Here is a 58,768-nt window from a genome sequence, read left to right as displayed (position 1 = left end):
CATTATATACTTATATATTCTAATATTTTTAAATAATATTTGTTTAGAATAAAAATATTCATGATAATTTTTTAATAAAATTATTTAATTATATGGTGAGATATTACATGATTCGATTACGCATGGAGAAGTTTGAATCACTCTGATTCAAATTATATGGTGAGCATAAGTCATTGGTGCAGAAAAGTCTAAGGCCTTTGCATTAGTAGGGTCTTTATCTGGGGATGGTATCGCGACGGTGACAGGTAAGCAGGGTGATTCTCGCCCACCAAGTATCAGTTTTACTAAGGAGACAAAGAGCTGTCTAGCTGAACCTTATAAGGAAGCTATCGTGATCAAGGTGCTGGATAAGAATTATGGCTACACGGCTCTCATGTATAAGCTTCGGATAGTATGGCACATCAAAGGAGGGTTTGATTTGTTGGATGTGGGGTTTGGGTATTTTTTGGTTAAATTTGATGTTGCTGCGGATCGTGAGAAAGTCATTCTTGGTGGCCCGTGGTTGATAGACGGTCACTATGTTGTAGTAAAGCCATGGGATGTGGATTTTAGGCCATGCAAAAATTCTTTGGATCAACGCTGGTATGGATTCGAATCTCGGGACTTCCAATTTGGTGCTACCAGGAACAAGCAATGCTGCGAATTGCTTCTGCAATAGGGGTTCCGGTGAAAGTAGATTTGGCCACTAAGCTTGCAGAAAGAGGAAAATATGCCCGAGCTTGTGTTCAAATTAATCTTGAGTTGTCTGTAATCAAACATATTATAGTGGAGGGTGTGACTCATGAAGTGGAGTACGAGAGTTTAGAGTTGATTTGTGCTACTTGTGCACGGTATGGGCATGATAAATCGTTGTGCATGGAGAAAGAGTCCTTGGAAGGAAACAGAAATTCCTTTGGTGATGGAAAAAATAATGAAGCTCCGACACTAGTGCCACTCAACAATCATGAGCTTCATAAAGAGGCTGGATCAGAAGCTCGTGATTTGGGTGAGAATTCTCGTAATTTGGGTGAGAAATTACGAGTTGTTAAAGGGAAGGATGTGGTTACGAAATCATTGGCTCCTCACTGCCTGATGGTCATGTTAATGAGGCATGCATGGATGATGGAGAGGGCTGGCAACAAGTGCTGCATAAGGAAAAATTCACAATGGGCCAGTCATCAGGTTTGAAGGACCAAGATGAAAAGCAGCACAAGTATGGTTCGAGAAGGGTTCCAAGGCCCAATTTGCATGGTGATGGAGGTAAATCAATTGGCATTAAGATGGGGAAGCGAGAAAAAACATGAAATTGTGCCATCTCCATCGTGCAGAACTCCTGCACATCGTGGAATTTCTCTACGGAAGCGTCATCGGCCTTCCTCCCTGCAGAACTCGCCAGTTGATAAAATGGTGGTACAACGGAGAAAACCTTAGTAGATGAAAGTATGGCAGGTGCAGTGTTAGGGGGTCCAAAGGTGGCAATTATTGAGGATCAGAGTGTGCCAGTATCGCAGGACAAACCACCTATTGAGGTTGGTAATTCTGTTTAGAGTTTATATTCTTATTTATTCTGTCCCTATTATTTATGGATAGTTTAAATATGATTGTTTGGAATATTAGGGGTGCTTCTAATAAGTTAGCCCGGGTGCATTGTAAGGAACTTGTTAGAAAATTTAAACCTGTTTTCTTTATTGTGGTTGAAACTCACTCCCCTTTTCAGCATTTAAAATTGTTTTGGAAAAGGTTGGGGTATCACTCTGTTGGTATAGTAGAAGCAGAGGGGCATAAGGGAGGTATTTGGTTTCTATCCTCTATGAAGGGTGTTTGTTGTAAGTTCATTGATGCTTTTAATCAGGGTGTTACTGTTGAGGTTCAATTTGATAATTTAATTTGGAGGTGTAGTGGTATTTATGGTAGTCCTCAATTTAATAAAAGGGTTCTCCTTTGGAATTATCTTATTGCACAATCCATGGGTTTTCAAGGACCTTGGATTGTTCTTGGTGATTTTAATGAAGTCAAATTTTCTCATGAATCTAAGGGCTGTCAATTTTCTCATCAAAGAGCAGACATGTTTGCTACTTCATTAGGGGATAGTGGTTTGTTTGATCTGAAGACTATTGGGAGGCAATTTTCTTGGTACAGAAGGGTAAAAAATTATGTTGACGTGGCAAAAAAGCTTGATCGAGTCTGTATAAATAGTAGTTGGTTATCTATCTTTTCAGAGGCTTATGCAGAAGTTTTAAATAGGTTTCAATCTGATCATTGCCCTATTCTGGTGCATTGTAAAGGTCGTCCTCAGCCTAAAGGGAATCGACCTTTCCGATTTGTTGCTGCTTGGGCTACTCGTCCTGGGTATATGGATATTGTGAATCAGTCATGGTGGTCTGGTAATAGAGGGATTCATGGCAAGCTTTCGGAAGTACAGAATAATTCACTAGAGTTTAACTCGAAGGTATTTGGTAACATTTTTGTTAAGAAATGTGAATTAGAGCTGCAGATTAATTATTTACAAAAGCGGTTGAAAATGGTGGATAGTATTTATTTGTGTCAAAAAGAACAACAGTTACTTGATGATTATAATAATACTCTAGTGCAAGAAGAGCTCCTCTGGTTCCAAAAGTCCAGAGAGCAGTGGGTAAGGTTCGGGGATAGGAATACAAGATTCTTTCATATTCAAACTCTTGCGCGAAGGAAGCATAATAAGATTCATGGCCTTTTTCTCAAGGATGGAGTGTGGAAAACTAATCCAGAAGTTCTGAGTCAAGAAGCAGAGTCTTTCTATAAAAGTTTATTCTGTCATTTGGATGATGTTGATTTGGGTTGCCTTGGTGATGTGCCTCTTCCTTCTCTGAATGTGGAAGCTTGCAATAATCTTACGGCACCAGTTACTATGGAGAAAGTCAGAACAGCTGTTTTTCACATAAACTCTTTTAAAGCTCCGGGTCCTGATGGGTTTCAAGCTTTCTTCTTCAAAGAATATTGGGAGATCATTGGTCTTGATGTTTGGAAGATGGTTAAGCAGGCATTCTCCGGTGTTACTCTTGATCCGAGAATGTTGGAGACTTTACTGGTTCTTATTCCAAAGGTTGAATCACCGGTATCTATGAAAGATTTCAGACCGATTAGTCTCTGCAATGTAGTTTACAAGATCATCACGAAGGTCCTTGTTAATAGGCTTTGTCCTCATCTTGCGGAGATTGTTGGCCCGCTTCAAGGAGGATTTATTCCGGGACAAGGAACTCCTGACAACATCATTATTGCTCAAGAAGTTCTCCACTTTATGAAGAAGACTAAATCAAAGAAAGGCACACTGGTCTTTAAGATTGATCTGGAAAAAGCTTATGACAGAGTTGATTGGAGGTTTTTAGCTCATACCCTAAAGAGCTTTGGTTTTCCTATTCCTACAATTTATTTGATTATGAATTGTGTCATTGCTTCTTCCTTATCTATTATTTGGAATGGAAATTGTCTGAATGACTTTACTCCTAGTCGAGGTCTTAGATAAGGAGACCCTATGTCACCCTATCTTTTTGTGCTATGTATGGAGCGATTGGCATGCTTTATTAGTCATCAGGTTGATTTAGGCTTGTGGAAGCCGGTTGCTATTTCTAGAGGGGGACCAAGAATATCCCACTTAATGTTTGCAGATGACTTGCTTCTGTTCTGTAAAGCTACAAAGAGACAAGTGCAAAATGTGATGTTGGTTTTAGAGACTTTTTGCAAAGCATCTGGGATGAAGATTAATGTGGAAAAGTCTAAAGCGCTTTGCTCCAAGAATGTCTCTGCAACAAGGAAAGAGATTTTCACTGGGGTATCCTCTATCAGATTTGTCCAAGATTTGGGCAGGTATCTTGGAGTTACCCTTAGCCATTCTAGGGTGACTCGTTCAGCTTTCAATGGTGTCCTGGATAAGATTTGGAGTAGGCTAGCAAGCTGGAAAGGGAATTTACTCAATCGAGCTGGTAGACTCTGCTTGGTTAATTCTGTTGCAGCCGCTATTCCCACGTACCAGATGCAGGTCTCTATTTTTTCAAAGGAATCATTAGTAAATTGGAGTCTATGATGAGGAATTTTCTTTGGAAAGGACAAGTTGATGGAAGATGATTGAATCTCGTTAGTTGGAAGGTACTGGTTACTCCAAAAAAATATGGAGGTTTGGGGGTTAGAGATCCTTATTGTGTAAATATTGCTCTTCTTGGGAAGCTAGTTTGGACTTTTTTCCAGCAGCCAAACAAGCTATGGGTCCAATTGTTGGATGCCAAATACCGATCATCTCTATATGACTGTTTTAGTTATCCTAAGAACAATGACTCTCCCATTTGGAGGTGTCTTTGCAAGGTTTGGGAAGTGTTGAAGGATGGATTTGCTTGGTGTATTGGAGATTTGAACCAGAATTTTTGGTTTTCTAGCTGGAGGAGAGAAGGACGGTTATCTAATGAGATGGACTATGTTCACATTTCTGATTCGAATCTCCGGATACAGGATATTTGGTCGGTTGGTAGGTGCCATTTGGATACTCCTTATTCTCCTTTATCTCAAAATCTAAAAGGTAATATTCTCTCTTACAATCCAGATGAACAAGCAGGTCCGGAAGTGGGTTGGTATTGGTGTGGGTCTCCTGCCAAAGTCTATGACTCACGCAATGGTTACTTTTGGTTGTGTAAGCAGCTATTTGGTTGGGAGGAGCGGGAGAATTGGCTTTGGCTTTGGCGTCAGCTTGTTCTGGAAAAGCATAAGTTTTTGGCTTGGTTGTGTCTTAAGGAGGCTCTTTCTACTGCAAGTTTTCGCTTTAGAAGAGGGATGTCGTCATCAGATAGGTGTCCAAGATGTCTTTCTAGCCAGGAATCGGTTTTACATTGTATTCAGGATTGTCCAAAAGCTCAGCTTGTCTGACATAGGTTGGATATTTCTTGTCATCCTTTGGATTTGAAGAACTGGTTCTTGTATCATAGCAGAGAGCATACGTTCAAGTTCTTTTCGGGACTTTGGTGGATATGGTGAGCAAGGAATAATGACATCTTTAATCCTCATGAAACTTGGCCTCCGAAAAAAGTGATTTGTCTGGCATTATCTTCAGAAAAGGAGCTTAGGAATATTTTTGAATTACAACGTATGTCTCTTCCCTCTACTCTAAATGGTTTTTGGAATCCCCCATCCATTGGTACTTTAAGATTAATTGTGATGCTAGTTATTTTGGTTCGGGTGATAGTGTTGGTTTTGCTTGTGTTATTAGAGATTGTAATGGGAGTTGGCAAAAGGGGTGTTTGGGAATGATTGAGAGTAATAGTATTATTCAAGGAGAATTATTTGCCATTTGGAGAGGATATCTCTTAGCTTGAGATGTGGGTCAACGAGATGTTATTTGTGAGACAGATTGTGTGGAAGCATTTAATCTTGTTACTCAAGATGGTTTTGGGCTTATTGATCTATTGGTGCTCAAAATAAGAGATATCATGCATTGGAATTGGCGTGTTGACTTTCGTTTGATTATGAGAGATGCAAACACGGTGGCAGATACTATGGCAAAGATGACGATGAAGTTACAACTTTCACATGTGGAGCTTCTTTTACCTTGGGAGGAATTTAAGAGTAGTCTTAAATGGGACTGTCCCTCTATTTAAGCAGTTCCTTGTTTTATTTGTTTTGTTTTTCTTTGTTTAGTTTATTTCAGTCATCAAAAAAAAATTATATGGTGAGCAATTCGAATTCTATACAATACTCTTCTGTCCATTCTTGATAGCTCATGAATATTTTTTAATAAATTTATTTAAATTATACCACAAAAAATATTTTATTCTATGCAAAATAATTTAAAAAATGGCTTAAAAAGTGTTAGAAGTACTATAAAAATTTGTAATGTCCTAATGGCTTAAGACATTAAAGAAATATTCTACATAGTCACTAATAATTTAGAAATTAAAGAAAAAATATTTTTATCATATATTTACCTAAATCACTAGAATATTACAAACTTTTATAGTACTCATAACATCTTTTAAGCCATTTTTTAAAATTATTTTGTATAGAATAAAATATATTTTTTAATTATTTTATATGGAATAAAATATTTTCTTTTATTTCTAAATTATTATTGACTATGTAGAATATTTTATTTAAAATTTGAGTACATGCATGTATTTACCTAAGTTATTAGAACATTACAAATTTTTATAGTACTCCTAACATTTTTAAGCCATTTTTTAAAAATTGTTTTGCATAGGATAAAAAAATTTTTGTAGTATAATTTAAATAAATTTATTAAAAAATTTATTAAAAAATATTCATGAGTTATTAAAAATGGACAGAAAAGTATTGTATGGAATTCGAATTTTTTTCGTGACGTATGGAATTCGAATTGATAGCTCATTAATATTTTAAAGAAGTCTCGTAATTAAATATTTTGTTAGCTTTTTTTAAGGTATGAAATAAAATATATATTTTTTAATTTTTAAATTATTAATTTTTTAATAAATTTTTTAATAAATTTTTTTTAATAAATTATTAATTTTTTAATAGCATAATTCGAATTATACCATGAATTACTGTGTGTGTAATTCGAAATAAGCTGGTTCGAATTAGTGTGTGCGTGTGTTTGTGTATAATTCGAACCAAGTTGGTTCGAATTAGTGTGTGCGTGTGTTTGTGTATAATTCGAACCCAGTTGGTTCGAATTATGTAGAAATAGAGTTCGAATTTAGCTAGTTCGAACTACATATACACGTGCATTGGTGGATTCATGAAACAGTTTTCGTTTTGGCTGATTCGTGTAAAATATTACTACCCTTGGCTTATTATTGTGATTTGCCCAAAAAATGGTGTTTGCTTCAAAACTTTATGGGACTTATTATAATAATAAATAGAACAACAAAAATAATCAATAAAAAATATGAGAATTTTTTATTCAACAAAAAAAATGAGCTTAAGAATTACTATTATATTCAATTTTAGTAAAACTAGGAACATTCTTACTTGTTTATTATTATTAAAACAAAAATTATAATATTAAAACATTGTAATATTAAAACAAAAATTATTATTATTATTATTATTATTATTATTTATAAAATTATAATATTAAATAGACTAAAATAATTTGATTATTATTATATGCAAAAATAAAATTGTTCTTATTAGCATCAGCAACAACAATAATATCAACTTAACAACTCAATATATTTATTAATAACACCAACCAATTATTTTAATTTAAAAAATACAAAAAAAATTTCTGTTACGTTAACAATAACAATAAAATATTTAAAATTAAACATATAGACTTTTAATTATATTTAACATAAGAAATTGAATAATCAACAATAAAAATATAATATTTTTTACTACTCACACTAACTGAATAATATAAAAAATATATATAAAGAATGAAATATACCTAATGAGAATAATTTAGCCGTGTCAAAAGCTTATTTGAAAAAAATTTAGAAAAACGATGAGAGAACGTTTGAAATTATTATTATTATTATTATTATTATTATTCATAGTGTTTTTATAATAATTCTTATCATTAATTTTTTTGCCCCACACATTCACAAAGAAAGAAAAAAATTAGCTTCTATAACTTAAATCTGACCCACATTTCATATCACTTTGCCACAGCATTTGCCGGACAATGACGAACCAACATTTCACGTGTTTCTTTTTTTCTTCCTCCAACATATTTTAGTAGGTGAGGAAAAAAAATCACTTTCCTCACCGTAGCATTGGCCTAATTATGGGCTTATACTGTATTGTAGACCATCTTCTTCCATATCCATTACTACAAAATTAGTCCAATTCTAGTAGAGTTCCAAATTTTCAGCTTTTTCATTTTAACCATTTTCTTTATATTACCTAAGGACATAAAACCACCTTGTTTTGGTTCTTCAGTTTTTTTTAGAATTAAAAAATAAATTTAATTTTAATACATTATCAATGTAAAATTATTTTATATATGTATCTAATCACATAACGTTATGTTAGTAAAAATAACTACTTTTATATTAATCGCGTGAATGATCATCTAAGATAACGCTTATAATTACACTACTGTGTAAAATATTTTATACTGTTAGTACATCAAAATTAAACTCTTAAAAATAGTTTAATTTTGATAAAGAGTAAATAATTTTATATTGACATATAATTAGATTCATGAATTTAATTTTGATATACAAGTAGCATAAAATAATTTTATACATACATCTAATTATATAACATCATATCACAAAAAAGAACTACATTTTACGTCTCCATAAATGAAATATAACTAGAGAACTTAGTAAAAAATTTATATTATGAATGTATTAAAATTAAACTCTTAGATTCATATGTTTATATAATTTTTTAGCAGCTTCACTTCGAATTGACAAACACATAATAAACCACAAAGAAACAAATAAGAATAGCAACGAAAAATACAAATTAGAGCTAAAACCCTAGATTTGATCATATTCATGCGGGAATAGCGTTAATTGAGAAATTAATGAAGCACACAACACAAAAATTCGATTAAAGAAAATTCGATTAATAGCGTGAATCTCAGAGAAATAGAGATAAATATGCTACACTGCTACTTGATAGATGATATAAAAAATGTATTTGAAAACTCAACGTTAAATTTTAATGAAGTCAACAAAAATTTAATATTTTAATATTTTTGTCAATCAAACCATTTTTTATGGATACAATATTAATTTTGTTTTTTCATAAATAATTTTATCAGCATTCTAAACCTTTTAACTAAAACGCTTCGATGATGTACTTCAGAGACCTAATGCTACTCTAGTGATGACCTTCCAAACCCAAAACTGAAGCAACATCCTTAGGCATGGGAGAAAAATTCAAATTTCCCATATTTAGCCAAATTCCATCTCATATTCATGGTAACTCTCCCAACTGGGCTTGGACATGAAACTAACTAGTTAACATCCATCAGGATCAATAAGCTCCTAGTTATGTGTAGCAGCAACAATTTAGAGACACAGCAAGAGTTTGTACTGGTGCAGGGTTTCAAGTCCTCTTGATCTTCGAGAAGGTTCCGGTTTCAGAGAAGTAAGTGCTTTGAGTTCCACTACCAAGGTGGTGTGCGTGAGCCTGTGGATTTGTCAGCTCAATCCCCTGCAAATAATATTGAACATGAATTTAAAGAAAGATTATTGAACTATATTCGAGTTATTTGGATTAAGAAGCTGTTTAAGATCAAATAATCCATCATCCATAAGCTAAATAGTGGCCAGATATATGTAAATATATTATATTAGAAAAAGGTATTTCTTTCAAGCAGGAGGCCTAAACAAGAGTGCAGTACTTTCAGACTCAATTTTACAGAGATTAGGTGTGTTATTTATTTGCATGTGTCTAAGAATCCTTCACTTCAACCAACATCAAATACATGCATGATAATAGAATATGCTAATAATGAAGGCAAAGCAAAATCACATAATGGCCTCATTACTCAATCTTTCAGGATATTTCTTAAAAAAAAAGCTAGGCAACCATAAATGAAACTCAAAAGGACAACAGTCCTGACACTTTTGCTAAAGTTCATTGACCAAACTACCACAAAATCTATTCAAAACCAATATATTAGGTATTAAGAATAACCTAAAGAGTAACAACTGTAGCAATACCAAGAGAATACTTGTTGACAGGCAAACTGAATTACTACTACTAACTACTAAGTAGGCCCTATTCTGCTGGATATAACTTTCCGTATCCATTTCATGCAATTTACAATGTTGCAGCTAGTTATGAAAAAAAAGGGGATAAAATCAACAGGAACAGTGATAAGTGATGCTAAGTATTCTAAAGGAAAATAAGAAGCTGATTGGTTTGTGAAATATTTTCTATTTTTATTTGCTATTTTCATTTTCTGAAAATCGTTTTCATTTTCAGATTCTTAGATTTTTGAAAATGAAATTGGTTGGCTAAAATGAATTTTATTTCCAAATAGAAAAATAATGAAATATGTTTGATTGATCTTTTTTATCATTAAAATTAAAAATTATATTTATTACTAAAGAATAAAAGATTTTCAGTTAATGTATTATATTTTTATTAAGTGTACAATTTAGTTAATCAATTTATTTTTTTTAAGTTAACAATTAATTTTATAAAATGTCTATTTTTTCTAATTGATGAATGATGACTAAATTGTCAATTAGAATTTTTTTTAAAGACAATGTGCAGTAGTTAAGTCCCTCAAATAAAAACAAAATAAAGGTTGAAAATATGCCTGATGTAAAAAAAAAAAAAAAAAGAAGAGGGATTTGACATTTGATGAGAGAATAGAGAACGTAGTACAGAGGGATTAAAACAAAAAGAAAAAAGGAACACCTATGCAGTAACGAAGGTTCAAACAGTGCACATGATCATTGAAAGAATGAAATCACCTCCTTTTGAGTTGAAAACATTTTCAACTCTTACAAGGGAAAATTCCAGAAACAAGAAAATGCCATTTTCAGTTGTGTTGCATTTTTTAAAATATGTAACCAATCATATTTTCATTTTTATTGAAAATAGAAATGAAAATGATCAAACCAATTGGCCCCTAAATGTTTTGTTTCCATATCTTAAGGAGATTAGAAATACTCGTCTCATGCAATAAGTTTACCTCGATATTTTTCTAAAATCACTAACCTGAACTGGTGTAAAGGCCAAACTTGAGGTCAAACCAGATGTAGCACCACTGCTGCCATAATTCTTTTCCTTGAATCTAATAAATAAAAAAACAGTCCATCAGAAACATAGTTGATCAGTTAGATAAATAGAATGATGATGCAGTGTCTAGTGACAAAAAACAATCAAATAACTAAAACATAACTACATGCATAAAATTGAAGGATCTAACAGGGCTAACCTCTTAGCAACTTTTGCAGCAAGTTTGCTAGGCCCAACTGACACACGAAGCTTGCCACTGCCAGCCTGACCAAGCATTCCGTAACCCTCACCTAGACCATCCCCTATAATGCAAAAGCAACAAATCATTTTCAAAAGGTCAAAATACTTGGAGAACAAAATAAACAGACAAAACTAAATTTCCAGAGACTTTTATACTACATTCTGTACTATATATGTATATATAGGTAACGCTTCTAATAATTGTAGATTAAAAAGTGTTGTCATTAAAAATAACAATGTGGCAGATTGTGCACCACAAAATCACCACTCTGCATTCTAGTCACCCAAAAGGCCTCTTCACCATAGTATTATGATAGATATGGTGGCTATAAAAAATTTAACTACTCTTAAAAAATGTAGCTAAAATTAAATTACACTTTTTAATTTGATCACGACGTTTACTTTTTTCTTTATTTTCAAATTAAAAAGTGTTGCCAAATGGTAAAAAAATACGACCTTAATAATAGCCATCATAGAATTAAGTGTTGCCAAAATTTCATAGCCACCACAACCACCATAATAACAGCCATCATAGAATTCGCTACATATATACGTGTAAATGGTAATTATGCTTAATTGGTTAGGTTGTGTTAGTAATTAACTAATTATGGCTCTAGTCACATTTCCTGGGCTATTTGGCTAGAGCAGTATTCATTTCAAACTTCTACTATACTTGGAATTAAACCTGGATTAATTCTCTTTTTATTCTCTCTGTCCAATCACTATAGAAACTTATGCAGCATAATAGACAGATAGATTTTCATCAAATAACAAATATACTGCATTGCAAAAAAATCACATCGGGATTACTGTGCTGTCTGTGTATGTGAAATTTTGTAAAAATTACCTAAAGAGCTCTCTTCAGGAACACCAAACTGCATCCTGTTGGCCAACTTTCTCATGTCTGTTACTGCATACCTGTCATAAGAATTGCAGGGTCATGAATCCAATATAAAAGGGGAAAAAATTAAAAACACAGCAACCTGAAAATTCAGTATAGGCAACTTTAAAACTATGATAACCTTTCTTTCATCTTCCTAAGGCGGCGACCACCTCTCTTCTTTTTAGGCTCGGAATCAGGAACAGGGAGCGGTTTGGGTTGCTTGGCAGGAGGGGGCTCCTGCCACTTCTCAATTTTTTTGTGGATCTCGTCCTTGAAGAGCCTCCCAGTTTTCCCAGATGGATCCCCACGTATTGAATCTACTCGTGCTGCAAGTGTAGACTTTGCAGCCAGGAGTCGGCACGCTCGCATCCTAAGAGGAGGAGGAGTAGTCTGAAATATTTCTGTTTGCTCAATGTATCCTATGCGAAACTGGGATGTTGCAGTGGAAAACCCAGCAAGATTCTTTTTCTTGGCACCTAGAAGCTGAACGTTGCAGGCAGGCATCTTTGCTAGAGCTACTAGACCACCAGCTGTCCCCATGAGTTTAGCTGCAACAGCACTCCCAACTATAGTAGAAAGATTAGGTGCAATGTACCCCATTCTACTCTCGACAAAGTCAAGAACTTTTTTCTTTGCTGAATCAAGAGCAAGAGCTCGATCACATGCTTCAATTGTCTTACTGAGGACATCTTCTGGTAGAGGCTTGCCAGTTGTAGTTGACGCTGTAACTGAGACAACCATGATAATTGCGGAAGGCAAAAGCCCTTCTAGATCAACAAGAGTAAGATCCATTTCATTTCCTATCTTCTTAACAACACGAGCATAGTCAATTGGGTGATGAACCAGTGACTCAAGCTCTGGAAATTTCAAGCGATACTTATCACGAATAAAATTGTGGATAATCACAATTTCATTCTCAATGTCTACCGACAGGGCATTGCATTCAACAATCAATTGGTATTCAGGATCATCTTCTAGATCTACTCCTTGAATTGACACTTCTGTACCCTTTTGAAGGGCTTCTTCCACTTTCTGCCACGATAGAATAATGTTAACCCGAGTTACAAGCCTTATATACTTAATCAGGGGGAAAACTGAGATGATGGTGTAAAGTAATAGGCACTGAAGGATAGGAGGCGAAAACGGAGAGAATAAAACAACAATATTGCATATACAACAATTTTTTTGGGGGGGATGATGAAGTCAATAGCTTCAGCTGCAATTCGCAAAAAGCTTAGAAGAATCAACAATTCAATGCCAACTATATAAAGGTAGTAATGTATATCCCAATTCGGCGCAATTCGGCAACTGCAGAATAATAGAAACTATAGAATACAAACTAACCTGCATAATATCAATGTATCTCTGGGTTTTCTGCAACTTGGAAACACTATCCAAGTCATCATAGTTGAGATTCTCTAGGTCAGCCAGGTCCCCATCAATATCTTCTTCCATATCTGCTGCATCGACCTCATTATCCTCCTGAAAGACAGAAGATACACCACCTAGTTCATCAATCCTTAAATTTTAAAAATAAAAAAATAAAATAAAATTATTTCAGATAGATAAGAAATAGAATGTTGTACTCACCGGAATTTCAGCCTCGTTATCAGAGAGTTCATCGAGGTCAGCAAGAAAAGAATCGGCAAGGGTAGCCTGCAACCAATCGAGAAAGAAAAAACCTAAATTTGCCATCTTAGTACTGTGTTCAAAGTAAAAAAAAAACTAAATTGCTTTAGAAAAAGGAACAGAAAGAAGGGAACAAACCATTGTGGTTGGAAGCAGCAACGGATGAACACAGTCTTGTTTCTCTAGCTTCCTTCAATGGAGAATTTGGATTGCTAGAAATGATCTGGTTTTTAATAATAAGCCAGCCTCTCCTCTTGAAGCTGTCGCAGTTTCCTCAGCTCTCTCATTCAAGAATTTTCTTGATGATTGCTACTTACGATTAAAATAATGTTAGTTTTCAATAATATATATTTATAAAATAAAATACAATTTATTATTTTTAAAAGAGATAAATACTAAATCGGTACGGAAAGATTTTAGTGCTGATAAAATGGTACCTGACTTTTGTTATTGATAAAATAACTCCCGACAAATTTTAAAATTTGACAAAATCATCCAACTATAAAAGAATGACGTCACATTGAACAGAAAACGCTGATTGGTAGTCGGAAGAGAGCTCTGATGATCGCAGAGAGCTCTGGCGACATTTCCGGTCTTCTTCTTCGTCATGGCAGAAGGGGATGCAGCGGTAAGGTGCTGTCATGGTAGAAGGGGATGTAGCGACGAGGTGCTGCCATGGCACAAGGGACGCGGAAGAGACGCAACGACGTGTTGAAGAAGAAGAAGCGGTGACACGAAAATGCAACAAGTTACTCCTGTGGCGGAAGGGAACGCAGCAGCATGCCATGACAGTCTTCTTCTTCAGCTGCCATGGCGGAAGGGGATGCAGCGACCTGTTGAAGAAGAAGAAACAGCGATCACGAAGATGAAGACAGTCGTTGAAAACGTCGCTAGAGTTCTCTTCCATCATCGGAGTTCTTTTCTGACAGCCAGTATTTTTCATTTCGTCATTCTTTCCACAGTTGGATGATCTTGTCAAATTCTAAAATTTTTCAGGAACTATTTTGTCAATACCAAAATCTTTGGTGTACTAATTTAGTATTAACTCTTTTTAAAAAATAAAAGTTCTAAAAACAAAATTTGTATGATAAGACCTCTTTGCACCACTCAAATAAGTTATAATGCCGTCAATCTCTTTTTAAATTAAAGTAAGTATTTTTAATTGGGTAAACTACTAAACATACACTAATTTTTTTTATATTATAATAAATTATGTGATGTACTGTAATATTTTAGTGTACCTGAATTTTACATTGCTATGGGATATTTTTAATTTTTCAGAAGGTACAAAACGTCACCTACGTTTTGTGTGTAAAAATAATTTTTAAATTCATTAAATACAAAACGGCAGTGCCGTTTATTAAAAAAATAATTAAAATACTTTTTCTTCACAAAACGGCAGAGCCGTTTTCATAGGATAATTTTTTTTTAATTCAAAGAAGGAAAACCCTAATAACGTTTTGAGGGTTTTTTATTTTTTATTTGAACAAATTAAAACCTAACAGTATATATTAATAATAATTCAATTTTATTATTAAAAACTAAATTAACTACAAGTATAAATTAACCAAAAAAATTATAAACTAATAATAATGGAAACTTCTAATATTTTATGTAAACATAAAAAAATTTTAAAAATAAATTCTAGTCATTAAATAATAATTAAGGCTAATAATTTTTAGTAAAATAAAATAAATTCTAGTCATTAAATAATAATTAAGACGAATAATTTTTAGTAAAATAATTTTTATTTTACTAAAAATTATTAGTCTTAATTATTATTTAATGACTAAAATTTATTTTTAGAATTTTTGTATGTTTACATAAAATATTAGAAGTTTTAATTATTATTAGTTTATATTTTTTTAGTTAATTTATACTTGTAGTTTATTTAGTTTTTAATAATAAAATTGAATTATTAATTAATTATTAATATATATATATATATATATACTGTTAGGTTTTAGTTTTTTAAATAAAAAAATAAAAAACCCTCAAAACTTTATTAACTTTTTCCTTTTCTAAATTTTAAAAAAAAATTATCACATGAAAACGGTCCTGCCGTTTTGTGAAGAAAAAAGTTTTTAATTATTTTTTTAATGAAAACGGCATTGCCGTTTTGTATTTAACAAATTTAAAATATATTTTTACATAGAAAACGTAGGCAACGTTTTGTACTTTTTTAAAAAGTAAAAAATATCCCATAACAATGTAAAATTCACATGCATTAAAATATTAAAGCACATCTCACAATTTATTACAATATAAAAAAAATGAGCCACCAAACATACACTTGAATAATTTTATCGTCGACAAAAATTCACCTAAACTTTGTTATTGACAAAAATATCTTCAAATAATTTAAAAATTCGACAAAAATGTCCAAAAATAATATTATTTTTTAAGTGACAAATAACTTTTGTATTTGACAAGTTGTTTATGTATTTGATCCAAAATTTTATAGGAATATTTAAATAACTATTTAAAAAATACACACAAAAAAGCAGATAAAAAATTGATCTCAATATTTTTTTTATTGAATAATTGACCATTTGTACCCATGATAGTTCAGAACGCTGACAAATGTACCCATCGTAGAAGGAAACTGACTTTGTAACCATGAGAGATGGGCTCCGTGTGACAAAAATAGCCTGGCTTGGGTTGGCACCTGCTTCGGGTTTGTATAGTCCTACATGGCAATCCGAACCTCCCAAAGCCCAATCCACGTGGATCTGAACGTTGTATACGTAGGTAATGGTTGAAATGAAAACCCTAGCAAGCTCTCTTCCCCAATTCAACCATAACCCCAAATCTGAAATTTTGTTGCAATTCGAACCATAACCCAGAGTGATCTCAGAACCCCAGCGATGTCATCATGCATATTTAACTCAGATGGAAATTTTGGAACTCGCAGCAGTTCTTCAAGTTCGAAGAAGATGAAGGAGAAGAAGCTCGACGGCAAATGTTTCTGTGGGAGAGATGTTGTGTTGATGGAGTCTGGAACGATTACGAACCCTAACAGATGGTTCATCAGATGTCCTCTATGGGCGGTAAGGGACAGCTGCTGTTGTTGTTGAGGTTAGACAATGATTTCTGAGTTTTAGTTGACAAATTTGGGATTTTTTTTTTCTCTTAGACAAGAGATTGCAGATACTTTGTTTGGATGGATGAACTCGAACAAGGATGGGAGGGCGTGGCAAGATGTTTAGCCAAGAGGAAGTTCGAGCATTGTTATGCAACGCCTGATGATGGATTGACTCTGAATTCAGGGGGGAAAATCTGCAAACATCCTCAATTATGGCTAAGAAGATAGACAAATTTAGGGTTGAAATTAGGGGTGAAATTAGGGGAATTAGAGTGATGATTATTACTGTTGCACTGGGGGTAGCATTTTGTCTGTTTTGTGAGTTGTATTTGGTTATGAAATCATAAGACTTGTAAAAAGAGAGGTCTTTGTTCTGTCATAGTTAAAATTTTTGAATGATATGGATTGTTCCTAATCTATACTGGTTTGCTTTTCATGTGATACATTGATGTAGATACACAATGTTTGAACTTGTTGCTGCAATCTAAAATGATTCTGATAACATTAAGGATCAAACAGTAAGCTGGAAATTAGCAACCTGATAATTTTGCTGTTCAATATATGAGTAAGGAACAAATTAGAAGACGAAAATGTTGTAACAATAACAATAGTGATATCAAAAAGAGGCAAAAGATGGCAAGTATATAATTGCCTTAACAAGTAAATTGTTCATTATATATATATGGATGCTGGAGGTTTCAAACATTCTGATATTAGAAAAAAAAAGTCAAGTACTGGCCACTGAATTTACACCCTCAAAAAAAGCCTTACTAAGTCAGAACTAAGCAATAGGATGAAAATCCATCAGAAAACATAAGAGTTATGTATCTCACAAGTGTAACCTAAAAACAACAAAAAGCCAGATTCCAAATTTTGCAGTATTAGTCTATGATATTGGGGTCGAGTTACTGCTCCCGCTTGATAAACCATTTTTTCCTCCGCTTGATCCCCGTATCCTGCCTCGACCTCTACCTTGACCTCTCGCTCTATCAGATGTGCCTCCTGTAGCTGTTGGAGTCACAACTCCAGGTGTGGGCATGAACAGCATGAACCGGGTGCTTGTTCCTGCACTAGCACCTTGCAGTGGATGTGGTGTAGTTTGAGAGTTGTGTGTGGAGGGAGTTGTTGCTGGCTGGTTGGTAGCTGGTGTACTTGGCTGCTGTCTTTGTCCGGTCGGAGGCGGGCGTTTAACACTTCTCCTTGTAACCTGTTTTCTGGTTGTTGCATTGGTTGGCTGTGGCTGTGGTTGTGCAGTTGGTGGGGGAGGCATTGGGTGAGGCTGCTGCAAACCATAGAACAAGTCAGTTATTATCACACAAGGTTTGCTAGGCAGCTTATTTAAATGATTAAAACAATGCACTTACTTGTTGAGTGTTGGTTCTTGCAGATTCGTTTCCTTCTTCAGTGGCCTCCTGTTCAGCCTGTGCAGATTCTAAGGTCTCTTCATAGTACATTTCAGCCAGTAAATCCTCATCCTCATCATCTGCTGGTGCTTGTGGGGCAGAACTCCCTTCACCTGCAGCTTCCTTCTGCTTTTTACAACTTCTCTTATTGTGACCAGCCTAATGATAAACGTATTAGTCATAATTTGAACTAGTAATCACATTTATCAATAACTATAGAACAGGACAGAATCTCAACTATAATTGGTTAACCATACCTGGAGGCAATACTTGCAGATAATAATCCCAATCCTCCTCGATGTTCTATGAGGGTCACTCTTCTCCTTAGGGCCATCATTTCTCTTGTCTCTCTTAAGTGTAGGTCGACCAATTGGTTTTCTATACCGTGGTGGCAGAATGGGGAGGGTATCAACATCATGCTTCCAGTACTCCTGGCTTGGAACTGGACGCATAGTAATCTAATAGGTTGCGTTGTATGCACCCATGGTGAGCCAGTTGTGGGCATATTCTTCTGGCCTCCTGTTCTGGTAAGCCAGTACAGCACAGGCATGTCTATATGGTAAACCTGTGATTTGCCATAGTCGACAGCTGCATGTACCTTTGCCAAGATCCACATTTACCTTCGTTGGCAAACAATGCACCTCATACACATTCCCTGCGTCATCTCCATTAGGCAGAGGCATCCATTTGTTGCTCTCTCGCTTTTCCCTGCGTCATCTATTGGTGTCAGAGGGTGGGACTGTCTGAGGGATTGATTGTGAGAGTGGATTCCCATATGGATGAGGGGTGTATTGGGTTAGTTGTTCTGGTTCAAGAGGTGTAGAGACATTGGGTTCAGAAGCAGGGACTGATTCTGAACAAGCAGTGTGTGTTGGTTGCTGATCTTGTTCAATAGGTGGCTGGAAAGGTTGGGACTGACTTGATGGTGGTTTATCTGGTATGCCAGGCGTTGGGGGAGGCTGAGAAACCTGTCCTGCCTCAACAGATCCTGAGAGTTGTGGGTCTGCTGTCTCCTCTTCCATAGTGATATTGTCCTCTTTTTGGGCATCCAAACCAGCCTGTGTATGTGCTTCATAGGCCCCTTCCCTGTTCTGGGCCTCACTCCTTTTTCGGTCATCCATCCCAACTTGCAGATTACTTACAATATTAGCATCATCCTCATCTTCCACTACTATCAACCTCCTTTTGGGACTCTTTTTCGGAGTTGGAACCCTTTTAGCACACCGCTTTACTCTCCTCTTTGATGGAGTCATGTTGTTCTTCTCTACTAACACGGGCTCATCCACCGGATGCTCTGTATATACATTTACTCTGTTACTGTTCTTCACAGCTGCCTCATACATCCTAACTATATCCATGTCAACCTTGAGGTCCCTCAACCCATCATCAAGCCCTTTCCCAGGTTCCAGCCAAAAAAATTTAGAAACAAATGTATATCTTATGTCCTTCACCAAATCATATACGAAAAAACCATTCAAGGTATCAACATTAACCCTCTCTATCTCTGTAACTTCACCATCAACATAAGTAAGCTTCCCAGACGGCCCTCTCTCAAACCGTCCTCTATGATTAATACACAGTGTTATATGGATGGTGGCCATTCCTGAAACTGAAATAAACCAACACATTCTAAGATAACAGTGCATGTTACTACACCTAACACAAACCATAAATCAACTACTTCAGCACCTAACAGAAACCCTAAATCAATTAATCAACTAATTTAGCAACTCTCAGCCACGATTTCATATGGTAATGTAATCTGTCCAACTAGTCTCAGTGACATTTGAAATAAATTAACACTGGCAATGACATACCTCAGCTCTCTGCCGAGCAAAGGGGGTGACCTCTACACCGTCGGCGACGAAATCCCAGGGTTCGAGCTCCGCTGCCTATTCCTTGCAAGTTTCTCTACCACGTTCTCGTTTTGATGGCTCTGTACTGCTCCAAATGCCTTTTCCAACTTCCGAATGACAACGTTGAAAGCCGTAGCTTCAGGGTGATGGTTTCGGAGTGTTCCCGACGTCTTCTCCGGCTAGGAAACAAAAGGACGTTCTCTGCTAGGGCATAGTCAACGTCCCGCGAATTTCTCTTCAATGTTAAATTGTTTAATGTTAAATTCCACGTGGATTGGGCTTTGGGAGGTTTGGATTGCCATGTAGGACTATACAAATCCGAAGCAGGTGCCAACCCAAGCCAGGCTATTTTTGTCACACGGAGCCCATCTCTCATGGTTACAAAGTCAGTTTCCTTCTACGATGAGTACATTTGTCAGCGTTCTAAACTATCATGGGTACAAATGGTCAATTATTCTTTTTTTATTTTTTAAAAGTATTATTGGTTGTTGACAAAAAAATACAAAAAAATATATATTTAACGAAAAATCACCAAATTTTAAGGATAAAAATATCTGATTTTTGTAATAATGCTTGCAAAAAACTACAATAAAATTCAATCTCTAAAGTGTTTTTTGAGAATACATATTTAGTGTTGTGTATTTTTGTCGTGTTTTTAAATTATTTGAGGGTATTTTTATCGATAAGAAAATTCGAGTGCATTTTTGTCAGCAACAAAATTATTCGAGTGCATTTTTTATAGTTTACCCTAAGAAAATGAAAAATTGACAAAGGTTTGAGATAATTTTGTACTATATTAGCATTTACTTTTTTAACGATTTAAATTTCTGCCAAAGGTCTGAACATATCTTGTATTAATTTTTTTAGTTCTTCTCGAAAGATATTTTTGGACAAAACCACAAAAAATACTCATAAAAGATGGAATCGTTGACAAGAGTACCCATGTAATCTAGCCTTAACGGAGTGTCTTACGTGGACAATTTTCTTCCACATATTGCTAAGCTAATGTGTATTGAGTTTGAATTGGGAGCTCGGGTGCTTAATTTGATAACCAAATATAGCAATTATTCATAATTAGATTAAATAAAGATGAAATAATATGTTAACAATTCATTCCATTTGAACATTATTTATATTAACAGTCTAACTACACATTTAAATCTTTTTTGCAACTAAATTCAACTAAGTTGGTCAAAACTCATCAAAAACCTCGTTTAGCACACTAGTGTGTACACACGCGCGTTCCAATAACGCAAAACATATCCTTCTTCATCTTCATCTTCTCTTTCTCCTTCTCCGTTTCCTCCTTCTCCTTCTCCTCCTCCTTCTTTCAAATTCACGCACGTAAGTTCTTTTTCTTTCCTCCTCCTTCTTCTTCTTCGCGCACGCATGTTCTTTCTCTTTCGTTATCGTCATCACCAACAATACCAACATTTTACTAATATCTTTATTGGTTCTGATTTTCTCTAGTGCCATCATTATAATTTCGATTCATTTTTTAGTTTACTTCGGTTCATTTGTGAATTAATTTCAGTTTATTTGTATGTTAATTGAGGTTCACCTGATACTGCTGATAAGTATTGACAAAATTTTTTATTCCTTAAGTAATTTCGGTTCTTTTTTAGTTTATTTGAGGTTCATTTGGATCTAGAAATGAATTCGATGTGTTTGTGTTAATTGAGGTTCACTTGATGCTGTTGATAAGTATTGACCAATTTTTTTAGTAAAGAAGAATGAAACTATTCACTATCACTTTATTCAATTGCATTAGATTCCACTCTATTCCATTCAATTAGTTCAGATTTGAACAAACAGTAAAAAAACTCAATCATCAACAAAAACATATCAAATTCATTTTTGGATCCAAATGAACCTCAATTAAACTAAGAAATGAACCGAAATTACTTAAGAAATAAAAAATTTGGTCAATACTTATCAGCTGCATCAAGTGAACCTCAATTAGCACACAAATGAACCGAAATTAGTTTAGATTTGAATAATCAGTCAAAAAGACTCAATCATTAATAAAAACACATCGAATTCATTTATGGATCCAAATGAACCTCAATTAAACTAAGAAATAAACCGAAATTAATTAAGGAATAAAAAATTTGGTCAATACTCATCAATAGCATCAAGTGAACATCAATTAACACACAAATGAACTGAAATAAATTAAGAAATGAATCGAAATTATTTAATGATGGCAGCAGAGAAAATCAAAACTAATAAAGATGATTGCAAAATGTTAGTGTTATTGGTGATGATGATAACGAAAAAGAAAAAGAAAAAGAAAAAGAAAAAGAAAAAAAGAAGGTGCAACATTGGAGAAGAAGAAGAAGAAGAACCTGCGTGCGCGAATTTAGAAGGAGAAGGAGGAGGAGGAGAAGGAAAAGAAGAGGAGGTTACAACTTGGTTAGACTTAGTTAAGTATTTTGCTTGGATGTAGAGCTTTATTATTACATTAATGTTCACTAGCATATAATGTCTCAATTTGCATCCAACCTATGCCTAAATCCTACACTCAAACTACTACTCCCCTATATATCACCATTATAAACACACAAAAGAAATGTAAATTACAGCAACAACTCTAATGACAGAGCTACAAGCCAGACTCCCATAACTTTGGTTTCATCTTCAATCTTCTTAATATTCATAACTATGTTTATATATTTTTTTTATGTTGTATCCTAGAACATTCTTCAAATTCTTATTAGAAGCACTACATTTATGTTCATTGAGTCTTCTGATCAAACCCCTTGTCAAATCTTACCACCCACCATCAATTTCATCAACCCATACAAGATAATTGCAGTCTCAATTCTATAGAAACAAAAAAAAAGAAGAATTAGAGTTGGAAAAGACCTGTAAACCCTGACTATGAAACTTGTAGCTTAAGTTCCATACGTTCTAGAACCGGCAGCGAATGAACCATCTTCTTGGGTTGATAACTGTCAAAAACTCTAACAACACAACATTTCCACCATAATAACATCTTCCATTCAAAATATTTGCCTTCTCTACGTAAGACACTCAATTAAGACTGGATCACGTTTGTTTATTTTTGTACACAAAATTGATTTTGTGTGGATATGTGGGTTATTTTCTTCATTCATAGATACTCTTGTGAGCGACTTCATTTTCATGAGTACTTTGTCTATTTTCTTACATACACGATTTAAATCTCTACCACAAAAAATTACTCCATCATACCACGAGTTTAATAGCATGATTTAATTGTCCATTGATATTTATTACATTTGTCTTCCACTACTTATCCGTAACAATAGCTATCTAATTTTTATTCTTCATCTTTTTTGTATACCAAAGATTAAGAGTATGTTTGGTTTAGCATTTGAATAACAGAAAACAGGTTCAATCTGCTTAAATGTCTTAGCTTTTGTTTGGCTATTTTTTTTCTCTAAACGCAAATGGAATTCTATGTTCTAACTCCCATTCACTAAAAGCTAACAAATGGTTGCATTCAATTGTTGTGATTGAAGAAGTAATTAAAAAATTGATTTCTTTTCTGCTTATGCATAATTTTTTTTATAAAATTTTTAGTACTTATTGTTTTCTTTGTTTTTTTTTTTTGTTTGGCTTTGTATAATTTTCAGTGCGAATTCTTGAATTAATATGTATTTTGTTTACTATTGTTATTTTTTTATAATATAAATCATTGACTTTATTAAGAAGACTAAATTAAATAAAAAATACTGAAAAATTATGACCAAAAGAGTATTAAATTTCAACACATAAATTTAAATTTTTTCAAAAAAAATTATAACCAAAAGAGTATTGAAAAAAGTGTGATTTTGAGTAATATAAATTCATGTTTTTCTAATAATTTTTATCTAAACATAATTTTGAATAATATAATCCAAACAACATTCATTTTACTACAATTTATTTTTATATAAAACTGTCAAAAATAAATCACGTTAACACCAATTCACTTTTGTTCGGTAGGTCGGGTATCGGATGGTTCAGGTTGATACTCTGGTTGGTAAAAAAGGGGGGGGGGAGTCGCCTAGTCTTGGGTTGCTGGATCGGAGGAGGTGTAACCGACTTCCCGAGCTTTTCGTCTGGAAAAGAGAGGTGTCACCTGCAAAGACACTCCGACGCTCTAGTCAGTCAAGTGTGCAGGCGAAAAGTGGGAGAATGATGTGTGATGTACCTTGGGGGAGGGGTAGGACCCTCCCCATATATACTGTGTCAGTAGTGAGTCCCACAAGAGCAGACCAACCTTCCTCGAAGCTTCCTCATACAGCTGCAGTGGAGAGCTGTCAATGGTGCGTGTCTGGGTCGGTGGTTGGGCTGCTTGCACCCGACCGTTCGGGTCGGGTGGCTTGCGGGTCGGGTCGGCCCACGTTCTGTCTGGGCCAGGCCGTAACAGTGTCCCAACGCGCCAGTGACGATCGGGAGGGTCGTTAGTGGCGTGTTATCTCTTCTTTCGTGCGTTGTCGCCAGGTCGGCCGCTCGTGGAGAGGACGTGCCTCTTAAGCGCGTGTTTGTTCGTTGCTGGGGATAACCGTTTGTCGCCTCGTTCCTCGCGCTGAGCATTAAATGATCATAATGGGTTATTTCAAAATCCCGTGCGTAAAGACTATTTTACCCCTTGGTCTTTCGCGCTTCTCGAGTCTGGCAGTTTTAACCAGTTTTGCTTTTGGTTTTCATCTCATTTCTTCACTCCTTCTATCTCCATCTTCTTCTCCCTTGAATTTCCCAGAGCTTCATTTCTGCATCTCAGTGCCGTCACTCTTTTCCCTTCTTTCGAATTTTTGCAATTATTCCAGGTAAGCATTCATTCCCTTGCTCCCTTCTTCATGTTCATCTTACCTTCATCATTAGTTCTTTTGTATGTATGCTGCTTGTCTGAATTGTATGCTAGGTGACCTTAGTGTTGAATAGGTGTGTTAGGGGGGGTTACCATTCCAGGGTATTAGCTTTTTAGGCTTTTGCTTGGATTCTGCTTTAGCCATGTTTAATTCTAGTTACTGAAGCGGCTTAACGTAGTTTCTGGGATTTTTCCGAGCTCCCGACCTCATAGACTAACCGAGTGGTACCCCCACTGTAGGTATACCTCGCATCGTCTCATGAGCTTCGTCCTCCACCGTGGGTTACGACCCGTACGCTTGGGTGACTTTCGATGTGAAAGAATCCCTGAACCAGATGGGCGAGGAGGAGCTTACCGAGTTCCGCCAGGCCGAGTACTTGTGCGGGGGAACCGACGAGGAGGCCAACTATGACGTTTTCGTCCCTGCCCCCAATGAGTGGCTATACAAGCTCAACTTCCACTCCCCCCGGGTTCCCGATTGGATTTGGTTTTATAAGTCCATGTTTACCCAAGTAGGGGTCCGTATTCCTTTTTCTGCCTTTCAAATGGCGCTCCTCAACCGGATCTCCGTGGCACCGTCGCAGCTGCATCCGAACAGTTGGGCCTCCATCCACTGTTTTGAGATGGTGTGTGAATACCTGGAGCTGCCGGTGTCCGTAGACATTTTTCTTTATTTTTACAACCTCACGAATCCTTCCAAGGAAGGGAAAGCGAGGAAAGGGTTCATGTCCTTCCGATCTGCCCAGGGTCGAAGGATTTTTGGCTTGTTTGAATACTCTTATCATGGGTACAAGGATAAATATTTTAAGGTGCGTCCAGTCAAAGGTCATCATCCCTTCTGGCTGTCGTTAGAAGGGGAATGCCTCATCCCGACGTACTGGAGCTTCGGGGAGGGATCTAATACTTTTATTAAGGTGACTTATAAGGGGATGTCCGTTGTGGACAGAAAGGTTGCCGACGTGTTGTTGGCTATTTTTGGGAGGAATCATGTGAATCCCCACCTTTTGATGGGTGACCGGGAGGTCGCCAGAAATTATATTTGTGAGTAATTTTGATGCTTCCTGTATTATTGTTGCTTTGATTGGTCATGCCGATTTCACGACTAACTTGTTTACTTATTTGTTGCAGTGGAGATGTCTGCTTCAATGACAGGGCTTGAGGGTTTGTTCAAGACTTTCTTGGCGGACAGCGATGAGGAGAAGGCTGACGAGAAGGCTGACGGAAAGCCGGAGAACCCTCCTGAGGACAAAAAGGATCAGGCGGTGCCGTCACCCCGTGACACCGAGATGTCGGACAAAAACTCTGACGGGACGCGCGTTTCTCCTATTCGTGAAGAGACAGCCGGCACCGGGCACTCGTCCTCCGCTCAGCAAGAGGATGATGATTTGAAGCTTATCCCCACCCCCAAAAGGCAGAGGGCATCCTCCAGCCCTGAAGGAGTTCTCACCGTGATGGAGTGGAACTTCGACGTCAGGACCTTCATAGACTCGCAGTTGCTTCCCGGCACTGAGGATCACTTCCTTGGCACCGAGCTTGCGGGGCAGGCAAGGTGGATGTACCGTACCCTTTTCCGCGGTGCTGCAATAGCTCGGAAGGCTGAATTCGAGTTGTCGGGGATGCAGTCGCTGCGCAGGAAGCTCGAATCTGCTGTCAAGACCAATAATGAATTCAAGACTCAAGTTGAGATGCTTCAGGAGCAACTGTCCAAGACGGAGGAGAAGCTTAAAGCTGCCGAGGAGAAGGCCGAGTCTGCTGAAGACTTCTGATGCCACCGTGTCCCGTCTAACCGAGCGGGAGATGACTTTGGAGAGCCTACTCAATGCCGCGCAAGGTCGGGTGGTCGCATTGGAGAAGGAACGTGATGTGGCCGTCTCGTCGGCTGAGGCTGCTCAAGCTGAGGTTGAAGGGCTTAACATAAAGAGACCGTGAAACAGGGAAAGAGCGCGATCCTGATGACCGAGGAGGCTCTTAAGGCCCAGGTGAAGATCGTGGCTCCTGATTTCGACACGTCGGCGATTGGGGTATTTAAAACAATCAAGGATGGCAAGATTGTCGACATGCCCAAAATGTGATCTCTTTGTACTTATTGTATGGATTTGTGATTATGTTGTAGAACTTTGTGGAACTTACTTTTGTTATACTCTAATAGTCGCTCGGTCGACTTGTGATTATCATTTTTCTTCGCTTATCTGGTAGCATTTTCATTTTTTTTGTTACTGTTTTGCCGGTGTAGGCTTGTCACTCGTGTTCGTTTACCGTTATGTTGGTAACTCGGCAAAGCCAGGTCGTGGCTTTGTTATTGCTATAGCCGTTTGTTATGGCTTTAACATAGTTGGCTCCCGGGGTGATCAGTCCCGGGGCACCGTGTCGTTGTCCCGTTTACCATGCATTATAAGGAACATGTTGTCGTGGGATGCATAAATGGGCAAAAGTAGATGGGAAAGTAATTTTGACGAATAAACATTAATTTTGACAAGTAAACATTAGTCGACAGGTAAACAAGTTTATTGCCATGACAAGTATTCAAGAAAGTAAATTACTGAGCTCGTCAGATTGCCTAGTCGGCGTGTTTGAGCTAAGAATAGAACCTTCTTAGGTTACCTGCATTCCAGGTTCTCGGGATTTCCTTGCCGTTGAGCTTCTCCAACTTGTAGACGCCTTTGCCAATTACCTCTTTGACCTTGTAGAGGCCTTCCCAGTTTGCCGCGAGCTTGCCTTCCTCCTGAGTCGGGAGACCGATGTCATTGCGCCGTAGGACGAGGTCGTTTTGTTCAAACTCTCTCCTGAGCACTTTGGTGTTATAGCGTAGGGCCATTCTTTGCATTAGTGCTACTTCTGACAAATGGGCCATCTCCCTTGCCTCGTCTACTAGGTCCTTCTCTACAGCTTCTTCCACTCTGTTCAGAAGTAGTCGTGGGCTCGGCTCGCCGATCTCTATGGGTATCATTGCGTCCACCCCGTACGTCAGGCGGAAAGGGTTTCTCCCGTGGAGGACTGCTTGGTTGTACGGTAAGACCAGAGGACTGAGGCGAGTTCGTCGGCCCATGCACCTTTTTTATTATCCAGCAACTTCTTGAGGCCCAGCAAGATGACCTTATTTGCAGCCTCGACTTGCCCGTTCGTCTGGGGATGCTCCACCGAAGAGAATTTCTGTTTTATGCCCAGACCGGTGAGGAACTCCACAAACTTTTTATCGGTGAACTGCGTCCCGTTATCCGAGATAACGACTTCCGGGATGCCGTATCGGGTTATCACCTGTCTCCACATGAACTTTTGACAATTGGATGAGGATATACTGGCCAGCGGTTCAGCCTCTATCCATTTGATGTAGTAGTCGAAGGCAACTATGAGATATTTGACTTGCCCCGGACCAACCGGAAAAGGTCCCAAGAGGTCGACCCCCCACTGTGCGAAAGGTCAGGAGGACGTTAGTAAGCTCGGTTCGGTAGCCGGTGCTTTGTGGAAGTTGGCATTCTCTTGGCACTTGACACACTTCTTCACGAATTCTTTGGAGTCCTCCATCATCGATGGCCAGTAATATCCAGCTCGGATGAGCTTTCTTGCTAGGGCTTTGTCCCCGATGTGGTGACCACAACACCCCTCGTGGACTTCCCTGAGTACGTAGTCCGTTTGGTCGGGATGCAGGCATTTCAGCAAGGGCTGGCTGAGTCCCTTTTTGAACAGTTGGCCTTGTATGATCGCATATTTGGCTGCCTCCCTCTCAACATTTTAGCTTTCTTCTCATCTTCAGGGAGTTTGCCGTTTTCTAAGTAATCAGTGATGGGGTCCATCCAGGAGGGACTTATCTTTGTCAGGTGGAGGGCAACTGCTGGTTCTTTTGTCATGCCTTGAATGAGGGACCGGTTGCCGGCTCCTGGTTTCGTACTCGCTAGCTTGGATAGGAGGTACGCACGTGTGTTCCTTTCCCTTGGAACGTGTTGGACCGTGACCTCCTCAAACTGTTTGCTCAGCTCTTTGACCTTCTCCAAGTACTTTTGTAATAGCGAGTCTCTGGCTTGGTAGCTTCCATTTACTTGCGAGGTCACAACCTGTGAGTCGCTGCATACTTCCAGACTCGTAGCCCCGACTTCCCGAGCTAAGATTAAGCCGCCTAGAAGGTCCTCATATTCTGCTTGGTTGTTTGATACGGGAAACTCGAACCTGATTGATTGTTCGTATATGACCCCGGCAGAACTTTCCAAGATGATCCCGGCACCCCCGGACGTTTGGTTGAAGGCTCCGTCCACATGGAGCCTCCACCGTATGCCCGCTTCCTCGGTCGGGTCCCCCGCTACTTCTACCAAGAAGTCTGCCATTGCTTGTGCCTTGATCGCATGTCGGGGCTCGTATCGCAAATCATACTGAGATAGCTCGATGGCCCAAGTCATCATTCTTCCCGCTAAGTCAGGTTTTTGGAGCACTTGGCGGATTCCCTGATCCGTTCTCACGACCACTTGGTGACCCTGGAAGTACTGTCGTAGTCTTCGGGAGGAGGTTAGCAGTGCTAGGGCCAGCTTCTCTAGTTTGCTGTATCTCAATTCTGCTCCTTGCAGTGCTCTATTCACGAAGTAAATTGGTTGTTGAACTTTCCCTTCTTCCCGTACCAAAACTGCTGACAGCGCTTCATCCGTTATGGCCAGGTATAGGTAGAGCAGTTCTCCGACTTTGGGCTTCTCGAGCACGGGTGGTTTGGCGAGGATCTCTTTGAAATGTTTAAATGCTTCCTCACACGCTGGGGTCCATTCAAACACTATTCCTTTTTTCATAATATTGAAAAATGGCAGCGCCCTAACGGCCGATGCCCCGAGGAAACGGGATAGGGCGGTGAGTCTACCTGATAACCTCTGAACATCCTTGATGCAGCCCGGACTCTTCATTTGGAGCATTGCTTGGCACTTTTCCGGGTTGGCCTCGACCCCCCCCCCTTTTGGGTTATCATGAACCCTAGGAACTTTCCTGCCTCCATAGCAAAGGCACATTTGAGTGGGTTGAGCCTCATGCCGTGTTTTCGGAGGGAGGCGAACACATTTCCCAGGTCACTTATGAGGTCCTCGGGTCGGGTGGTCTTCGCAAGGATATCATCTACATACACCTCCACCGTTTTGCCTATGAGATCATTGAATATCTTGTTCATTATCCTCTGGTACGTGGCCCCAGCGTTCTTCAGGCCGAACGGTATTACCTTGTAGCAATATATCCCTCTTGGCGTTATGAACGCCGTTTTCTCTTCGTCAGGCCGGTGCATCGGTATCTGGTTATAACCAGAGTAGGCGCCCATAAAGCTTAGCTACCGATATCCCGCCGCAGCGTCGACGAGTGCATCAATGTTGGGCAGGGGAAGCAGTCCTTGGGGCATGCTTTGTTGAGATCAGAGTAATCCACACACATCCTCCATTTCCCATTGTGCTTTTTCACTAAAACTACATTCGACAGCCATGTCGAGTAGTCAAGTTCTCAAATAAATCCTGCTTCGAGGAGGCTAGCCGTCTGCCTGGACACCTCCTCCGCTCGCTCTTGCGATATTTTCCTCCTTCTTTGAGCTACCGGTCTGGCCTCCGCCATCACGGCCAAGTGATGTGACATGAGTTGGGGGTCTATTCCCGGCATGTCGGTTGGCGTCCATGTAAATAGGTCGCCGTTAGCCCTGATCATTTCTATTAGGGGCCCCTTCAGGTCGTGTGGTAGGTTTCTGTTCACGAAGGTGAACTTCTCCTCTGTGTCGCCGACTCTGAATTTCTCCAAGTTCCCTTCCGGCTCGGGTCTGGGTTTGTCTTCGACTCTAGCGTCTAGGTCGGAAAGGAACACTCCCGCTGCTTCCTTGGACTTCTTCCTTAAGGAGAGACTGGCATTGTCGCAGGCGACTACCGTTTCCAAATCTCCTTTTATGGATCCCACGGACCCGTCGTCAGCCACGAATTTCATTACCAGCATTTTTGTGCTGATTACTGCCCCGAGATCGTTGATGGTCTTCCTCCCCAGGATGATATTGTAGGCTGTGGAGTCGCGCAGAACCACGAACTCGGCTATTGTCGAGCCTCGTCCCTGCCCGTGTCCTACTGATATCGGCAGGGCGATTATCCCGTCTAGCTTGATGAAGTAGTCACCTAACCTTACAACACCGTGCTGGTGGGTTTTCAGGTCGGCATCCCATAGTCCTAAAGCATCGAACACATTGCGGAACATGATATTTGAGTCAGCACCGGTGTCTATGAGGATGCGCTTGATGAGGCCAGTTCCCACTCTGGCCGTGATGACCATTGGGGGCTTTTCGCGACCTCATCAAACCACTGGTCCTCCAGGCCGAATGAGATGGATGGCGACCTCGACCTCTCGGGGTTTTGTGCAGATGATGAAGAAATCGCCAGGACTTTGGCGTCTTTCTTGTGTGCCGACTTCGACCTTGGGGGTGCGTCTCTCGCCGTCACGACGTTCACTATGGTGAGACCTTGTTCGCTGTCGCCCTGGTCGTGACGTCACTTTGCCATGCGAGTTTTGTCCTCTGCCTCTCGGTCGCGATCTCGTCTTCTGGGCTCCCTGATGAGATGAGAGAATTCAGCCAGTTTCCCGTCCCGGATTGCTTGTTCCAACGCGTCCTTCAAGTCGAAGCAATCCTGTGTCTTGTGTCCATAGTCTTTGTGATAATCACAATAGAGGCTCTTGTTTCCCCCGGTCCGGTCCTTCAGAGGTCGGAGCTTCGACAAAATTCCCTTCTCTGCTATCTGTTGATAAACTTCTATGATGGGGACGGTGAGGGGGTGTATTTGGTGAACTTCCCGACTCGAGGAAACGGCCTGGGTGTCTTGCTCGGACCGCCGTCTCTGGCGTGTTCCTTCTGTCTTTCTCCGCTTCCGTGCTGCCATGTCTGATTGTAGAAGGGCTGCCATTTCCCATTTGTTGGCAGCTACGACCTGGCTGACTTCTTCATCGTTAATGTATTCCCTGGCTACACTTTGGATCTCCTGCTTTGTCCACACCGGCTTCGTGGTGAGGTGCTTTCTGAAGTCCTCGTTTAGAAGTCCATTCGTCAGGCATAGGCTAGCAACCGAATCAGTCAGCCCGTCGATCTCCAAGCACTCGTCGTTGAACCGTCTAGATATTTCCTGGTCGGTTCGCCAGACCTCTGCGTCACCCCGAGCAGATTGATCGGGTGCTTTGCCTTTGCGATTCTGGTAGTAAATTGGGCTAGGAACGCATGGCTAATATCCAAAAACCTAGCCACCGAGCCCGTCGGGAGGCTATTAAACCACCGTATTGCAGGTCCCGCGAGAGTTACCGGGAAAGCGCGGCACCTTACTTCGTCTCCCACTCCCTCCAGGTTCATCCTGGACTCGAAGGCCGTAAGGTGCTCCTGCGGGTCTTGGGTTCCATCGTACCTCATGTCTGTTAGCTTGTCAAAGTGCTTTGGCAGCCGGACTTCGAGGATGGAACGATAAAATGGGGTTGCGCCTATTATCACTGGTCCCCACGTTCTCCTTGTTCTTTCCTCGCCGTCTTCCCGTCGAGCGTCTTCCCGGTCTCTATCTGTGGTGCGTCTCCTTTCGCGCCTGGTGTAGATGATGGGGTCACGGTGCCTCCTTGTGCGTCCTTCCTCCCTGGCGCTCTCGGGCTCAGATCGTGGGCTAGCAGTTTTCCGGAAGTGGCTTCTCAGAGGGGAACGGGAGTAGCTTGATTCGGGAGTTTGTTGGCGATGTTCCCGATCTGCCAACCGGCGCTCCAGGTCCTGCATCCTGTGACGCAGTTCCTGCATTATTCTGGCGCTGTTGTCGCCAGTTCCCCCGAAGGGGCGCCTTTCTTGAGATCGTGAGGTTCGTCGTGGAGGGAACCTCGTGCGCTCCCGGGAGGAAGCCACAGAGGCTTCTCCTCTGCGGTCGGTCTCACGGCCTGTTCCTCCTGGGTCCAGTACAACGTCCATTCAGGCGTCCCACAGACAGCGGCAATGTTCAGTAGGTCGGGTACCGGACGGTTCGGGTTGATACTCTGGTTGGTAAAAAAAGGGGGGGGGGGAGTCGCCTAGTCTTGGGTTGCTGGATCGGAGGAGGTGTAGCCGACTTCCCGAGCTCTTCGTGTGGAAAAGGGGGGTGTCACCTGCAAAGACACTCCGACGCTCTAGTCAGTCAAGTGTGCAGGCGAAAAGTGGGAGAATGATGTGTGACGTACCTTGGGGGAGGGGTAGGACCCTTCCCATATATACTGTGTCAGTAGTGGATCTCACAAGAGCAGACCAACCTTCCTCGAAGCTTCCTCATACAGCTGCAGTGGAGAGCCGTCAAGGACGCGTGTCCGGGTCGGTGGTTGGGCTGCTTGCACCCGACCGTTCGGGTCGGGTGGCTTGCGGGTCGGGTCGATCCGCGTTCTGTCTGGACCAGGCCGTAACAACTTTTAATCAAAATCAAGTTGTAAAATTCAATTTGATACAACCTTCACCTCTCATCACTTTGTTTCTTGCATACAAATTTTATTCTTTCTTTCTCATGGTATGATATCCAACACTTTTATAGATTTTCCTATGTTTTCATATTCCAAACCGGAACTTTTTGTTGCTGATGTATTTACATTTATCTTTTCTTAAGCAATAATTAATTTATTTATCCTTGTCTATTCACAAAAACGTGAAAATCTTTGCTTATTTTGTACTACATTCAAACACTGATGCATCGATTTTTGCTCATTTAACACTATGCTCGAGTAATATAGCTTGTTGTTTCTGGACAATGACCTAACTTTAGTGCCGTATTTGGTCTATTCCAAAAGGATTTGACAAAAATTTATGCTAACAGTCAAGGGTCTAACACAATCCTTGGTCTTTGTCCTAACTTAGAACCAACTATCTAACATAGGCGAAATTATAGATGTGATAACTTTTATCTCATGAAGAAGGGTGGGTTTGGTTTTGTCTTGGGGGAAGAGAGAAGCGCGTTTGAGTCTCTTAAACGCTTTCTACCCTTCAACTCACATTTACTAAAAATTACTAACTTTTGCGTTCACTCTTTCCCGTTGTACGTGCTGAAATTTATTTTCTATATACCAATTGTGTCCTTTATTATTCATTTATTTGTTGTTTTTTTTATAATATTTTTTTTCAATACTCTCTTATGCATATTATTATTTTTTATAAAACTTCTATTATTTTTTGTTTTTTTTTTTGTGACTTATTATTTTTTCTTTATATGATTTTTTTTACTGATATTGTTTTTTTTTTTGTGAAATATTTTTTTGCTTTGTATTATGATTCTATTAATCCTATTAGAGTACTAAAGAGTATTGAAAGTGTTAAAAAAAATTAAAATTTATTTAAATATCTAAAATAAAATAATTATTTAAATTCATGTCCTTTTCTATAATTTTTTATCTAAAAGTAATTTTGAATAATATAATCTAAACAATATTTAATTTTCTATAATCCATTTTAAATAAAAATTACCAAACATAAATCCCATTAATACTAACTCACTTTTGATTTAGCTTTCAATTTCATCGGGAGTTTAGTGCAAAAAACATAATATATATATATATATATATTGCACACACACATTTGAAACTCTAACAAGAAATTAGTCATTGTAGTTAACGATAAGCCATTCATGAACCAAAAACACAATTTTGATAACTGAACTAAAAAAATGCATCAAAATAGCAGTTTAAATTTCCTCTACCCATAATCTTATAATATTGATTGGTTTGCAAAAGGTAATATTCCCCTTCATTCATTCTAAAGTAAATATATTTAATCAAAAAATCCTTTTTCACAATAATTCGCTGCTCATGTATTCTTGACAAATAATTGTGATAATTGATAAAGACAACTTTATAATAACTTCTTGTTAGGAGTATCAAGAAGGCCATGGATATATCACTGTCAAACGAAGAAAAACAAAGCAGCAAGATCACGCTGCATATCCGTTTGGTGGTCTAAAAAGTAATTATGCTTAAGTTGTTATGTTGCCGAACGGAAGAATAAGGAGGAAAAGTGTTAAATAACGATATCCACAATGAAAGAAAAAGTTTAGATCCATTTATACATGTACACTCGTTAAAGCAACCACACCGTTTTCCCAGTGAGTGTTTTAATAGGGGGAAGGAAGGGGCGGGGGAACCTGAGAAGGGGAAGTCTTTCTTTCAATAGCAGGGTAAATTTAGTATACATGCTCCACTTTGTTCCAAAAGCACAGCAAAATTAGGAAGTTCAAGAACATAAATGGGTTAAACTCATATACTTTCAACATAGAGATGCCAGCTCCAAAAGCTCTTTGTATTCATCGGATACATAAGATTTCACCTTCATAGTGGGTTTCCCATCAGTTCCCGGTGAAATGCACTTAATACCAATGACAGTGGCCAAACCTGCAAAGAGAAATTCCTGTCAACCCAATGTACAATGGCAAGGACATGTCAAGAACATATATAACACTAATTTTCACAACTTCACCTCACAATCAAAGCTAATTGATAGATCCAATAAGTTCTCAGCTCTTCACTTATATTTAGCTGCAGAATCTTTGACCCATTTGCTCATCACTAATCACTATATTTAGTAGCATACTAAAATGTTAAGCAATATGCCATTTTACATTAATTTTAAAATAGATGTTTGAAAGTGAGCAAACAATCCAGTTCAGTGGTTACATTTGTAACTGAAAAATATTTTTAGAGTACTACGTTGTTGGCTTGAATGCAAAATAGTAACGGCAGAAAACAGCAACATTTCCACCGTCAATAAACAAAGGATGAAGCTTTTATTATAATTTCACCTAGTGTGTTCCCGTGATAAGTATTAGTATTGTACTCACTATCATGTACACGACCATACACCATTTTTTCCCCTCTCCAAAATTCCAAAGGCCTTGTCCTGATCCTGGTGCTCCTCCTTAGTCCAGCCTCCCATGATGTACCGGCAGCTGGGAAGATAAAACGTAAGTTATTAACTATAACAAAATATTATAGCAAATGAATGGATGAGTTCAACAAGTAGTAGAAACCTGCAAGGCTCTGCCTCCGAGAAAGACTTTTATCTTTATGTTGTCTTTTCGATCGCCTAACTCTCCTTTGTCCATAATCAGGCAAAACAGAATTACCATCTGTCATTTCCTGTAAACAGGGACAGACATTCAGTTCCACAAGCAGCCAGCCGCACAAAGATGCAGATTATGCCTAATCCAAAACAAAATGAAGAAAAAGTGCTACTAGTACATTCTAATTTTCAACAAATGCTAACTTGGGAACCAATTCAAAACCATAACTTTTGCAATTATTTTTCAATTTCACACCGTCTATTAACAGTCTTCATTGTATAGTACAATTTGGCTTTGCAAGGAAATGAAAAAAAAAAAGCCCAACCTATTATTAGTTCAAGACAAGAAACTGTTTGAATACTGGCTACTATCTACCCTTGCTAATACCTGATATAAAGGATAATTAAAATGAGATTCAAATACTAAGACTTCAGGGGAACTAAATGGAAAGCAGCGAAGTTGTTAACCTGTAAACACTGTTCTGGACCATCGTCTGATCTTCTGGAATCTTTATCATGATCATTGGCTTGAAACCCAGCAGGGTCTGAATGATCTGCTAAACCATACAATAGACTTAGCACTATCAACAGTAAAGCTAAAGGTAATACTAAATGATGTCCTCCCTTGATTTCAAATCAAAACAATTTATCAGGGTAGTGTAAGCAACAAAAATAATCAAAAGTCATAACTTATCCCCCCTAAGATCAACTACGTTGATTAAATTCAACGGCAGCAGTTTTATTGAAAATAGCTTCCATTAATTAAAAATAGGTAATTAAGCAATAATTTGGCAACAATAGGTAAGTCTATGGATCTTTAGAAGAAAGAAACTAAAAAGGCACAGGTTAAATGGTGATGAAGCATAACAATCTTTTATGCAGCAAACAAGGGATCACTAAAGAAGTTTATGCATTTAAGATAAAATTGGCTTAGTGTACCAAACTGCTGAAAAGAAAATATAAAGTGCATTCATTTAAAGTGAATTGATTAAATTACTAATGCAAAGAGATCTCATCGGAAGAAAATAACAACACAAATATTGCTTTTACTAAAATAACAATAGGGAAACATTATAGAGATAGCTTGGGATCAGCCAAGAATTAACCAGCCATTGTGCTTGCATATCAAGAACCTGATGGAATAAACATGCATACCTGGTTGATTCGCCATGTTAATATTAGAATCATCTGATGGCCCAACAGCCGCATGTGCCTGCAAATTTTCTGCCTGTATCATAAGATAGATTAATTCAGAGCTACAAAATTTGCCAGCAATTCAAGATGATCAAGATTGAAATATAAACATACTTCATTCTCAACTCTATTTGTTACAATATTTGGCCTCCCTACTATGTCATTCATACCACTGTCTCCAATATCCACATCCATGTCAATATGAGGACCATTTGACTCAATATTAACATCAAACTCAGGAAGCCTTGGATTATCCTCCACAGACTTTTGGGGTGTACAAGCACAATCTCTAATGATACCTTCCATCCCACTGGCTCCAGTATTCACGTCCATGACAACACGAGGTCCATTTGACTCAATATTAGCATCAGACTCAGGTTGCCCTGGATTATCCTCCACAGACTTTTGGGGTGTACAAGCACAATCTCTGACTGTGTCTTCCACTGAATGTGTCTCACTATTTCCAATTAAATCTTCCTTGGATTTTCCAGAAGAATAGGAGCCATTCCTGACAGTGTCACCTGGTGAACTTGTCTTATTAATGGCAATACCATCATCAATTACATTTGCAGAGGGTTCATTTGATGGATTCCCAGAAGCAGCAAGTTTGTGCTCCTGGTTTATCAGAGGAATTGGGGAATTCTTTCTTGTGGATAAATGATCAATTCCATCAGCTGCAAATGGATCCACCGATGGCTTTGGGTGTGAAAGGTGAAGCAGCAAGGAAGATAGTGGAGCAAATGGACTTCTTGGTGGGGTGGGTGAAGCTGATTGCTGCAATTGGCATCCTATGCCCTGTCTAATAGGTGTTCTACTATTAAATCCTTTCAACAAATTATCAAGGATGGATAAAGGTTTCCACTTCCTTGGATTTGACGAGTTCCCATGCAAAGATTTCATACCAATAACTTGGTTATTATTTGGGAAGTCAGGAATAGATAATTTCTCCAGAACAATTGGTTTGATATGTAACTTCTCCTGCAAAAGAGTCACTGCTTCATCCCCTTCTAGATCTTCAGAATTGCATTGAAGCAATCCATCCAGTATTTCATTGATCTTGTTCTCTTCAATAGCAGGTGAATCTGCAGTAAAATACATCTACGAATGTCTGAAGTCTGGAAAACAAGAGAAATGGAAAGGGACTACTGCTAGGAGGGAAAGCCAAAACTCAACTTAAGAGGGATTAAAAAGAAAACAACTCGTGCCCTACAGAGTATCATTGATTTACCAGTTACTTCATTTTCCAGTGGTGTAAGAGAAGCTCCACCTTCATCTGTGCTCTCACCAACAGGGCCAAGATCGACAGATTCACTTGCCTTTTGAGAGGGTAGAACATAATCATTATTGTCAAAAGTTTCTTTAGGATAACGATGCTTGTATCTGACCCGCCTGAGCCATATGATATTTGATGAATGTTAGCTAACCGAAAAATAAAAGAATGACAAACATCATAAACAAAGCAATGGAGGCTGATTATTCAAGAATTAGCATTGTACCGCTCATTATTCCCTGAAAGTCCTGGTCGACGTTGTCGCATCTTAGTGGTAGTATCTGACAGATTTGACTCAAGAAACTCACCTGTCTGCTTCTGTATCTCTCTTTTCGCATCTATCCATTCAAATGCAACACCAATAAGAGCAAACCTTATAAACATCATCCAATGTGTACACAGGAACAGAAATAAGGGGACTTACTTTCTAGCCGATCATGGGCCAAGAAGAATTCCACTGGATCTTTCAGTTTATCAAGGTCCAGAGTTGGAATCAAACTCTCAACAGATTGACTATAAAAAAAAAGATATATAAATAGAAATCAGTGTAAAAAATGCAAGGAAAAGGATTTGGGGGAGAATGAAAAAGGTAATTTACGTTTTAGTTGGCTTTAAAGAAAAACGAGCTCGCTTCAGGCCTAAAGCAGGTCTCCGTTTTCGAGGAAACTCTACAGCCTCTCCAGAAGCAGCAGCAACGTCATTCTCCTCATCAAATGCTATATCACTCAAGATTTCAGAGTCAAACAGTCCAGGAACTTCAGATATCACAGCCAACTTGCCCTCAAGTTTAGCAGGATTTTGCATTTCCTGTGAGAGGCATGGATAACAATTAAAAATATTGTTGCAAAACCGTTACAACTACTCTAATTCCCTCCTTTTTTTATCACATGACTCAAATCAAACAATGAACTCAAAATTTGACGCCTATGCATCACCCCGTATTTATGCTTCAAATAGGTGCCCAAAAAAAATTGCCTACATGCAATGCACTTTGGGGATTTACTCAAACACCTAAAATGCCACTCTTAGCTGGAACAAAACCACACAATAGAAGCAAAAGATGGAAGTAAAGCAATCCTAGTTAATAAGTTCCAAACTTGCGAAAAAGAATTATAAAAAAAAAAAAAAAAAACATGAAAAGGAGCTGAAAGGAGTTGAAGTGGAATTTTACCATGGATCGGAGGTGGTTGTGGATGGAGTCAAGAACGTGATTAGGATCGTAGGGCTTCGAAGGGGAAGGAGCAGTGACAGTAGAAGATGACGTTGTTTGCGGAAAGAGGGAGAGACTCAGAGACCCCAATAGTTAGCAACAGGATCCTCCACTTCACACACGGAACCTTCTTTCTCCATTTTCATTCATTCTTTCCTTTCATAAAGACAAAATTTGATCGATTTGGGATAGCAAGTTAGCGCGAAACACACTGTCACAACTCACAAACACACAAAATTCAAGAGAGTCAAATTTGTCTGAAAAATTACTTGTGGTCTAAATTGGTTGTTGAAATTTTTTTAATTAAATTGTCTTTTAAAAATTTTAAATTAATTATATTAGTTTTTCTGTCACTTTATTTATTTATTTATTGATAGTGTCAAAATTTGTTAATATAAGAATGTAACACCCAAATACACTTAAAAATTTTAATTGATTATTAACACGATTAGTTTACGAAATTAGATAAAATCAACTCCAAACTAAGAGATTCCAATACCTCAAGTTCTCTCTCCAATTAGGTTTTGATTTGATTTAATTTCATAAACTTATTTAATAGTCAATTAAGATTCTTAGGTATATATTAGGGCGTCACTTAATATGTTACATTAGCAAATTTTGACCGTATTAACAAAAAAATATGACAGAAGGATTAATATAACTAATGTAAAATCTTTAAAAGACGAATTTGATTAAAAAAATCTTTCAGGAACTAATTTGACCATTTATTCAAATTCAAAAGAGTAGACTATTGAGCAAGAATAAGAAAAACAGACCGGTAAATGAACCGATTAGAAAACTAGTTTAAAAATTTAAAAATTTAATTACGTCAAATAGATTTAATGTACAAGACATTTTAGTAACTAAGTCCAATCAAGTTAGCTCATTAACAATAAAATATACTCTAACAAGCGTATATATGTGCTCCACTGGCGCCTAATTAGAATGTGTATTGTATTTTTCTTACTTTCTGCAGCACGCAAATTTTTTTTTGGAGAGGACACAAATTTCAAAGCATAGCACACAAATTTTCGAAGCATAGCACATTAAATTTTGCACATAATACAAATTTATTGATATAGCCCACAATTTTTTTCACATAACATACAAATTTTCGAAATGTAGCACACAAATTTTTAAAGTATAGCACACAAATTTTTGCACAAACTTATCGATATGATTAGGGATGTTCATGGTTCATTTTTCACATAGAAACTAGTTTTAAATCAGTTTATAATGTAGTGCACCAGTTTATGAATTATTCTCCACATCCAAGTAATTTTAGCATCTAAATTTATCCAAATAATTTAGAGTCACGCACTTCTCTTTTCTGTTTTTTCTCCCCCGCGCTTCTTCTTCTTCTTTCAAATTCACGTACGTTCTTCTTCTTCTTCTTCTCCGTTATCGTCATCACCAATAATACCAACATTTTGCAAACATCTTTATTAGTTCTGATTTTCTCTGCTGCCATCATTAAATAATTTCAGTTCATTTCTTAATTTATTTTGGTTCATTTGTGTGTTAATTTTTTATTAGTTCTGATTTTCTCTGTTTCCATCATTAAATAATTTCGGTTCATTTCTTAATTTATTTTGGTTCATTTGTGTGTTAATTGAGATTTATTTGATGTTGCTGATAAGTATTGACCAAAATTTATATTCCTTAAGTAATTTCGATGAGTTTTTGTTAATGATTGAGTCTTTTTTAAGCAAAAAAGAATGAAATTATTTATTATCAATTTATTCAATTATATTATATTTTATTCCATTCCATTCAATTTGTCTTGAAAGCCATTCCAACCATTGGGACAAATTATTCATCAACAACGCACCTGGACTACAAATAAACCGAAAATATTATTAAAGCAAAACCATTGTATAATACTAAATAAACCGAATATTTGTCCATTATATAAATTCGAATTCAGAAACATCTGCGTCTAGAATGAACCGAAAATATTATCAAAGCGAAACCACTGTATAATAATAAATGAACCGAACACTGTCCATTATATAAATTCAAATTCAATTCAAAATGTTGGTTTTTGTTAGCAAAATGTTGGTGTTGTTGGTGATTACAATAACAAAGAAGAAGATGGGAAAAAGAAGAAAAATCAAACAAAAAAGAAGAAATAAGAAGAAAAAAAATCCTGAAAACTTCTCATCATATTCTTCTTTTCTTATCTTGTTCATCTAATCAAATAAAGAAAAAGAAACACATAATGCTGCAAAATCACTTGATGGATTTGGATGTGTTTTTGTTCATGATTCAATTTTATTTGTGTGTTTGTTTTCAAATTAAGTTTGTGTGTCGCAATCATTAAGTAATTTCGATTCATTCTGGATTTAAATAAGGTACATTTAGTCTGTGCTTGTGTTTGAAATGAGTTTACATTATGAATTTAATTTTCAGTTCATTTTGAATATAATTTTGGTTCATTCTAAATATAATTTTGATTCATTTCTGTTCTGTACAATTCAAAACTCTTCCTCCTCACCTTCATTCTACTGCTTCTTCACCAGGGAGAGAAGGAGGAAAAGAAAAAAAATACAGTAGCAACAATAAAAAAAAGAATGACGATAAGGAGAAAACACGTGAAGAAGAAGGAACGCAAAAAAGAAGGAGGAGGAGGAGGAGGAAGAACGCGAAGAAGAAGGTGAAGAAGCAGAAGACGCTCTGTGCGTAAACGAGCATGAGAAGAAGAAGAAGAAGAAGAAGAAGCTGCGCGTATAATCGTGCTCTTTTAATGAGAGTGGTTTTTGTTGGCCCTACTTGAATGAACTTGGATGAAAAAATACTTGAATGTGTAGCACACCTAGGGGTGGCAAGCGGGGAAGCCGCCCTGCCCTGCCTAGTGAGGCGGTCCTAAAATCCCACCCCACCCGCCTAACTACGGGCTGGCGGGTTAAGCCCGCCAAATCTTCTCTTTTTTTTTTTACTATTAACTATTAAATAATATATACAATTTCACAATCATTTTAATAAATTTATAATTTCTAAAGGTATAAAAAATTATATTTTTTATATTCACAAATATTAAAGTCTTCGTAATTATGAATATCTAATAAACATAATTATAAACCAAGTTTTCATCCAAAATATAATTATAAATATTGTCTCCAAAACAAAATAAACATAATCCAAAACACTCAATTTTCATCTTTATTATCTTGTAAGTTGGGTTGGGAAAAGTTGGGTTTTGGCGAAAAAATTACAAAAATACCCCCTTGCCAAAAAAATACTAAGTCTGGTGAGAAAGTCCACCCCACCAAATCCCACGGTTTAAGCAATGCGGGTTAGGCGAGCTTTTACTATTTGGCAGTCCCAATTTTCTAATCCGGCTTGACATATTTAAGCCCGTTTGCCACCCCTAGCAACACCCCAGTTTAAACCAATTCATAAAAATAAAACCAATTTAAACTAATTTATATGCTAAACCTAGTTTTTAATATATAAAAAATCATATTTAATCGATTTTTCCTTTTTTTTCTCTCTCTACATTTCTCTTCTCTCTCCCCTCTCTCAACCTCTATTTTTTCTCACTCTATCATTATTTATCTTTTCTTTAATTTATTTTTTCTTTTTTTATCTTTATTTTTTTACTTTGATATAAAGATTTCTTATTTATTATCTTCCTTATATAATCTTTCATTCTAATATGGTCATGAATTGATGATCATACTGAAATTGTACATTTATGAGTATAATGTGACACAAGACTTTTAATCATTTATACTAAGAAAGTAAGAATTAGTTAACCTGATTTTTTTGAACATCTCTAGATATAGTATACAAATTTTTACCTATAGTACACAAACTTTTGTACATAACACACAAAATTTTATATATAACATACAAAATTTTTGTTGCGAATATATTTTGTTAGTTGAGTGAGTCAATGTTCTAAATATGTAGTTCTTCAAAAATTTCTGTGTTACACATAAAAATTTATTTATGCACCAAAATTTTTATATTATACACCAAAATTAATGTATTGTGTGTATTTCATTGGTTGGGTGTCAATGTTTTATGCATATGCTCTTTCAAATTTTTGTGTGTTGTATATTAAAATTTGTGTGTTGTAAACCAAAATTTATGTGTTGTGCATCAAAATTTCTATGCTCTAGTCTTTTGAACATTTATAGGAGAAGAAGAAGATGAAGATGATGAGTATGATGATGATGATAACGATAATAAAAGAGGATGAGTAAAAAAAAAATAGAAAAAAAAATTAAATAACAATAACATAATAACATTTATGAGTACACTATGACACAAAATTTTTGCATATAACACAAATTTTTGCACATAACACAAAATTTTACCTATAACATACAAATTTTTGCTGCGAATGTATTTCGTTTGTTAGGTGAGTCAATGTTTTGGATATGTAGTTCTCCAAAATTTATGTGCTACACATAAAAATTTATGTATTATACACCAAAATTAATGTATTGTTCGTATTTCATTGGTTGGGTGTCAATGTTTTAAGCATATATTCCAAAAATTTTTGTGTTGTATACTAAAATTTGTGTGCTGTACACCAAAATTTATGTATTGTGCATCAAAATTTATGTGTTCTAATCTTCTAACATTTATAGGAGAAGAAGATGATAATGATGAATATGATGATCATGATGATAATGATAATAAAAGAGGATGAGAAAAAAATAAAGAAAAAAAAATAACAATAACATCATCATCAAAAAGACGACTGCGGTGGCGATAGCAACGATGGCGACAACGGTGGCTGCAGCGACGCGATGACGTTGAAGAAAGAAGAAGAAGAAGAAGAATAAGGTGGAAGAATGATCATTAAAGGAGAAAAAATGTGACGCGTGGGTGATTTTTAAATTTTAACAACTTGATTAAACTTGATTACTCAAAAGACTTAAACACCTAGTACTTTTGTAAAATTATTTATAATAGAAAAATGGCCAAGTATAAATCGAATATTTAATATTTATTTAGACAACTTATTAAACTAATCACTCAATCAACTTACGTTCATTAAAAAATTTTATATTTAACAAATGAAGAATACATACATAAACAATGGGCTCCCATATGGAATTAAAAAAAAAAAACCAAAAAAGCTTGGATACTTAGCCCATGATTCCATATATAAATTCCTAATAATGTTTCCACTCATGTCCAAAAAAAAAATGTTTCCACTCCCCCTCTATACCATAAAGAATAAAATGCTACCCACGTATACACTCTCTTTTGTTGCTGTTGGCTATGCTATAGTTATCTTCCATTCTGCCATTGATCAAGACATGAACGACGGACAAATTACAGGGTCCTTCTGCACATGCATGAAAATATCAATTTATCTTTTACAAAATTTTACCTCAATTATCAGAAGTCTAAAAGCTAGCACCACCCATGACCCAACTAACGACGGCCATATTATTCGCTAATAACTTGATGTAGCATTTACCAAACAAAAAAAATGTGTGTAAAGATAGAGGACGTCCATGCCTCGGTGGAACTAAACTTCAAAAAAAATCATGATATTGATCTTTTAGCTTTTTTTTTTTTATACTACTAAAGTTCTATTATTTACTAAAGAAATGCTTAACACAACCAAAAAAAAATTAAAGCCATGAGTCATTTTACAAATTAATTTCTCATAAATATGAAGGCTTATAAGATGAAAATTCTTGATAAAGATGACAAATATATATTTAATGGGTAATTAACTAAAACCATAAAGGAAGCTCATAAAGCAAAAAGTATGAACATCAATGTTAAAAAAAAAAAAAAGTCAAACACAGAGGCAACAATGGCAACCAATAAAGAAAAAAAGAAAACATATTAGGAATATCTGAAACGAATCCAGTAATATTTTTTTTTTATTTGAGTATCATAACAAAAGGATCAAATAGTGGTTTAAGTGCATGAAAAAATCTATTGTATTTAAAGGTGGATACACCCTTACTTTTTTTAACTTTTGTGGCAAACTCACATTAGAGGAGATATATTCTTTATTTTCATAATGCAGTCACCAAAAAAAAAATAACTCTAAAAGGTGCAGGTACATGTATACACGTAAAATATAGTTTTAATTTAATGAAAACTGCATTATATTTTTCACAACAAAATCAGAGAAGATAGAGTTTAATTCAATTAGTATACTCAAAATACTAGATTAAAATAAACATTAAATATCACTTGATAAACACAAACCCAGCAACATTTACATTTCTTAAAAAAAAAAAAAGTATATGATTTGTAAGAAAAGAACTTAAAACAACCACTTGTAATTTAAATTCACAGGTGACTAGTACATTAAAAAGCATCCATGATTCAATTCAAGTTCTTCGGCCACAAACTATAAGCAAGGAGAACAAAAGATTAAACATAAGTTTCTCTGTCAATTGTGTAATTAATGTTGTCATCAAATTTTTCATAAGCTTAAAATAAAAATACAATTATCAGTAATGTATGTGATGCCACATGAACTTAAAATAAAACTAATATACATAGGAGAAACATTAATCAAGTAACATTAAATAAATAATTTGAAGCGTAAGCTTAATCTCTTCATTGAGAAAAATCATCGAACACTTTGTTTGCATCCAACATAACCATAGAGAATACATAAGAAACCAAGTGGAAAAAAGAAATCAAATTAGCAGTTCTTTTCGATACGTTACCACTCACGAGGCCCTATTTCAGGCAAGAGGAAGTTTAGGGGGCAGCAACTTTTGTGTTTTGTGGCCAGCACTTAATCATCAAAAGAAAAGTGAGTGATCTCCTACCATTGGATGTAATCTCACACCATTAAAATCACTATTGATGGCTAATTAATGGTTACAAAACACAAAAATTGCTGGCCCCTAGCACTCCTCTTCAAGCAATTAGGGAACCCTGCAAAACAGAAACTAAGACTCCGGAATATACAAGTCAAAACAAACCAATAAAGACCCCACAAAATGCAACAGTAACCATCGCAAAACAATCACAACACACTAATAACTAACAAGATTAAATCAAATGAGCACAGTTTGTTACAGAAATTAGTACACTATGATGCAAGTCATGAAAGATAACTCAAACTTTTATGAGAGATTCCAAGAAAAGCTGGCGAAGAGAAGCATAACACAAACTCGAACTCAAACAGAGAAGACCAATGAGAAGGAGAAGATGCTGATGAATGACAAAGAAGACAGTGACGAGGACTAAGCGAGGGATGGAGTATGCACTGAACAAAGAAAGAAAGAGAGAGAGAGAGATGTTGGGAATAAGACACCATTCCCCCTTGAGAAAACACCTTTGACAGAGAAATAAAATAGACACAATCACAACACAAGAATTTAACGTGGAAACTCCAATTACCGGAGAAAAAACCACGGCCGTTGTCAAATGACAACCAGAGAATATCACTATGTGAAAATTGTTACAGCACATAGACTTATTTCTCTCTAACACCGGCACCCCAGTACACCCACACTTTCTCAAAGCAAATATCTAACTACACCTCACAACACTCTCTAATCAAAGAGTACAGAGGAAAAGAAAAATCAGAAACAAGCTTAAAGTGTTTCTAACTGGTGCAAAAACAAATGGAGAACTTAGCCTCATATTTATAGCCTAGGCCACCCACTCCATTTGCTATCCTAAGCAATGTGGGACTAATTCAACCAAATCCTAACAATCTCCACCTTGATTGAAATAGTCACACATCTTCAGCTTCCATTGTCAACACCGACAATTCTTTGCTGCCATTGTCTATACCAACAATCATAGTTCAGAGAACTATCATACTCCACCATGAAAGTATACTCACTTGGAATTAGACCACTCCAATCATTTCGCCTTGGTACAGATCGAAACCTTACTGAAAATTCATGGTGCAACTTCCAAATTGGCTTTTCCTGGAAGTTTTTCAGTCATCGACCTAACTCCGCCACACACCTTGCATCTCAACGCCAACCAATGCCCGTGTGCAATTGTGGACCCGATTGCCACAACTTATCCTTATCCATGGCAGTGCGGTAATACCATGAGGATACTTCTTGTCTTCTAGAGAACATCATCTTCTCTCTTAGAGAGAGCAACCAGAGATCTTCTCCTTCAACGCCTTGTGCAAACCTGATTGTATCAACACATCCTTGACTTGTATTTGCCACAAGCCAAAATTGATTCTTCCATCAAATTTCTCTATTTCAAGCTTCACAGCACTTGAATATCCTGACATTGTTGCAACCGTATACTGGAATAGTATAACTCAACTGTAGACTGTGCACTAGGAAGGGTCCCCAGGAAAGAGAGGTGGGTCACAATAGACACACTTAAATACCAGGTCTTTCCTTAGCCAGAACCTTTCCAAACTGCACTCTCACAGTGTCATACTGCCTTCCAGCAACAACAACAGCAACCAAAGATCAACCTCAAGCCACAGGACAAAATTCTTTTCTGATGTGGAAGGTCAGACTAGGCTGCAACCACAGAGCATACTAAGAATAAATCCCACCAAACCGAAGCTCTGATACCACTTGTTGGGAATAAGACACCATTTCCCCTTGAGAAAACACCTTTGACAGAGAAATAAAATAGACACAATCACAACACAAGAATTTAACGTGGAAACTCCAATTACCGGAGAAAAAACCACGGCCGTTGTCAAATGACAACCAGAGAATATCACTATGTGAAAATTGTTACAACACATAGACTTATTTCTCTCTAACACCGGCACCCCAGTACACCCACACTCTCTCAAAGCAAATATCTAACTACACCTCACAACGCTCTCTAATCAAAGAGTACAGAGGAAAAGAAAAATCAGATACAAGCTTAAAGTGTTTTTGACTGGTGCAAAAATAAATGGAGAACTTAGCCTCATATTTATAGCCTAAGCCACCCACTCTATTTGCTATCCTAAGCAATGTGGGACTAATTCAACCAAATCCTAACAAGAGAGACAGTGTCTAACTGTGAGTGCGAGTACGAGTGAGAGTGAGAGTGTGAGAGTGAGCGAGTGAGATTGAAGATATATCTGCATTATTTTTCATTTTCTCTCTCTCTCTCTCTCTCTGTATATATATATATATATATATCGCCAAAACAACAAACAAAACAAGAAAAAACAACAGCAACATCATTGTTCCCATACACACACTACTTAAAAGAAAATACCGCCGGAAATTGTTGCCTCCAATTTGATCTGTGGCGGTCCTACTCCAACGCCGGTGAACACTCAAAAAACAAACATAGAAAGGAAGAAATCTGAAACTAAAAAAAGAACAGAAAATGCAGGAAACACTTCTCACTTTGTCTGACTCTAAACAGCTTCATACTATCGAGAAGAAAAAATCAGAATAAGAAAAAGATAATAGAGAAGGAAATGACATCATCGAGCTCGTGGTGGTTCTACCGCCGTACTGGCTATCGCGAGCACCGCCAGGGTCACGACGCGTTACACTAAACATCACTTTCACAGACTCCGGTTAGAGTTTTGTAGTTACGGTGACCTCTACGCGAGAACGCTAACCAGAAGCATAGATAGCGCCGGAAAATACCTCTGATCAAATGGTTTCATGTGCGAAGGGAAATAGGGAGAGTTCTCATGGCCATCGAAGCAACCTACGAAGGTGACTTCTCCACCGAAAAGATGCACGGCACCGGAACATTTGTTGGAGCTGATGAGGACACGTACAAAGGTTCATGGATGCACAAGTTGCAAGAAGGTGAGGACAAAGAATCTCACATAATTCATTTTTTACGTCTATCTTGTATTTGAAAATTTCTTAAATTTGTGATTGATTTTTTTTTTATAAAATTGTAGTATTTAAGTATTGTATTGAATTGTATTGATTACTCGTGTATGTATTTGTGCAATGTAGGTAAGGGAAGGTACTTATGAAAGAATGGGAACTAGTAAAGTTGTAATTTTGTTAAGATATTATGTTACTTGTTTGCCTTGCAATAATGCACATTTTGGTAATTGTTGGTTTGTTACGATTGTGGATTTCTGTGTTGAGGAATTGTTTCTGTTTCTATTACGATTGTGCATTTCGATTGCAATTTTGATCCACACAAGATTTCCTGCGTCTAAGTTTACACTTTGGTTTTAGGGGTTCAAGATTATGTTTTAGTGCATTCATACCAACCTCATGCATTAGAATAATGTTTCAGGTTTTTAAATTTTGTTTGTACATTCAAAAACATATTTTTAATACAATAAATTTAAATCAATTTTTTATGTTATGAGCATAATGCAAAAAAAAAAAAAAAAAAAATCAAAGGTCCTAGAATGAAATCTAGAAAATGAAATGTTTTTAGATTTACCCATAATCTAATCTACAGTGAATAATTTATCCTAGAAAGTGAAGCTTATATAAATTCTGCACTTAAAAAAATAGGAAACTAAGCAAGAATCTAAGATGAAGAAGAAGAATGAGTAAAGAGGAATCATATACTTTCCCAATGATGACTCTATGGGAGATGATAGACCCATTTGTCAATAACGTGTGTGGTAATCAACAACCTTAATCTCAATCTCTGTATCAATTAACAGAGGCAGAGCTGTTTGACCAAGTGGGTGGTATTTAACTGCCTTAGTTTCAGTCTCTATCTCTATTGATAGAGGCAGAGCTGTTTGCCAACCATGTGTGTGGTAATCAATCACCTCAGTTTTGATCTGTGCCTCCATTGACAAAGCAAGAGCTATTTGCCGCCGACATGGGCGGTAATCAACCACATCAGTTTTAGTCTTTGCCTATGCATCAGTTGATCTGGACTGGGAATGAAAACAACATTTTTTCTCCCAATGTGGATGGTAATCAACGACCTCAGCGCCAACCTCAGAATCAACCTCAACTAGTCTGGACTGAGGATGAGAACAAACAGTTTGAGATGGTTATTGCTGAACATCTTCTAGAAGCTATGCTGAACTAGTGGGAGGTTGTGGTTGCTTGTCTCCCCGTAAAGACCCCCACGCAAATACAAGAACGCTTCCAGAAGTTGATGAACAACATCAATCACATCCATAACTCTTATATTCCAGAAGCTGCACCTAAAAACATGATTATGATGATGGCTGCGCCTGCCACCACATTGGAACGCAACCCATTCTCTATCCCATCATCAATGAAACACCACCACCTTATTGGACTGATCATCAACATCATAGGTTAGTACTCTAAATATTTTCATTCTCTTTTATTTTTTTATTGATTTTTTGCCGTTACAGATATATGGGTTTTGTGTTTTGCATGAATTTCTATTATGGATATATACAACTTGTACAAAAATGACTCTTCGTCTTCTCGTAATCTTTCTTTCTATCATTTTTTTAAAATTACTTGTCCCATTTTTTCTTTTTTTCTCATAAGTTTTATGATCAAACGTATAAACAATAATGAACATTTTTTCCCTTTGATTTGTTTTTTGAAAGAAGAAGAAGAAGATAATGAAGAAGGAAATGATGTCATCAAATTCATGGTGGTTTTGCCTTCGTACTGGCTGCCGTGACCACTGCTAGGGTCATGACACGTGATGCCAGATGTCACCTTCACAGACTCCGGTTAGAGTTTGTAGTCAGATCACTCCCAACGGTGACCTCCACAATGGAATGCTAACCGAAAGCGTAGTCAACGGCACTGGAAAATACCACCGGTTGGATGGTTACAACTTCAGAGGGGAGTGGGGAGGGTTCTCGTGGCCGTCAGAGCAACATGCGAAGATGAGTTCTCCGCTAAAATAATGCACGGCGCCAGAACATTTGTTGGAGCTGATGAGGAAATGAACAAAGGCTCATGGATGCACAATTTGCAATAAGGTGAGGACAAAGAAGCACACGTAATTCATTTTTTTACGTCTTGAATTTGAAAATTTTATAAATTCATGATTGATTTTTTCATAAAATGTTTTATTTAAGTATTATATTGAATCGTATTGATTACTTGTATATGTATTTGTGCAATGTAGGTGAAGGAAGGTACTTATGGAAGAACGGAAACTACTAAAGCTTTGATTTTATAGAGATATTATCTTATTTGTTTGCATTACAATAATGCAGGTTTTTGTAATTATTGGTTTGTTACGGTTGTGGATTTCTGGGTTGAGGAACTGTTTCTATTTCTATTACGTTTATATATATATATATATTTTTTTTTTTTTTGAGATTTTGATCTACACAAGATTTACTGCGTCTAAGTTCACGCTTTGGTTTTAAAGTTCAAGATTGTATTTTAGTGCATTCATACCAATCTGATGCATCCACAATAATGTTTCAGGATTTTGAATTTTGTTTGTACATTTAAAAACATATTGTTAATACTACAAATTTAAATTAATTTTTTATGTTATGAGAATATCTTGTATACTTAAAACTTTCTAAATTTACAAAATACGAAAAAAAAAATCAAAGATCCTATATTGAAATCTTGAAATTGAAACGTTTCTAAATTTACCCATAATATAATCTATACTGAATAATTTATCCTAGAAAGTAAATCTTATATAAATTTTGCACTTAAAAAAGAAAACTAAGCAACAATCTAAGAAAAAAATGAAGAAAAAAGAGTGAAGAAGATGTAAATAATGCAAGAATGAGCGAAGAGGAATTAGATACTTTCCCAATAATGAATCTGTGGGAGATGATAGACCTCTTTGTCAACGACATGTGTGGTAATCAATCACCTCAATCTCAATCTCTACCTCCGTTGACAGAGGTAGAGCTGTTTGACAGCGTGGGTGGTAATCAACTACATTAGTTTCAATCTCTATCTCCATTGATAGAGGCAGAGCTGTTTGCCAACGACGTGGGTGGTAATCAACTACCTCAATTTCAGTCTCTGCCTCCGTTGACAGAGGTAGAGCTGTTTGCCTATCACGTGTGTGGTAATCAACCACCTCAGTTTCAATCTCTGCCTCCATTGACAGAGCTAGAGCTGTTTGCCGTTGACGTGTGCGGTAATCAACCACCTCAGTTTCAGTATCTGCCTTTGCATCAGTCTGTCTGGACCGGGGACAAAAATAACATTTTTGCCGCCAATGTGGGTGGTAATCAACAATCTTAGCCCCAACCTCAGCCTCAACCTTAGCCAGTCTAGACTGGGGATGAGAACAAATAGTTTGAGATGGTTATTGCTGAACGTCTTTTGGAAGCTATACAAAACCGGTGGGAGGCTGTGGCTGCTTGTCTCCCCAGAAAGACCCCTACGCAGATTCAGGATCGATTCCAGAAGCTGATGAACGATATTAATCCCATCCATAACTCTTATATTCTATAAGCTGCACCTAAGAATATGACTATTATGATGGTTGCGCTTGCCACCACGTTGAAACGCAACCCACTCTTCGTCCCATCATCAATGGAACAACACCACCACCACTACCACCACCTTATTGGACAATCATCGACATCATGGGTCGGTACTTTAAATATTTTCATTCTCTTTTATTTCTTTATTGATTGTTTGTCGGTACAGATATATGTCTTTCGTGTTTTGCATGATTTTTTGTTTTGGATATGTACAACATGTACAAAAACAACTCTTCGTCTTCTCGTAATCTTTCATTCTTTCTTTTTTTTCTTGTTTTTTTTAAATTACTTGTTCCATTTTTCTTTTTCTCATAAGTTTTATGAACAAACATATAATAAATAATGAACCTTTTTTCCTTTGATTTGTTTTTTTGAATAAATTAGAAGAAGAAAAAAAAGATAATAAAGAAGGAAATGTTGTCATCGAGCTTTTGGTGGTTCTACCATCATACTGGCCACTGCAAGCATTGCCAGTGTCACGATCCGTGACACCGAATGTCATCTTCACAGGCTCCGGTTAGAGTTCTATAGTCAAATTGCTCGCAACGGTGACCTCCATGCTAGAACGCTAACTAGAAGCGTAGTCAACGGTGCTAAAAAATTCCTCCAGTCAGATAGTTGCATGTGTGGGAGGGGGAGTGGGGAATGGGGAGTGGGCAGGACACTCGTGGCCGTCGGAGCAACCTAGGAAGGTGTGTTCTCTACCAGTAAAATGCATGACACCGAAACATTCATTCGAATTGATGGATACACATACAAAGGCTAATGGATGCACAATTTGCAAGAAGGTGAGAACAAATAAGGTCACATAATTCATTTTTTACATCTATCTTAAATTTGAAAATTTCTTAAATTCGTGATTGAATTTTTTCATAAAATTGTTGTGTTTAAGTATTATATTGAATATTGATTACTCATATATGTATTTGTGCAATGTAGGTGAGGGAAAGTACTTATGGAAGAATGAGAACTGGTAAAGATGTAATTCTATAACGATATTATCTTATTTTCAAGCTTTGGTTTTAGGGGTTCAAGATTGTGTTTTAGTGCATTCATACCAATCCGATACGTCCACAATAATGTTTCAGGCTTTTGAATTTTGTTTGTACTTTCAAAAAACATATTTTTAATACAACAAATTTAAATAAATTTTTATGTGTTATGAGAACATTTTTTTACTTATAACTTTCTAAATTTACATAATACAAAAAAAATCAAAGATCCTAGAATGAAATCTTGAGAATGAAATGTTTCTAGATTTACCCATAATCTAACCTACACTAAATAATTTATCCCAGAAAGTGAAGCTTTTATAAATTATGCACTTAAAAATAGGAAACTAAGCAAGAATCTAAGAAGAAGAAGAAGAATGAGTTAAAATGACATAAATAGTGCAAGAATGAGTGAAGAAGAATCATATACTTTTCTAATAATAAATTTGTGGGACATGATAGGCTTGTCTGTCAACGACGTGTGTGGTAATCAAACACCTCAATTCCAGTCTCTGTATCAGTTGATAGAGGCATAGCTGTTTGACTAAGTGAGTGATAATCAATTATCTCAGTTTCAATCTCTGCCTCCATTGACAGAGATAGAGTTGTTTGCCGGCATCGTGGGTGGTAACAAACTGCTTTAGTTTCAATCTCTACCTCCATTGATCGAGGAAAAGTTGTTTGCCATCTATGTATGTGGTAATCAACCACCTCAATTTCAATCCTGCCTCTATTGACAGAGGCAGAACTATTTGCCACCGACGTGAGTGGTAATCAACCACCTCAGTTTCAGTCTCTGCCTTTGCATCAGTTGGTCTGGACTTGGGATGAAAACAACATTTTTGCCGCCAATGTGGGTGATAATCAACGACCTCAGTCGCAACCTCAGCTTCAACATAAGCTAGTCTGGACTGGGGATGAGAACAAACAGTTTCAAATGGTTACTGCTGAATGTCTTCCGAAAGCTCTGTAGAACTGGTGGGAGGATATGGCTGCCTGTCTCGCCGAGGAAATCCCCCAGACAGATACTGGAATGCTTCCAAAAGTTTATAAACGATGTCAATCTCATACATAACTCTTATATTCGAGAAGTTGCACTCAAGAACATGACCGTGATGATGGCTGCACTTGCCACCATATTAGAATGCAACCCACTCTCCGTCCCATCATCAATAGAATAACAACACCACCACCACCTTATTGGACTGATCATCAACATCACAGGTCAGTACTCTAAATACTTTTTAATTCTCTTTTTATTTCTTTATTGATTTTTTGGCGATACAAATATATCGGTTTCGTGTTTTGCATGATTTTCTATTATGGATATATACAACTTGTACAAAAATGACTCTTCATATTCTTGTAATCTTTCCTTCTTTATTTTTTATTTTTTTAAAATTACTTGTTCAATTTTTCTTTTTTTTTTTTTTGATAAGTTTTATGAACAAAGGTATAAATAATAATGAACCTTTTTTCATTTGATTTATTTTTTTGAATAAATCAGAAGAAGATAATGAAGAAGGAAATGATGTCATCAATCTCGTGGTGGTTTCGCCGGTGTGAGCACTGCTTGGGTCACGACACGTGACACTGGACGTCACCTTCACAGACTCCGGTGAGAATTATGTAGTCAGATCGCTGCCAAGGGTGACCTTTACGTCGGAACACTAACCGGAAGCGTAGTCGATAGTGCCAGAAAATATCTTCGGTCGGATGGTTGCATGTGTGGAGGGGTGTGGAGAGGGTTTTTGTGGCCGTCAGAGCAACCTACGAGGTGAGTTCCTTGTCAGAAAAATGCACGGCGTCGGAACATTCGCTGGAGCTAACAAGGACACGTACAAAGGCTCATGGACACACAATTTGCAAGAAGGTGAGAACAAATAAGCTCACATAATTTATTTTTTACTTCTATCTTGAAGTTGAAAATTTGGTTTTGGTAATTGTTGGATTCTTATGATTGTGGATTTCTGTGTTGAGAAGCTATTTTTTTTTATTTCTGTTACGGTTGTGCATTTCTCTTGAGATTTTGATCCACACAAGATTTTCTGCGTCTAAGTTCACGCTTTGCTTTTAGGGGTGCAGATTGTGTTTTAATGTATTCATACCAACCTCATGCATCTACAATACTGTTTTAGGCTTTTGAATTTTTTTTTGTACATTCAAAAACAAATTTTCCAAACAAATTTAAATCATTTTTTATGTGTTATGAGAATATTTTGTTTTACTTAATACTTTCTAAATTTACATAATACAAAAAATCAAAGATCCTAACATGAAATCTTGAAAATAAAATCTTTCTGGATTTACCTATAATCTAATATATACTGAATAATCTATCTTAGAAAGTGAAGCATATATAAATTCTGTACTTAAGAATAGGATACTAAGCAAGAATCTAAGAAACCAGATAATGCAAGAATGAGTGAAGAGAAACCAAATACCTTCCCAATGATAAATCTGCAGGAGATGATAGACCTGTCTATCAACGATGTGTGTGGTAATCAACCACCTCAATCTCAGTCTTTGTATTAGTTGACAGGTGCATAGCTGTTTGACCACGTGGGTGGTAATCAACTACCTTAATTTCAATCTCTGCCTCATTGACAGACGCAGAGCTGCTTGCCAACGACGTGGGTGGTAATCAACCGCCTCAATTTTAGTCTTTGCCTCCATTGACAGAGGTAGAGCTGTTTGTTGACCATGTATATGGTAATCAATCACCTCAATTTCAATCTCTACCTCCATTGATAGAGGCAGAGCTGTTTGCCGATGACGTGGGTGGTAATCAACCAACTCAGTTTTAGTCTTTGCCTCTATATTAGTCGGTCTGGACTTGGGACCAAAACAGCATTTTTGCCATCATATGGGTGGTAATCAGCAACCTCAACCCCAGCCCCAGCCTCAACATAAGCCAGTTTGGACTGGGGTTGAGAACAAACAATTTGAGATAGTTATTGCTGAATGTCTTTCGGAAACTCTGCAGAACCGGTAGGAGGTTGTGACTGCTTGTCTTCCCGAGAAAACCCCACGCAAATACAAGAACACTTTCAGAAATTGATGAACAACATCATTCTCATAAATAACTGTTATATGCGATAAGCTGCACCTAAAAACATGACCGTGATAATGGCTACCCTACCAGCACATTAGAACGCAACCAACTCCCTGTCCCATAATCAATGGAATAACACCACCACCGCCACCACCTTATTGGAGTGATCATTGACATCACAGGTTGGTACTCTAAATATTTTTATTATCTTTTTATTTCTTTTTTTATTTTTGGCGGTACATATATATAGATTTCATGTTTTGCTTAATTTTATATTATGAATATATACAACTTGTACAAAAATGACTCTTCGTCTTCTCGAAATCTTTTTTTTCTTTATTTTTCTTTTTTTTAAATTACTTGTTCCATTTTTCTTTTCTCTCATAAATTTTATGAAACGTATAAACTATAATGAACCTTTTTACCATTTGATTTGTTTTTTTGAATAAATTAGAAGAAGAAAAAGGAGGAGGAGGAGGAGGAGGAAATGACGTCATAGAGCTCGTGATGGTTCTGCCGCCGTACCGGGCACCGCGAGCTTTGTCAGGTCACAACGCATGACATCTGACGTCACCTTCATAGACTTTGGTTAGAGTTCTGCAGTCAGATCACTCCCGACGGAGACCTCTACGTTGGAACGCTAACTAGAAGTGTAGTCGACGGCGCCAAAAAATACCTCTGGTCAGATGGTTGCATGTGCGGAGGGGAGTGAGGAGGGTTTTCGTGGCCGTCAAAGCAACCTATGATAATGAATTCTTCGCCGAAAAAATGCACGGCACCAGAACATTTGTTGGAGCTGTTGGGGACACGTACAAATGCTCCTGGACGCACAATTTGCAAGAAGGTAAGGACAAATAAGCTGACATGATTCATTTTTTACTTCTATCTTGAAGTTGAAAATTTCTTAAATTCGTGATTTAGTTTTTCATAAAATTGTCATATTTAAGTATTATATTAAATCATATTGATTACTCGTATATGTATTTGTGTAATGTAAGGGAGGGAAGGTACTTATGAAAGAATGGGAACTAGTAAAGCTGTAATTCTGCAAAGCTATTATCTTATTTGTTTACATTGTAACAATGTAGGTTTTGGTAATTGTTGGTTTGTTATGGTTGTGGATTTCTGTGTTGAGAAACTATTTCTATTTCTGTTATGGTTGTGCATTTCTCTTGAGATTTTGATCCACACAAGATTTCCTATGTCTAAGTTCACGCTTTGGTTTTAGGGGTTCAAGATTGTATTTTAGTGCATTCAAACCAACCTCATGCATCCACAATAATGTTTCAGGATTTTGAATTTTATTTATACATTCAAAAACATATTTTTAAAACAACAAATTTAAATAATTTTTTATGTGTTACAGCAAGAATATTTTGTTTTACTTACTACTTTCTAAATTTACATAATACGAAAAAATCGAAGATCGTAGAATGAAATATTGAAAATGAAATCTCTTTAGATTTACCCATAATATAATCTACACTGAATAATCTATCCTAGAAAGTGAAACTTATATAAATTCTGTACTTAAGAATATGAAATTAAACAAGAATCTAAGAAAAAGAAGAATGGGTGAAGAAAACATAAATAATGCAAGAATGAGTAAAGAGAAATCATATACTTTTCCAATGATGAATCCGTGGGAGATAATAGACCTGTCTGTCAACAATGTGTATGGTAATCAACCACCTCAATCTCAGTCTCTGCATCAGTTGCCAGAGGCAAATCTATTTGACCACTTGGGTGGTAATAAGCTAAGCTACTTCAGTTTCAATCTCTACCTCCATTGACAGAGGCAGAGCTGTCTGCCAATAACGTGGGTGGTAATCAACTATCTCAGTTTTAGTCTCTGCCTCCATAGATAGAGGTAAAGCTATTTGTCGAACACGTGCGCGGTAATCAACCACCTCAGTTTCAATCTCTGCCTCCATTGACAGAGGCAGAGCTGTTTGCCGCCAACATGGCTAGTAATCAACCACATCAGTTTTAGTCTTTGCCTCTACATCATTCAGTTTAGACTGGGGATGAAAACAACAATTTTACTGCCAATGTGGTTGGTAATCAATGACCTCAGCCCCATCCTCAACCTCAACCTTGGCTAATTTGGACCGGGGATGAGAACAAACAGTTTGAGATGGTTATTGCTAAATGTCTTCAGGAAGCTTTGCAGAACCGGTGGAAGGCTGTGG

General features: G+C 37.1%; 4 protein-coding genes and 1 long non-coding RNA gene across 14 annotated transcripts; 1 reads left to right on the top strand and 4 right to left on the bottom strand.

Annotated features, from left to right (window-relative positions):
* Positions 1-8,590: 8,590 nt before the first annotated feature.
* On the bottom strand, positions 8,591-13,729 carry LOC112755003 (U4/U6 small nuclear ribonucleoprotein Prp31 homolog). Of its 2 annotated transcripts, none has more exons than XM_072221214.1 (8): positions 13,523-13,729; positions 13,346-13,437; positions 13,100-13,237; positions 11,895-12,787; positions 11,720-11,790; positions 10,832-10,934; positions 10,612-10,687; positions 8,591-9,090 (listed from the first exon to the last, which is right to left on the bottom strand). In XM_072221214.1, the coding sequence occupies exons 3-8, from the start codon at positions 13,208-13,210 to the stop codon at positions 8,983-8,985; spliced, it is 1,362 nt and encodes a 453-aa protein (XP_072077315.1). In that variant the 5' UTR covers positions 13,211-13,237; positions 13,346-13,437; positions 13,523-13,729; the 3' UTR covers positions 8,591-8,982. The 2 variants fall into 2 exon arrangements, with proteins under 2 accessions (XP_072077315.1, XP_025658640.1); XM_025802855.2 differs by having other exon boundaries at positions 13,346-13,411; positions 13,523-13,710.
* A 14,489-nt stretch (positions 13,730-28,218) lies between these two features.
* On the bottom strand, positions 28,219-29,445 carry LOC112757525 (uncharacterized). The gene has a single exon (XM_025806097.1). It carries the CDS (start codon positions 29,443-29,445, stop codon positions 28,219-28,221), a length of 1,227 nt encoding a protein of 408 aa, XP_025661882.1.
* A 577-nt stretch (positions 29,446-30,022) lies between these two features.
* Positions 30,023-30,826, bottom strand: LOC140180232 (uncharacterized). Its single transcript, XM_072220683.1, has one exon. It carries the CDS (start codon positions 30,824-30,826, stop codon positions 30,023-30,025), a length of 804 nt encoding a protein of 267 aa, XP_072076784.1.
* A 3,732-nt stretch (positions 30,827-34,558) lies between these two features.
* On the bottom strand, positions 34,559-39,549 carry LOC112755001 (centromere protein C). Of its 9 annotated transcripts, none has more exons than XR_011874551.1 (12): positions 39,212-39,528; positions 38,639-38,847; positions 38,465-38,553; positions 38,267-38,378; positions 37,999-38,159; positions 36,885-37,852; positions 36,732-36,804; positions 36,045-36,133; positions 35,545-35,653; positions 35,356-35,463; positions 34,995-35,090; positions 34,559-34,909 (listed from the first exon to the last, which is right to left on the bottom strand). XR_011874551.1 is itself a non-coding variant. In XM_025802852.3 (11 exons), the coding sequence occupies exons 1-11, from the start codon at positions 39,212-39,214 to the stop codon at positions 34,785-34,787; spliced, it is 2,043 nt and encodes a 680-aa protein (XP_025658637.1). In that variant the 5' UTR covers positions 39,215-39,549; the 3' UTR covers positions 34,559-34,784. The 9 variants fall into 9 exon arrangements, 6 of the variants coding, with proteins under 6 accessions (XP_025658637.1, XP_029149840.1, XP_029149841.1 ...); XR_011874550.1 differs by having other exon boundaries at positions 35,317-35,463; positions 36,045-36,130; XR_011874552.1 differs by having other exon boundaries at positions 36,045-36,130.
* A 16,507-nt stretch (positions 39,550-56,056) lies between these two features.
* On the top strand, positions 56,057-57,732 carry LOC112755000 (uncharacterized). The gene is made up of 2 exons (XR_003178869.3): positions 56,057-56,758; positions 57,031-57,732. It is a non-coding gene; the product is annotated as an uncharacterized lncRNA (long non-coding RNA).
* The last annotated feature ends 1,036 nt before the right edge of the window (positions 57,733-58,768 follow it).

This window comes from Arachis hypogaea, chromosome 16 (genome assembly GCF_003086295.3).
Source record: "Arachis hypogaea cultivar Tifrunner chromosome 16, arahy.Tifrunner.gnm2.J5K5, whole genome shotgun sequence".
NCBI lineage: Eukaryota > Viridiplantae > Streptophyta > Magnoliopsida > Fabales > Fabaceae > Arachis > Arachis hypogaea.
The sequence above is the reverse complement of the archived record's forward strand: the minus strand, read 5'-3'. Positions and strand labels throughout refer to the sequence as shown.

Coding starts and splice junctions, on each gene's coding strand:
- LOC140180232 (XM_072220683.1), bottom strand. CDS start 30,826: ATGGTCATCACGGCCAGAGTGGGAACTGGCCTCATCAAGCGCATCCTC.
- LOC112757525 (XM_025806097.1), bottom strand. CDS start 29,445: ATGAAGAGTCCGGGCTGCATCAAGGATGTTCAGAGGTTATCAGGTAGA.
- LOC112755003 (XM_025802855.2), bottom strand. Junction 13,238..13,345: donor ATAACGAGGCTGAAATTCCG/GTGAGTACAACA, acceptor TCTGTCTTTCAG/GAGGATAATGAGGTCGATGC. Junction 10,935..11,719: donor TCCTGAAGAGAGCTCTTTAG/GTAATTTTTACA, acceptor TTTGCATTATAG/GGGATGGTCTAGGTGAGGGT.
- LOC112755001 (XM_029294007.2), bottom strand. Junction 35,654..36,044: donor GTCCAGAACAGTGTTTACAG/GTTAACAACTTC, acceptor CCCTGTTTACAG/GAAATGACAGATGGTAATTC. Junction 34,910..35,316: donor TTATCACGGGAACACACTAG/GTGAAATTATAA, acceptor TTCTCTTTGCAG/GTTTGGCCACTGTCATTGGT.